The sequence below is a fragment of the Dreissena polymorpha genome, chromosome 11 (genome assembly GCF_020536995.1).
Source record: "Dreissena polymorpha isolate Duluth1 chromosome 11, UMN_Dpol_1.0, whole genome shotgun sequence".
In the NCBI taxonomy this organism is placed as follows: Eukaryota; Metazoa; Mollusca; class Bivalvia; order Myida; family Dreissenidae; genus Dreissena; species Dreissena polymorpha.
The window spans coordinates 55,513,185-55,571,690 of NC_068365.1; the positions used below are offsets into that span (position 1 = coordinate 55,513,185).

General features: G+C 37.6%; 1 protein-coding gene across 1 annotated transcript; it reads right to left on the reverse strand.

Moving 5' to 3' along the window:
- Positions 1-3,721: 3,721 nt before the first annotated feature.
- LOC127849858 (trithorax group protein osa-like) lies at positions 3,722-55,884 on the reverse strand. The gene is given in 20 exon segments (XM_052382610.1): positions 3,722-6,709; positions 6,711-7,191; positions 12,312-12,435; positions 13,127-13,299; positions 15,636-15,764; positions 16,669-16,785; positions 17,187-17,680; positions 17,991-18,836; positions 18,838-19,363; positions 20,117-20,351; positions 22,296-22,496; positions 24,973-25,101; positions 25,842-25,871; positions 26,005-26,021; positions 27,045-28,073; positions 29,060-29,125; positions 29,865-29,951; positions 36,302-36,416; positions 50,360-50,710; positions 54,844-55,884. Coding segments are annotated over 20 exon segments (7,383 nt in total). The 5' UTR covers positions 55,396-55,884; the 3' UTR covers positions 3,722-5,028.
- Positions 55,885-58,506: the final 2,622 nt, after the last annotated feature.

Sequence of the window (58,506 nt, forward strand, 5' to 3'; positions counted from 1 at the left end):
GATGTTTGAATAAGGACATTCTTGACATGAAATACTAACAATTGCTGATCACATTCAACAACATTGTGTATACTCAATAAATAGTTATATGCTTCAGTATTTCTTTCATAATTAAATAAACCAAACTTATATAAATAATATCCCATATAATCTGACTTGTCAAATAGTGGAATATTTAATAAGCTAACACATGTTATGAAAATTAATGTAGTCATATTTGAATTTGCTTATTAATTACCTTTCCCAACCCAAATTTTCTAGTGTATTTAAATGTTGACATGCCGACCCAACCAAAATTGTTTCATCCGTTTGAGTTTCTACCTGATTCCAAATGCCCTGTAATGTCATTTTATCAAACAGAAATATCAATTTCAACTATTATTTTACTTTTTATGCCCCCGGTAGGGTGGCATATAGCATTTGAACTTTTGCAATTTTGAAGATAGGAACTTGATATTTGGCATGCATGCGTGTCTCATGGAGCTGCGCATTTTGAGTGGTGAAAGGTCAAGGTCATCCTTAAAGGTAACAAGAGCACCGCCTTGCGGGTGCAGACCGCTCATCTATTTTTCTTTTTAAAGGTGTAGGGACCTATTTCAATTTCAATCACAGGAGGGAGGGGTGGAGTGGAGAGGGGTGTGGTCATTTATTACATTTTCTTCCAAAAATGAAAAAAAAATGCAAATATTATTTTTTTTGGGGGGGGGGGGGGGGTTCTTGGGTGGGATGGTTGGACGGTATTTCAAAAATAAAATAATAAAAATAAATATTTGTGTTTTTGTACCATGCTTGAAAAAAACAAGAGATGTGTTTGTCAGAAACACAATGCCCCCTATTGGGCCGCTTTGAATTTAAAAAAAAAAAAAAAAAATTACCTTTGACCTTGAAGTATGACCTTGAACTTCCATCACTCAAAATGTGTAGCTTTATGAGAACGCCGCTTTGATTTTTTTTTTTTTTATCTTTGACCTTGAAGGATGACCTTGACCTTGAAGGATGACTTAGATCTTGAACTTCCACCACTCAAAATGTGCAGCTTCATGATAACGCCGCTTTGAAATTATTTATTTTTTTACCTTTAAGGATGACCTTGACCTTGAAGAATGACCTTGAACTTCCACCACTCAAAATGTGCAGCTCCATGAAAACACCGCTTTGAAATTTAAAAAAATAATTTGACCTTTGACCTTGAAGGATGACCTTGACCTTAAAGGATGACCTTGACCTTAAACTTTCACCACTCAAAATGTGCAGCTTCATGATAACGCCGCTTTGAATTTTTTTATTTATTTTTTTACCTTGAAGGATTACCTCGACCTTGAAGGATGACCTTGAACTCCCACCACTCAAAATGTGCAGCTTCATGATAACGCCGCTTTGAATTATTTTTTTTTCCTTTGACCTTGAAGGATGACCTTGGAGAATGACCTTGACCTTGAACATCCACCACTCAAAATGTGCAGTTTCATGAGAACGTTGCTTTGAAATTATTATTTTTTTACCTTAGACCTTGAAGGATGACCTTGACCTTCCACAACTCAAAATGTGCAGCTTCATGAGAACACCGCTTTGAATTTTTTATATTTTTTTTTTACCTTGAAGGATGACCTTGACCTTGAACTTCCACCACTCAAAACGTGCAGCTTCATGAGATACACATGCATGCCAAATATCAAGTTGCTATCTTCAATATTAAAAAAGTTATGGTCAATGTTAAAGTTTTCGGACGGACAGACGCCATATATTTGACCTTGAAGGATGACCTTCACCTTTCACCACTCAAAATGTTCAGCTCCATGAGATACACATGCATGCCAAATATGAGGTTGCTATCTTCAATATTGAAAAAGTTATGGCCAATGTTAAAGTTTTCGGACGGACAGACACCATAAATTTGACATTTGACCTTGAAGGATGACCTTGACCTTTCACCACTCAAAATGTGCAGCTCCATGAGATACACATGCATGTTAAATATCAAGTTGCTATCTTCAAAAGTGAAAAAGTTATGGCCAATGTTAAAGTGTTTTTTTCGGACGGACGGACAGACTGAGGGTGTGGTGGTCATTTATTAGATGATCTTTAATTAAAAAAATTAATGGGGGGGATTCGGGAGGGGGGGGGGGCCGCTTGGGTGATGGTTTGGGTGGAGTATATTGTGGTATGTCAGGTAAGAGTTGTTTAGTCAAAGTATCAATCGAATCTAATCATAAATAAAGAAGTTATGGCAATTTTAGCAAAATTTAATAATTTGACCTTGAGAGTCAAGGTCATTATAAGGTCAAGGTAAAATTCAACTTGCCAGGTACAGTTACCTCATGATAGCATGGAAGTATTCGAAGTCTAAAAGCAATAGCCTTGATACTTTAGAAGTAAAGTAGATCTAATCACAAAATGTAACCATATATTCAAAGTTACTTAGTCAAAAAGGGGCCATAATTCTGTAAAAATGACAACCAGAGTTATGCAACTTGTCCTTTTCTGTCCCCTTATGATAGTTTGCGAGTGTTCCAAGTATGAAAGCAATATCTATGATACTTTAGAGGTAAAGTGGACCAAAACACAAAACCTAACCAAATTTTCAAGTATAAAGGGCCAATAATTCCATCAAAATGTCAGTCAGAGTTACATAACTTTGCCTGCACAGTCCCCTTAAGATAGTAAGTGTTGCAAGTATGAAAGCAATAGCTTTGATACTTTAGGAAAAAGGTGGACCTAAACACAAAACTTAACCAAATTTTCAATTTTCTAAGTATAAAAAGGGCACATAATTCTGTCAAAATGCCAGTCAGAGTTACATTACTTTGCCTGCACAGTCCCCTTATGATAGTAAGTGTTGCAAGTATGAAAGCAATAGCTTTGATACTAAAGGAATAAAATGGACCTAAACACAAAACTTAACCAAAATTTTCAATTTTCTAAGTATAAAAAGGGCACATAATTCTGTCAAAATGCAAGCCAGAGTTATCTAACTTTGCCTGCCCAGTCCCCTCATGATAGTAAGTAAGTGTACCAAGATTTGAATGCAATAGCATTGATACTTTATGAAAAAAGTGGACCTAAACGCAAAACTTAACCGGACGCCGACGCCAAGGTGATGACAATAGCTTTTTTTTTCAAAAAAAAGATGAGCTAAAAAACTACAATCTAAGGGAAGTAATAAGCTTTAAAAGGGAGATAATTTCTAAACCTGCCAAATGATATATTGAAATTTTATTTCAAAGCGGCACAATAGGGGGCATTGTGTTTCTGACAAACACATCTCTTATTCTTCTCAAGTTACATGTAATTAAAATTTTAACTATATTTGGTTGCTAAAGACAACTCAGAAAGATAGCATGTGGGACTCAATTGTTTGGCAGACCAATGTTAGGACTGCAACCTAATTATGGTGGGCTAGGTTGATTGATTGGGTTATAATCAAGCCTACAGTCTTGAATTAACACTTTGGTTAAACCCATTTATGCCTAGTGTCTAGATAAAAGGCCTTTGCAAACAGCGTAGACCCAGATGAGACCCCGTATGATGCGGCGTTTCATCAGGGTCTGCACTGTTTGCTTAAAGGAATTTCTGTAAGAAATATTATAAATATAAAAATAAATATACTAGACATGCCCAATTTTGGAAATAAATTGATCCAATTTAGAAGGATGGGAGAGTCCACTAGGCATAAATGGGTTAAAGGAGTTCTGTACTGCGAGTACCACAAGCAACAAACTGGTGTTGTTCATAATTTATTTACACATTTTCAATGTCTGACATAATAAAGCTATCTGCACATATGTAAGAAATACAACATTGTTAGTAATTTTTCAAGATTAATTTCAATACATTGTTAAATATTTGTTTATAGAAAAAAATGTTTGCAAGTCACACTTACACTCGCAAATCTGGCTTAAATATGAAAACAAATGTACAGAATGTTTTGAAAGAATATTCATGCCTTTCTACAATGAAGCATGTAAAATTCAAGAAATGCAGGCCAAATAGCCAACAAACAAGCACTTGTTAAGTTTAAATCATAGCAACAAACAGCAGAACATCATATGAAGCAACATCAACTAAGTGATAAATAGGTCATTGGAATGTTACAGGTGTTCACAAAGATTTTAAATATTAAGAATTACTTTTAAGAATGTTTTTAAGAACATATATTTATGTAACATGGAACACTGCTCTTCTTTGAGCTTCCAATAACAAAGCTGATCTATTGTAGAAATAATAAGTTAACTAACACATTTCTCAATTTAGACAATGTAAATTACAGTTAGTAAAACTGGTAAATATTGTTTTGTCTCAATAATTTGGGCCATTTTTAATCATTAATATTAATTTTCATTTCTAAGCAAACTTAATTTGCTCATGATAATTGCAGTCCAGATCGGGCTATTGAACAAGATAACAACACAGTGTACGTCTGATGTCTGAATGTCAGATACCACCTGGCTTTTGTAATGTTGTGTACAAAAATAAAACAATATCATATTGAAATACTCACAAATCACAACATAGTCATAACAAAACATAATAATAACATCATTTTAATTCAGGCAGTATTTTAAATAACAAATGCAGAGAAATGTAACACAATATAAAGGTTACAAAATGAAATAAGACTTTTTATGAATGCAGTTGGATTAGCCATATGAAAAAATGACACTCATTTTAATAATTAAAATGAGATATCTCCATTTTGGAGAAAGTGACATAACAAGGCATAACACATGCATCAAACATAGTCATCAAAAAAGTTAATGCAAGTATGATATTTACAAGTTCTGTATATACAATCGTGAAATGATGATTTATTGTGATATTTGTGAAGCCAAAGATATGAAGCTCATGTTGAACATGGCCAATGTTAACATTACATGACACAGTCACTCACAAGTGAAAGAAAAAATTGAGCTAATCACGCTTTTCAACGCAATACACGAGTCGAGCCAATCCAGACTGGTGATTCAAATCCTGCGTGCCTAACACTCCAATGTTAACGTAGGAACAGGGATGATTGCACGTGAACATGTACTATGACACATTTGAACACTGAAACAGAACATCTGAAAGCTGCGCAGCGACATTGTGATCGAGGATCTGTGACATGACCAGCGCCAGCAGCCGGCTCTGGTGATGCACAAAGAGTTTACGGTTCTCAGGCACGCGCGCTAAATGCGTCAGAACGGAGGCGGCTCGGCGTAGCATGTCCAGACTGGTACCCATCATCTCGGGGTTGTCCCGCAGCATCTGCACCGTGTGCATGTTGGCCACCTGCAGTGCCTTCTGCTCGGCCGTCTCAATGAAGTCTATGAGGAGTGAGATGACCGGGTGCTGCAGTGCGATACCCCGCGCTGCACTGCTGCCACCACGAACCAGCTCAGAAAGCAGCACGATAGCAAACTCCATAGTCACCTGCTCGCTCTTATTGGCCAGCAGTTTTGTCAACACACTGAATAATTGCACAATACGTTCATACGGAGGACAGGCCAGGAGCATATCAACATTCTTGTCGTGAATGCACAGTTTACAGAGGGCCTCGAGCACAAGTCTGAGAGGGGAGAGGACGGAGGTGGGGCCCACGGTGGGGAGGGGGTCGGACGCGCAGGCTGATGGGCATACAACCCAGTGCAGCATGCCATCCAGGATGGGCAGGCAGATCGCGTCTGGGAACACGTCAAGCTTCAACTGAGCACATATGTTAGCAAAGATCACAAGCGTATTCTCGCGCAGAACGCTCAGACAGTCCCACCACCACTCGTCGATACCCTGAGTTGTGTCCACCATGTTCTCGTCAATGTCGTCACGGTCGAACTTGCGGCGCACGCGAGATCGAGGTAGATGTTTATGATAAAGTAACAGCAGCTCACCCAGAATGTAAATGAGTCCAGAATGTTTTGACATTTCTAAGTCATTGCCAGGAATAAACGACAAGTTACGGAAAATGTTTGACACACAAATACACCTGCGCGCAATCTCATGCTGTGCTTCTGAGGTGAGGCAGAGCGGTGGCTCATTGCGCTGATAAGACTCGTCCTCTACGCCACACCTCTCACCCTCAGTGTTCAACCCAAACTGAGTCTTACACACCTGTACAAGCTCATCATTATCCAGTAGCTCGTATTTTACTGCAAGCTTTATCCTTGGGTCGTCCTTAAAGAACGATCTCTCACAGATTTTTTCATCACAAGGGCTATCATTGGAGTCATTCTTTTCTGATAACAAGTCTCTATGCTCCAATTTCAACGTTTCACTTTTAATAAATGCGTTACATGAATGATTCTTCTCACAACTGCTGTCTGTGGTGTTAGAACTTGTCTCACACCTTTCAGAGTCTGAATCTTTGTTACACACGGAGTCCTCCACATCAACATCAGTCGTCTCCTCTTTGATTGCACCTTCTTTAGATTTGGAGTCTTTACAGTCTTCAACTAAATCTGACCTTTCTAGATTCGAATCAGCTTTCCGTTTCATGGGTCGACAGAAGAAACGTTTGCTATTGTTCTTGTGTTCATTGCGGTCCTCAAAGTGAGTGAATATATGTTCAGTGAGATCCCCCTTGCCAATCTCCCAGTTGTCCGTCTGCTCTCCAAACTCTCCGTACACATCCCAGACCTTCTCATCCAACAGGCCATTGGGGTCTGAGTGTTCCTCCACCTTCACTTCTTTGCCTTGCCGTGTACGGAGACTGTAGTTTCTTCTGGGCCTCAGCTGCCCCTCCGGGCCCCTCTTCCTGCCCCCCACTGCCTTCACTCTCCCCCTTTGGCACCCCACCAGTCTCACACTTACTGACTGCTGCCTCATCCACCACCTCAGGTTTCTCCTCAGAATCCTCTTCAGTGTCCTCAATCTTAGCCAAGGATTTGTTCACTCTGTTTATCTCCTTTTCCTCCTCAACAGTGTCATCATCGGCCTGCTTTCGCGCTGATTCCAAGATGGCCATGCGGATGAGATTTTCCTTAAAGTCGTCGTGGCCTGACGCAATCTGCGAGTCCTCGAACAGGTCAAATATTTCAATGAGACAGCGACGTAGATGATCCAGTAGGACCTCTAGAAGGCCTGGCAGGTGTCCGAGCCCAAAGTAGGTCACCGTGGAGTCGTCATAGAGAAGAATGTTGAGTGTGTCTAGCGCCCAGGTGCTCTCAGCTATCAGGCCTGACTTTAGCGACATCATGATCCTCCAAGCTTCTATCTGACCTGCAACACACAAACACTTGCGTTAACATCCCTGTCAACATACAGCTGGCATACTGGTATAAGATCTGTTCGGTACAGTTAAGCAGTGAATACTTTAGAGGATCTCAATAGAAACGCTACAGTTTTGACAAAAATAATGGAAACCAATAGTTTATAAAGTAACATTAATAACTTACAGCTGATTTTCTTGTTTTACTTTTGTAAATAGTAATTTAAACCACATAATTTGAATTATCTAAATTTATCATTTTGAGGGCTATCAACAAAGACAATACACATGTTAGATACAGATTTTCTGAGTACAATAATTAACATATTACTGTATAAATATATTATTTAAACTTTAAATGATAAACTATATGTTATGCATGAACTGATGTAAACCACACACATTGAGAACAATGACACATTTACCAGACAAAAAATACAGACGAGCAGCTAAATTTAAACAAATGTGATTGCCTAACTCGTTTCCTTTAAGGGATGTTGTGTGCCAGCTTATAGACTTCTCAGCCATTCAAAACTTTTATATCAAATATTTCCACTACAGAAATTTATTATATTAGATTATTATTTATTTAACAGAATTGCGTACAATATGGTGATATATGTATTTGGACAAATTCACAGCAGAAGTACCATATAAGACGAGCCCATAGCTTGTCTAATGCAAGTATGCCAGCTGTGTACGAGTCGAAATATATCTCTGTATTGTACACAACGGTATTAAGGTATATTTGTATTATATAATTATTACATTATTTCAGTTATTTGCATTATTTATATAATATACATTACAATCTTAAATCTGCTTAAGAGAGAGAGAGCATTACTGTGATTTAATGACATTCTATGAAAATGCACACAATAATGGCAGACAAAAAATGCACACAATAATGGCAGACAAAAATCCCTTGTTTGGAAAGCATGCAAAACTATTAGCCACTACAAAGTTGGAATCTTGTATTAGTTGGAAGAAACCACATGCAGATGTGAATGAGGAGTAGGGTGTTGCCACCATTCACATGGGAACATTCCTGTACCAGTCACCATAGAAACTACTGCACACATTTACACCATGAATCAAGTGGGTCTGTTATCTGATCATGTTATTAAAGTTGCGATGAAGATTCTAAGTTTTATCTGGGATAGATACATAAGGGAAAGTGGTACTGTGTTACGGGACAGATGTGAATGAAAGTTGTGGGATAAAAAAATGATGTCATCTTCGGATGAAACAAAATGAAACATGTACAAATTTTGAAGGACAGACTTTAAGAATGATATATTTTATTTCTTAGCCTTCTTTTAAAAACATAAAGACTTTTAAGATACATTTTTATGATCAAGCATAGGTGGTTTCAGTAAGATTCACACAAAGATGAACATGTCAGATTTTGGGTGATCAAATGCAACAGAAAAAGGGGCAGAAGAAAAGTTACAAGTGAGAGCTGCAAGCAACCATTCCTAGAGAATGTAACACTGCAATGAGGTTTGAGATGGTTATTATGGAGACTGTGGTAGTCAGAGGGGATGCTGGGCTAGAAGGTAGGGGCTGGTCACCTGTGTCGCTGCAGCGGTTGCGCCGGTTGGCCCCGCTGGCCCCGTACGGCTTGTAACCATGAGGACCTGATGTTAGGAAGACAGGCACACAGAGATGAGATACAGAGCGCAACAAACACGAAACATCATCTACCAAGCCTCTCCATACCTGACATTTATGCTGGTAAAATATGTACAGTCAGGGATTTCAATTGAAGCACAATCCTGATTTTGATGCAATCATTTTTAAATTTTGTCACTTTTGACTCCTCTGTATCATCTGTGTTGCATCATTTTGACTCAAATATTACCATGACACTAACACAAAAATGAACTTTACATTACCCTTTTCTTTTTTTTAGTCATATATTAAAATTTATTTGTAAATCAATCAACGAATATTCAGAGACCAAACTAACTAGACTTCAGTATTTTGATCCTTTGAAAATTTCATTTGACCCCTGGAAATTTCAAGCACAGGGTCATTTGACCCGTTTTTCAAAAGCTGTTGAAATCCCTGTTGCAGTGTTAATCATTGAGCCTAATTTGTATTTCAATATTTGCTTTCAAATAATAGATTATTTCTGTAATAGTTAATTATTTAAATGGCATTTTGTTACCAAATAACATGAATAATTAAGCAAACCTTTTTGCAAATGTTTGGTATGACAAAACAATCCAAAAAATGGTGTAAGGCAAACACAATAATCACTTGACAGTGGAAAATTCACCATAGTTTAATGTCTACTGGAATTATTTTTGTATCCAATTCGAACTTAATTCCAGCTATAATCGGTGCACAAATGTCAAGTAGGAGCCCTACAATGGATTATAGCTGAAATAAGCAACTGCAGTTAGAAAGGTCTATCTACGAAACTACAACATGTAGTACCTTAAAGTACACTTGCTTCATCATAAATCTCCATGCTATTCTCTTCAGAAGCTTAAAGTAATGGAAATCATTATTTTCCTAGCTGTGCAAAGTCTTTTTTTGGCTAAAGTGATTTTTTGAACTGCAGAAGATTTGAATCATTCCAAAACTTTTTAACATACTTTTTTCATATTTTTTGCATTTTTAGTAAATTTGCAGTTTTGTCATCATTTCCCTCTAACATCTGGGAAAGAAACAAATGGTAGTAAAAGCAAGTACACTTTCTGGTACAGTTTCCACACAAGACAGGGGTTGACAAGAAATGTTGACAAAAATCACAAGAAATTGACAATTTTCAAAAATTTGAAGAACAAAAAAATAGACAACACTTCAGTTAAACAGACTGTGTAATGATTTTTGCTAATAGCATGCTAAATGACTAGCCCACAAGCCCGCGATGTGTTACTGGATCAAAGTCTAGTGTCAGGCTCTAAATGCAGAGTACAAGAGGTAATATCTGGGTCCCCGCTACTGAGCGCTTAACCGGTGGAAAGCAAGGTTAGTTTGCATCTGGGATAACGGGGTTTAATGCATGTGCGCCAAGTGTCATCCCAAATTAGGCAGTGCGGTCCGCACTGGCTAATCAGGGACAACACTTTCAGCCTTAACTGGACTTTTGTTAAGAAGAGACTTCCCTTAAACGAAAAATACAATTAAAGCCAAAAAATGTCGTCCCTGTTTAGCCTGTGCGGACTGCATGAGCTAAACTAGAATGTCACTTTACGCACAAACATTAAACCAAATTTTCCCACAGCCAGAATCATTTAAATACAGTGGTGTTTCTTTATACCAGATGAGAAAGGAAAAAGACTGACATGTCCTAGCGTGTTTTGCACATTTAGTGATGGAATACTTTGGTCAACAATGTGATACAATGACAACAATACAAATATACATTTATACATCATACCGTACAGGCAGACAACAGTACAAATGGGATACCAACGTTTCATTACAAAATGTTCTCTTATAACTTATAAACTCATTTTCTGTTCTAACGCTGTTTTTCAAGACTACAATTTCAAGGAGAAAATATTTCTTGGTAAATCATCAAGCAACAGACTTTGGGTCAGCAAGCGAATACATGTTTTAAACACCATCATCTAATGCTAAGGTAATACTTTGTGAAGAAATGCACATGTGAAACTGCTGTACAAGGTATCTCCAATTCCCTATTCATTCCAAGCACTAACAAGAGCAGCAGTATACAACTTCCCAAGCACCAATTGGCCATAAACAATAAATACCCCAGTCAAATAACAAGAAACACCCTTGATTTACATGATTTCTTTATTGGAAGGTGACACCCAAGTGCAACTGAGACAATATTAATTTTGTGCAGGCTTCACTGACACCTTTGTCGTAATTTGTACACATTATAATAAACATGCTCTTTTCTTGTTTAACTCATACCCAATGCCAATAATGGCAAGTTTTTGTAAACTTGAAAACAATTATTCCCAAATCTTAAGTGACAAATTCCAGACACAAAAAATACTAGACTGAATTTTCAGGGTAAATTTTTTCTGCATCATACCCATCTAAACAAGGGCTGTTTGTAAAACATGCATGCCCCCCATATGGGCTGTCCGTTGTAGTGGCAGCCATTGTGTGAATACGATTTTTGTCACTGTGACCTTGACCTTTGACCAAGTGACCTGAAAATCAATAGGGGTCATCTGCGAGTCACGATCAATGTACCTATGAAGTGTCATGATCCTAGGCAAAAGCGTTTTTGAGTTATCATCCGAAAATCATTTTACTATTTCGGGTCACCGTGACCTTGACCTTCGACCTTGTGACCTCAAAATCAATAGGGGTCATCTGCAAGTCATGATCAATCTACCTATGAAGTTTCATGATCCTAAGGGTATGCGTTCTCGAGTTATCATCCAAAAACCATTTTACTATTTCGGGTCACCGTGACCTTGACCTTTGACCTAGTGACCTCAAAATCAATAGGGGTCATCTGCGAGTTATGATCAATCTACCCATGAAGTTTCATGATCCTAGGCGTATGCATTCTTGAGTTATCATCCGGAAACCATTTTACTATTTCGGGTCACCGTGACCTTGACCTTTGACCTAGTGACCTCAAAACCAATAGGGGTCATCTGCATGTCATGATCAATCTACCCATGAAGTTTCATGATCCTAGGCGTATGCGTTCTTGAGTTATCATTCAAAAAACATTTTACTATTTCGGGTCACCGTGACCTTGACCTTTGACCTAGTGACCTCAGAATCAATAGGGGTCATCTGCGAGTCATGATCAATGTACCTATGAAGTTTCATGATCCTAGGCCCAAGCGTTCTTGAGTTATCGTCTGACAACCACCTGGTGGACGGAAAGACCGACCGACCGACATGAGCAAAGCAATATACCCCCTCTTCTTCGAAGGGGGGCATAAAAAGCCATTTCTCCTATCATGAAACCCACAAAACTTTTCTGAATAAAAAATTAACTGTTCAACAGCTTTTATAATGCACATTTTTTACATAAAAAAATATTGTTCAAGATTGTGTATTACGCACTTTTTTCTGCAACCCCAAAACAAAGTCAAATCTAAAAGTTAAGCCAGCACAGCAGTGTCCAGGCCGTGCTCTCAGACCAGTGTGCCTACAGAAGGGAGGTGAGAACACTTACCAACATCGTGCTTCGTGAGACGTCGGCGTTTGTTCAGCAGTGGTTGGGTGGCCTCCACAGACTCAAACGGGAAAAACATGTCCTTCTTGTATTGTCCCGACATTGACCCTCCCCCTGGCATTTTCTGAAATCATTACATACCTACTAACAACAAAAAACAAGGCAATGTCTCGTTGCGAGGTTTTCAACATTTGACAAATTATTAAACTTTAGTTACCCAATCTCAGGCTATATCTGCATGTATATTTCTTAAGCCTTTCCCCAATAATAAGCAAAGTGAAAATGGTTATATGCAAACAGCATAAAACCAGAACAGCCTGCGAGTGATGGGACAGTCTGTTCAGGTTTAATGCAGTTTGCTGCTCATCAGTATATCAGTAACTAAGGGTTGGAAATGAACCTGTCAAACTTAACCCTTTGCATGCTGGGAAATTTGTCTTCTGCTAAAATGTCATCTGCTGAATTTCTAAAATTAGCATTTTCTTCGAATTTTTTTGAAAGAATACTATCAGAATAGCAAACAGTTTGGATCCTGATGAGACGCCACGTTCTGTGGCGTCTCATATGGATCCAAACTGTTTGCAAAGGCCTTTAAAATTTGGTTCCCGCACTGAAAGGGTTAAATACATTAAGAAAGACTTAAATTTAATTTGATTTTCTAAAGGACTTCAAATACGCCTAAATGCGTTTATAAGTGGTAAACGGTTAAACACAAAATTTCAGCACATTGCCTTCATCGAAACTCTTAAATATCGAGCAGAAGCAGTAAGTACCAGTGATCTTGACAACAAATCAGCTGATCAGTGTTACAATACCTGTTTCCCAGGAGACATGTTGTTACTGTTCCACCTGGGCGTGGGTGACATGCGATTACGGGTCCAGCCCTGAGGCCCGGATGGCGTGCCCATGCCAGAACTGGGACCGTACTGGGCCGGGCCCTGACTGTACGGGCGCGGCACCATCTGGGACCAGCTACCCTGACCACGGTCTAAAAATAGAATGGACTAGTTTAACAGGTTTAAGCACTGGAAATGATCGACTCAATTGTTTAAATGTTTTTCAATGTGTAATTTGCAATCTCATGGCAAGATTAATCTGGCTCTATGTTAAAGAGCACAGTTATGCACTGAGCCATCATATTTTATCTAATAAGTAGACCTAACAATTATTGGATGGATACATAAACGATGCCCCTTTTAGTCAGATTTCAAGAACTCAAATTAATATATATGTGAAAGTGCACCTGTTTATTCAACAACAACTACAGAACATTTGCAAGCTATGTTTAAATAATGTAAATAACTTCATCATTTGGTTTGCAAATACACCTCATGTTCTCAAATATTTATTCTTATTCTGATATAATTTTGTACTTGTTTTGCTATTACAATGGTTAAGACAACTATTTTTTACCCATGATCTAATATAATACATGTATAATGAAGAAACTCCCCCCAGTACATGTGACTATGGATGCGTATACATACAATTTATCATAAAAGCAACGCTGCTTTTGCCTGTGACATGCACATATTTTTTCTAGAGTGCAATACTTAAACTTTAGTGCAATTTTATTGACAGTCACTGAAATATTAAATCTAGCATGTGCCAGCAATGTCTGTTTCTCAACAAGAACAGCTTAATACGTATTGCTTATACAATAATAATCAAAATAGGCAGTTAAGTCAGTAGTAAATATGGTGTTATTTGGTATCTAATTTGAGGCAGAAGTAATATTTAAAGAAATACAAAAGTGAAAACAAGTTAACACAACTAGGCTAATGTATGGCATACATAGAAGTTGTGCTTGCATGCACCCATTTCCACAGAATAAGGTGGAGAAATATAAATATATTAACTTTTTAATAGATATGTATTAATTTGAAAATATTTAATGTAATTCTTCTACATTGAATCAATAAGCTTTGAACGAAATTCAAAATCAGGATAAATATAGACAATTGGTCTTCAGTTTTGTTCTATGTTTACGTTCAATATCATAAATTGTTAATTGAACACATTTGTGTCTACGAGTAAAGAACCACCAATTCCAAAAGCTGCAAGCAAACTAGATGAAGCAGCAAGCTGGTTTTGCAGCAGTTGTAAACCTGAAAAGCTTTTTGATCCTTAATGTTTGTACCAGCAATCATAACTTGCACCATTTCTTATTTACATTCCGTTGTTTGTTTCATTTTTAATAAAGTAAGTATAGGTTATGGTAGTATATATATTAAGTATGACACACCAGTACATCTATTTACTGAAGCATTTACATTTTAACAAAGGAACATTGAAACAAAATGAACATACGTGAACAAAAATATCTAACAAAAAACTTGGAAATTTATATAATTAACATCGAAAGGTGGGGAATGTAGGGGAAATGTGGTAAAATCTGTTATAAAAGGTATGAAACAATTGGGGAGCTAAAACATATGTTGTTGAAGAAGTGAAATCTTAATGACAGGTGAAAGCGCACTAAATAAAAAGAGCTGTGCTCTGTGATAAAGGGGTTTAATGCATGTGCGTAAAGTATCATCCCAGATTAGCCTGTGCAGTCTGCAACGACACTTTCCGCCTAAACTTGGTTTTTGCTAAATAGATACTTTCTTGAAACAAAATATATCATAAAAGCAGAAAATGTCGTCCCTGATTAGCATGTGCGGACTGCACAGGCTAATCTGGGACGACACTTTACGCAAATGCATTAAACCCCTTATTCACAGAGCACAGCCCAAATCTAATGACAAACTCGCACAGTAAATACTGGCCACACATCTAGCAGTGATACATTAGAGAAACATAACCTTTCTCCTTCAGTATTCCAGTCACAGATATCACTATTACATAAAAACAAGCATCGATAGGGTGGATTCTTATTTCCACAAAGCTATTTTCACTATGAGCCATTCTTGACATGGTCTTATATGTCATATTAGTACTAAGATTTCTGTTTTGATGAACATTTTATATTTACAACATTATTTCATTTAAGAAAATAGTGCTTTATGAAATATCTGTGACTGAAATTACAAAATATTGGTTTTGGGCACTACAGCAAAGAATAGCCAAGACACACTTTTGGTTGAAAATTATTTTCACATTATTTAGGATGCCCTATTTATAAAGATACTGTAATTTTTATTCTACAATCCTTTCACAAATTCAGCTATTATTTAAATACAGAAAATAACAATTCCATCTAAATGGAGAAATATGCTAGATATTCCAAGATAAAGGTTAACTTAAGGTAAAATGGTGTCCGGGCTATATCCCATAATGCACAAACCCAAGGGAGAGAAGTCATCACTCTCAACTGCATACCAGCATTGGATGCTGCCGAGGGATCGTTATAATCATTATACTGCTGGGCCGACTGATAATGGGGCGTATTGGGGGGGTCCCCATACGTCATCATGGGCGGACCACCGTACGATTGCGAACCATACGGAGCTGTGAACAAAAACAAACTGAAATTTTTCTGAATAATAACACGCAACAACACAGTGCTGTTACTTCCAGTACTGTAAGACTAAGAAAGACATAAGACAATTACATCTTTTGAAAATTGATTGGAAGATTTACTTTTAAATAAATTATTTCACCTGTTAAACTTTTATGTTAGGTAAAAATGTTTTGTTAAAAGTACTTCACATACATTTTTTGTATAGGACATTCCATGTTTTTAACAACAGATTACATATAAGAAATAGGCCATTGAAGATTCTTTTAAAAGCATAATCTTTAAAGTGATAAAGACAGTCTTGTTGCATAAATAAAGACTTCAATGAATAAACTGCTGTAAAAGTAGGTGAGCAAACAGCACATTGTAAACACATGTACAGAAGACAAGAAGTAGACCTGGACGCCAAGACATTGAGCTGCTGGTTATTTGTCACAAACACAAACACATACAGTGTATAGTTTACACAGTGGCTGAAATTAGCACAGGCCAACATGCCCTTGACTGGTTCTCAGAATAACTTCCAGGAAAATATTCAATCACTTGTTACATTTTCTTGCTCTGAATAATAATCATTGGAGCCGCACACTAGCAAAATGGGTCTAATGCCATATGAGGCCAGCACATTCACGGTCTGGAGATAACTTGTCAGATAACTTGTCAGCTAAAGAGACCAGGAAACCTTCTGTTACTTTAGAGAACAGGGTTCTTCCTGACCTGGATGTGAAGGCCGGTCAGGAGCAACTCTGGTCACATCTGGCATAAGACCCATTATCGCATCACGTGGTTCATATAAACATTCGGGCTAGCTTGGCAGGTCTGCTAATTTCATTGACCAATAGTATAGCACAAAACGCAAACTGTGCATCTAACCACAGATACATGTGAGCCTACCAAAGTTATTCTCCGCACTGTACGGATCATAGTAGGGATTGCGGGACGGGGTGGAGTAGTTCGACGAAGTGTCAGAGTACCCTGTGAACCCCATTGAGCTACATCGACTGTTATATGCTGTTAAAAAGCCCAGAAATGTCTTCCGATAAAAGACTTACTTGTGTTTATTTAACAAGTTTGGAAGTTATGATAATGATTTTTTTCGAAATTAAAATTTTACGCAAAAAGAGTTTGATTTTATTTGATGAAGATTTAAGTGCAATGCACTAAGCCTCACACATTTAAAGGGCACCAGGATTAATCACCAAGCTACTGACCTGCAGAACATTGGTACTGCTGGCAGAAAATGTTGTCAAATCACTGCTACAAACAATTATCTTTGTTACTCTTTGTTACACTTACAATACAAAATGTGAATATCCTGGTTACAAAAAACCAATTCTTTACATACAGATCTGCAGGCCATTAGGAACAATATAAAGCAACATTGACAAGACAAGCACAAACATGATACGTACCTGGTGAATTAAAGTCTTTCCGATTGTCTGGGTACATCTTGTTGGGTGTGCTGTAACCTGGCATCGGTTGACTGCCGTACTGCCCGGCCTGATATCCCTGGTACTGGTCAGTTTTCATCATGGGTATGCGATTGTGGTAGTTCCCTTGTCCATACTGGTCCGGTGCCTGGTTTCCATAGCGACCACTGTGACCTTGGTCCATGCCAGGCTGCTGCTGAGGGTTAATGTAGCCACCATGTGGCATGCCGCCCGACTGCTGGTAGGTCATGGGTCCCTGCATCGGGCCTTGCTGACCAATTGACCCCTGAGGACCCATAGGGCCCGGGCCCATGGGTGGCTGCTGGGAGCCCATCATGTTCTGGCCAGGCACCATTGGGCCCTGGGGTCCCATGGGGCCAGCCTGGTTCATGCCCATGGGTGGCTGGTTCATCATGGGGGCCTGGGACATTGGCGTGTTGCAAGAATTGCTCATGCTGGGAGAACCCTGGTCAAACCTGAAATGTAAATGAAGAGTATAAGATAAATAGGTCACAGACACAGAGCAAAGAACAGCAAGTCTTTCTAAGAAGGCTTAAAACACCTGAAAAAAGAACCTCGTGTACTGATGAGATAAGCATAAACCAACAAAGATTATGTGATGGTGATATAATGGGAATAAAAATGTTTCTTGAATGAAAGATGTAGATCGTATAACTTAAAACTCTTTCAAATTATTGTGAAATTATGTAAGAAATTCTAATTCTGAAGAACTCAATTCTATTACATTCCTATAAAAGTATTTTAAATACTGCTTCTTTGCTTTACCTTTCCGGCTTGTTAAACTGGTTATCCCCAAATGGAAACTGGCGCACCGTGGAGCCTGCAGTGTTGGATGCGTTAGAAAACTGACTAGATGAGATGTCCATGCCAGGCTGACCTGCAGACTGACTGGTCCCAGGTCCAGAATAGTCTGGTAGGCTGCTATTGCTGTTACTATCCTGGCTCTGGCTGTACATAGGCTGTTCACTGGACATGGGCATATTAGGCTGCATGGATGTATTGGACACTGGCGTCATGGCTGTGTCATTGTATTGGCTGTTGGGTGGCATACTGGAGTTGTTCTGGGACATCAACATAGAGGATGGAGGGACGTCCAAGCTGTTTTCTTGAGAATCCGAGTTTATGGAGTCAAAGCCTGGGGGCTGTGACTGAGGTGGGTAGTCAGAGCCCTGTGATGACGCTGGAGGCAAGGGGCCACCATTCATAGGCATGGAGTTGGAATGGAGAGACATGTAGGAGCCCTGAGCTGCTGGTGTGCTGTTAGGGGCGGGGTAAGGGCTGCCCCCTGACTGGGCCATGGCATTGTGGGGTGGCGGGTGGCCAGACTGCATAGGAGCACCAGCACTGGGCATCATCGAGGAACTGTTAGGAGGCATCGCTCCACTTGCAGGGGGCATTGGAGAACTGGAGTCATGAGCTCCGGAGTTTGGCGGCATGCCTGAATATGGCATCTGCTGTTGGTTGGGGTTGGACTTGTGATAAGGCTCGTCAGCGAATGGATCTAAGCAAGACACACTGTCATTAGGCATCTGCATGTTGATGGGCATGCTGGTGTTGCCCATGCTGTTTGGAGGCATCATAGCAGCCCCAGAAGGAGGCCCTTGCTGCATGCTGTGACCTCGCATCATAGGGTTGGGCATTCATCTGGCCACTGGGGGGCATCATACCACCCATGTTACCACCTGACATCATATTGGGGGGCATCATACTGTTGGGAGGCATGTTGCCCATGTTTCCCATCATGCCATGCTGGCCCATATTGTTGGGGCCCATCATTCCCCCCTGGGGAGGCCCTCCCATACTCCCCATCATAGGGCCACCCTGCATGCCCCCAGGTCCCATCATCCCTTGAGGTCCCTGGCCCATCATGTTCGGTCCAGGACCCGGTCCCTGCATCATGTTTCCATAGCTACCACCGTAGTTCTGAGGCCCCATGGATCCCATCATGTGACCAGGCCCTTGCATTCCGGGCGCCATATGGTGCGGCCCGCCCATGCCATTTGGCCCCATCATGGGCCCACCGTGCGGCCCCATGTTGTTCATCATGTGACCTCCCATCATGCCCTGCCCCATGTGACCCATGTGAGGCTCATTGGACATGAACTGGTTAGGCAGGCCATCCTGGGAGCCCTGTGAACCTGCAGGAAGATATGGAGATATCAGCGTTGCTGAGGCATCTTGCTAATCATAACATTTATGTGCTGTATACTCATGGACAAATGTCTATTGGATAAACAATAAACTGTTTTAAACTTTTTTATCAATAACAAAACATAAAGATAATTACATTAACAATCATTGTTAAAAACAAGTATTTTCTTTAAAAAGATATGAACAGTGATTATAAAGACAAACGTCTTCTGCAATCACATCACCGGAATACACAGCTACTCAAAGCATGTCATACTCTTCTGATAAGCCCACAGCTATAATAAGTTATATATGCATACCGATACATGAACGATGACGCTTCACAAAACATCATAAAATACCCCAAACAGGAAGTGGGTTTGTTTGTATTTGTTTGCAGTATATCCAGTCCTTAAAACTTGGTTAGTTTGTCTTCTCACACAAAACTGAAAACTTGAATCTGAGGTAGGGAGTGAACGGCTGTAGAAATAACTTGATGATATAAAGCCACACAAGAACAACCTGCGAGTTACTCAGGTTTTATGCTGTTTGCTGCTCTTCAAAATCTTACAGATGGATATGAAGTCTTTAAAACTGAATCTGTTAAGAAAGGCCTTAAATTACATTTTCTAAGGGACTCCAAAACGAGTCAAAAAGCGCTTCATAGTGGTTAAGGGTTAATGACCTATACCCAAACAAGGGAGGAATCCGATCATCAATCCACATGATTTGAAGTCAGAAACTCTGCTATATGGCCCTACCATTGTGCTCACCTGGCGAGGGAGCCCTCTGTCGGTGCTTGGCGGCCCTTTTACGCTCCAGGTCGTTCTCCATCTGAGCCAGTACAGGGGCAGGATCCATGTTGCCGCGGTCAAAGCGACACTCGTACGCAAACAGAAACTTGATGTAGTTCTTCTTGAGCGTGAATGCAGCGCTAGCAGAACCACTGACGTTGATAAGACCACAGATCTCCTTCCACTTCTTGGCTTTTGTCACCTGAGAAAACAATACCATGGGCGTAAAGTGTCGTCCCAGATTAGTCTGTGCAGTCCCCACAGGCAAATCAGGGATGACTAAGATCGCCGTGGTCCGCCTAGCCACCGGGAGGTCACGGGTTCGATCCCCGCTGTGGGAGCGTTCTTTCGATCTCCCATATAGACACCAAGTACTGGTTCTAGGCCCAGGAAACAGACCCGAGCTAAAATAAATAGGTTTAAACTAAATCAGGGATGACACTGCCTAAACTGGATTTTCACTTAGACTTCCAAAAAACAAACCAATTAATAGAGGAGGTCTGTCCTTGATTAGCCTGTGCAGACTTTAAGCACTTTATGTACAATAGATTGAACCCTTTTTTCCGAAAGCGAGGTTCAAATATAATGATGGCTTAAAGAGAAACAGAGACCTCATGCAATCTTGAAGATTGATATATTTTTTTGGTAAATATGTCAATTGTTGACAAGTGCACAGAAATACCAAGGTTCAGATTTGTTGATTTATGAATACAGTCAATCTTGAATTAAGAGACCACTTAAGGGAGTAATCAAAAGTGGTCTCTTAATAAAATGGTCTTTAAATAAAAAAGGCCATTCTGGAAGAATGCTTACCCTCAATTTTAATCTATATGAAGGATAATCTCTTTTGTCAACAATGATTTTAACTTTATAATAAAATGAATATAAACACAATACATAAACAATATTTTACTTATAATGTGTTTTATTTTTTCACTTATTATAAATTATCATTTATTATAAATGAATTGTGTGTACAAATTTATTTGCAAAAACAACATAGAAGTGGAAATATTTTTCGCGACTTTTTTTCACCTGACACATTATTTTCCACGTCTTTAAGCACCTCGGCTTTACGCTTAAGAATGTTCTGAATTTGAGTTTTATCGACTCCAAACTTATCTGCGATTTTACGTCCAAAACCCGAATTTTCTCGTTCAACGTTAACACTTTTCGTTTTGACATTTTAATTTCTGCATGTACGCTTAAGGAAATCTGACTCGATTATGATACATAATGAGCTGAAAAAATTAAAACACGTCAATTTAAAACAAACAAACAGACCTGATTGGAAAATTTATTAAGTAAATAACAATGTGATTGGCTTACAAATATCTACTAATTAGCATAATTACAAATTGGTAATGTACGGATTTCGACAGATGATGCCGATTAATAGTTTATTTTCCGCACTTCTCAGGAAATGTTTGTCGCGTACAGTGCATTGTTTCTACACCTGTCTCTTAACGTTCCACATAGTAAACCATTTAAGCTGTAGACTGTGCTTAATACGTTCTTCTATTATTCAACTCAATAAATTGATACGCAGTCTACAACAATACCGGTCAGAACCGGTCAACGAGACAAAGCATAATCATAATGGTTGGTGTGAAAACAAAGCAGAGGTGTAACAGTACATCTTATTGATGAGTGGGCCATTCACCCATTGAATATGATGTGTTCTTCACCCAAAACATGTTGTCCATACAAAATGGATATTATATACTACTTCCGTTTATAACTAGTCAATCAGTGTCCCACTACACTATAACTGTATCTACACTACAGCATGCAGAGACATCTTGCATAATTTATATATTGAACCTTTTCTAATTCAAGCAATTTGTAAACATGATACTGAAATGTAAAATAGAAGCCTAGCTCTGGGAAATACTGCATGTGCGTTAAGTGCCGTCCCAGATTGCAGTCCACACAGGCTAATCAGGGACATTACTTTCTGCATATAGTGGATTTTGTGTCAAGGTGCTTCATTTAAATGAAAAATTCTATACAAACGCGGAAAGTGTTGTCTCTTATAAGCCTGTGCAGACTGCACTCTGGGACAACACTTTACACACATGCAGAACACTTTACACACATGCAGTATTAAGCCCTGTTTTCCCAGGGTGTGGCTCATACACCATACCTCAACCATTCCGCCCTTCTCCTGTACAATCAGGTAGAGTCTGTAGAGGTCGATTGGCTGCTTGCTGATCACCGGCATGTTTGTGATGGGCGTCCCTTTCTCCTCCAGAAAGGCTACGAGTCGGTCCAGCAGCATCTTACGCTCCGGCTCCATCCCCATCTCGTACAGCTTGGTGTAGTCGCCAGCGGTCGCACCGGACTTCTACAAGTAGGGGAGGTAACTCAGGTTAGCATGATGTGATAAATTACGAAAGGGTCAAGCTGCTATGGCTAATAAGTGAGTTTGTCAGCCCCAGGTTTGCATTTAGAAAAGCTTGGAAGTTAATCATTATGTACCATTGTCATCCTCATTTGCAATGGCAAATGCCAAAGTCAAGGTAGTATCTAAATGTCAAAAGGAATATTTATGAGAAACCCGCCAGAAAAACCAGGCTTTATTCACATGCCTAATTAATGGTCTAAGATTAACTCTTGTAGTCTGCACTTGCTAACCAGGGAAGACACTTTCGGCCTAGAATGGATTTTCATTTTGAAGACATCCTATAATCAAACAATTCCATAAAAGCGAAAAGGGTCTACCAAACTAGCTTTTTGCAGAGCACACAGGCTGATCTTGGCCCACAATTTACACATATGCATTTAGCCTGGATTTCCCACGGCGCTACTCATAAATATATTACAGCGTATATTTTATTGCAAACCCTGATTATTCTGTCGAACGCAGCTCTGTCATTGAAATTTATGACAGATGATGTTACAAGGTAAAATTTCACTGGTTCACAGGGTTTATTAAAGAAGTAGCAAGAAATGTGAACTTAACTACAAACCAAACAATGTGAAAAAATAATTTGATGATACATTTGACATCTACTTCAATTTTATTATTAAAAGTTCATTTTAAATGATATTTGCATACAGAAAAGTTTTCATGTTCCATCAGAGATTGTTTTCATAAGAATACTCAATTAAATAAAACGTGCCATAAAAGATTTACGATGAATAACGAGACTAGTGACATGCACATAAAAAGAGAAAAACAACATTTCTTTGACAATTGTACAAAACATGAAACTAGAAACTATTAGAACTAGAACTATGAACAAAGAAGGTCACAAGCTTCATGCAGCCAATGAACATGACAAGTTGGCTGTATATTAGATTAATTAATAGAATGAACAATATTGAATTTGTAAAATTATATTATGAAAACAGCTGATGAAACATGAAAATTTGTTTCATACTTATAGTAAATTAAGTTTGGCAGCATTACAAATTAATATTTAGTTATTGGAATATCAGTTTGTTGCAATTTGTATATTCATTAAATATATATTTTAGATTGCTTCTGATACTGTCAAATGACCAAGCAGATAGTAAATAACAGTCTCAAGTAATATAGGCTCTATGCTTCAGACAATGCTACGGACACATGTTACTGAACAGACAACAAAATGAAGTATAGGCGATGAACATCATGTGTATATTCATGCCAAAAGTCGCAGTTCAGCACCCAATGCTGCAAAGTTGACAAAAGTACAAAGAACCATACTATACGACACATGCACATGTAGAACAGTGAGGTCGTCTGGTGAAACAGAAACAAGAAACATCATGCATGAAGAACAGTGAGGTCCTCTGGTGAAACAGAAACAAGAAACATCATGCAGAATCAAGACAATAGCTCAGTTCCCGTGAAGGGACTAGATCAGGCCAAGAGCAGCAAACTGTGCTATCTGCTGTAAGAACAATCAGCAGATACATCAGTTGTACACTCGATCAGGTGTATTTTCTCAACACTTTACAAATTACATAACTCAAACTTTATGTGAAGCATTTGAAATCAGAATATTTTTTTCAAACAGGATAATTAGTCCAATTATTGTTATGGATACAAGTTTACATTTTGGATGGCTTAGCAAGTATTGAAGATTACCTGGTGAAAAAAAGCTATTCTTAAAGTAAGAATCTAGTCTAAGAGGGATATTTTAAATCAAATAATAAATTGTCTTCAGGACTGACACAAATGCATATTCAATACCCTACAATCTACATGTGATGACACAGACCATACATATACAGGACTATCAAACATACTGATGCCTTTTGCACACGGGCTACAACAATAAAATGTCTAACAGGACTGTCAACAGAACATTCCAACTTCACAGTCACAGACACATCATACTCAAACTCTCTCAATTGTACAGAAAAGTACACAATCAGCTTCTAAGTTCTATGGCAAAATATGGAAATAACAAATATTTTCGTTTTCCTTCAAAACAAGGGAAGTATTTCATACTTATTGATGTTGCATAAAAAACAAAACAAGTGCTGTTTAACTCAACCAAGAAAATGCCCAGTGAACGCAATTCAAGAAGTTGTCTCCCTTGACAAAGATAATAACTAATACAATGTACAGAGTTGTCTCCCTTCTCCAATTTAAAAACTAATACAGAGAATCAGATAAAACTTAAACTGAACCATGAAAAGAAAGCATAATAAAAAATATACTTTTCTGTAGGAAATATCAAGAGTGCAAAATAAAAAACAACTAAATAAACATGAGAACAAGACTAAGCGATGCAACCACCAGGCTGTGGGGGTTTCGTTCCCTCTAGGCTGGATAAATACAGTACACAGTGTTCAACAGAACGGCATGTAGCGCTCATGCCACTTACTGTACTCGACACGCCACAGGGGCTGCCTATATTATCTATATCCTCGTGCGTGCCTGATGACGCTATGCTAGCGCCATCCGGGGAGGGGGCTATCCGCGAATAGGGCAACTGGCTAATACCCAGACCCTCCTAAAAAGCAACAGTGATTCAGAATCATACGGAACATAACTTAATTAAGCCTCGCTTTGGGAACACTGGGCTTTATGCACAAGTCAAGTGTCGTCCCAGATTAGCCTGTGCAGTCTGCACAGGCTAATCATGGATGACACTCTCTGCTTATATGGATTTTTTGGTTTAAATGGATTCTTTTTAAACAAAAATCCAGTACTAGCGGAGAGTGCCATCCCAGATAAGCATCTAACGCACTGCGCAGGCTAATCAGGGAAGACTTCGCATGTGCATTAAGCCCAGTTTTCCAAGAACAAGGCTCATATGCCAGTTTGATGACAATATCCAGTACAATGTAAACTCCTACAAAAGGCAGACAAAAAGGTTATTAGCATATTGTTTGAGAAGTTATATCTACAGAAAGGAAATTAGCAGGACTGGTTGATCTTCAATATTAGGAGTTAAATGTGCTGATAGTGAGTACATTTTGTTCCCAAATAGTTGTAATAACATTTCATCTAAGTACTCCTTATTTTTCAATTATCATTCAATTTCACAAATTTTAACATTCAGCAATTGTCAAACAGTGCTGAAATGTGAAACAAATTGAGATGTAATAACAATCTTTAATTTGTAAAATGTTAAACAAATTGTGTAAACTATTTGGGAACAATCTGTCACTGGTATAAATTGGTAGCTAAACTATTCACTGGTTTCGATATAATGTCAGGCATAGAGGAGAAGGAACAAAGCCGCCATACCGAAGATTTCTTCTTTTTCTCTGGTGGTTCCTACAACGTCCTCAGTGGGGTGGGGCTGAGGGGTAGGGATGCAGTTCTGGAGGACGGGGACAGGGATGGCTGTCGTTGCTATGCACCATCTCCGTGGTGAGGCTTGTCACAGGGCTGGTGATGCTCTGCGTACCATGGTGTTCGTCTCCACTGGAAACCGTGGATGTGTTGTTAACACAAGTATAGAAATATAGGGCATCAAATACAAGGAATTTCCTGTACTAACATCTAGGAGTTGGATGTAGTATTTACAAATACTGCATTTTGTTGTTTTTCTTTAGTTTTAAAGATTTTTCAAAGCAATTATCTATATTGGCTCACATAATGGCCACACTTATTTTCAGTTTTCATGCAATAGAAATTGTTTGACTTGCTGGACATAAATGGACAACTTTGAGGGATGTTCAAGATATTTACACCACCAAATGTTTGACTTATCAGAAAAAAAACCAGTTTCTAGCTACATACATGTAAATGTAAAATCATACAATGACAATTAAAAATTAAAATGTTATGTTAAATCCAGTTTCGTACAGGATAACACATTTGCAATATGACTACTGTCAAGATTACTACTGCAACAAATGTTTGTTACTTTCTTTCACAAATATTTCAGAAACAAAGTTTTTAATTGAAATAATACCCCTAAATAAAGAAACCAAACCTTAAAATGATGTTAACAAGCAAATTCGTTGAATTGATATCCCCCTCCAATATGCTTCTTGACACAAAAGTGTTATATTTGACACTCAGCTAAAAAACCATTTGTTTAAGATACAAAGGGCCATCATCCTCTTATGCATATATATACTCATACCAAGTTTCAATGAAATCCGCCAAAGCACTTCCAAGATATGGCTCTGGACACAAAAGAGCCTATAGTAAAAAGCATTTTTTCAAGATACAAAGGGCCATAACTCTGTTATTAACAGATGGTGTTCAATGCCATTTGGCATGCATCATCCTCTTATCCATATATATACTCATACCAAGTTTCGTTGAAATCCGCCATAGCACTTCCAAGATATGGCTCCGGACACAAAAGTGCCGGACGGACGGATGGAAAGACGGAAGGACAGAAAGACAGTTGGACGGACAACGCCAAAACAATATCCCTCCACCTATGGCGGGGGATAATAATGTATTAATATTAATAAGTAAAGCTTTCCTTACTGATGTATTTCCTACCTCCTGCATTAGCAACAGTTCTTATGGTATGCTCGTGGATATTATTTGTAAAAGAGGCAGGTGAGTTATTATCCATGTTCACATGGCCACCGTGGTGACCAGAGTGGACCTGCCCGGTACCGCTGTCATTGTTCATCAATGGTCCCATAGAGTCGTTAGATTGAGATCCTGCGTCAGAGAGAGTAGAAGCGGGCGTGGAGGAGGGGCGGGGACCCTGGGAATTATTATCACTCATCCCAGGGCTGGGCATTGGCATGTGTGGCGATGCTATTGAATTGTTTTGAATATTGTTATTCACCGAGTCATGCCCGCCCCCTCCGCCACCGCGTGAAGATTTTGACTTTTTTGACTTAGGAGGCGGCCGTTCGTCACCACCGTAATTGTTCACACTGTTAGAATTATTATGCATTTTACCACTAGACGGAGGCACTGGTGACCCAGAGTTCTGGGGGTGGGGTGGGATGTTGCCCATCTGGTACATGTGGCCCAGGGGGCTCATGGACTGGGGAGGCATGCCATGCTGGGGGCCATGCACGGGCATCCCGGCGGGCGGACCATTGTACATCCGTGAGGAGGGTGCCATAGAGCTGGGTTGCTGTCGACCCGGTGTCGGGGGTTGCTGGGTTCTTGCTGCTGTTGCCATGGCAACCTGCGCAGCTGCCTGGGCCCCTTTTATCGGAGTCCCGCTGGGTGTTGGGGGCCCAACGGGGCCATTAGAGCCTACACTGCCCCCACTCACAGGTCTCATGTTAGAATGAGGTGCAGGTCCATTCATCTGCGGCCCGGAGTTGTGCATGCCATTAGGGCCCGGTGGAGCCCCTTGTGAGTTGGGAACCGGACCAGGGCCGTTGAAGTTCCCGTACTGATTGTTCATTCCCATCATACTGTTGGGATACATGTTGTAGTTTCCTCTGTTCATATTGCTGTACATGTGTTGACCCCCTGGTCCCATCTGGCTCGGGCCATTGTACATGTTCTGGGGGTAAGTTTCCCCCCATACCTGGGCCTGGTTGTCTCATTGGGTAGTTGCCTGAAATACACCAACATCATGTTACCATGGAAACAAATACACATACTACTTCTAGAATAAGTGATACACATTGAATAATGTGTCCCTGTTGCAAAAACTGCTAAAAAAGTTGTAACCAATAAAGTATGCCAACAGCTAAAATAAGTGTAGTGATAAAAACCAGACCTAATATTCCTTGCAAACCTATTAATACATCTCTTAAATGGACTGAAAATATAAGGGACTGCCGCTTTCCCAGCTAGGTAGCACAGAAATCCCTTTTTCTGATGACACAAAAACAAAGTTTATATTAATATTATTAAAGTTTGAGGTACTGTCGAGATACCTATTTGTCTTGTTTGACTATGCTGTGTCAAACGTAACAGCAACAACATCTCTTACGTCTTGACTGTGTTCATTAACATAATTTATATACTACGACTGAAACAGTATAAATTAAAAAGACTCCTTGCGTTAAAAAGTGACAGTGTGTACAAAACTGTGCTACTTGTCCATAAGTGTTCAGACTGACTCAGTCATGGACTTGAGGTGTCATCATGTTTAGTGTACAGTTAATACTAGTACATGAAGTCTTGCAATACCTAACGAACTTATAGAATACAAGTGTACATTGTTAACACCTATCAACATTTGCAAAATGAATGTCCAAATTTTAAAAACTATCTGCAATTAACAACATGTACAACAGTATTTTTAGACAAAGAAAATAAATGTTCAAATCCATAAGATTTTGCCATTCTAGACAAACTAAACATGGGATAATGTTTACATATCGTTTTGAAAACTCATATGTGTGCCATATAGAATTTTGAACAGCACTTATTTCAATTAAGTATAAAGGTTACTTACAAAATCCAAATATATCATTCAAAAATATGAAGGTAATCTTGAGTACAACTACTCACATTTTTAACATTGCCTAGTTATTTTCTCATAGTTAAATGTATGTATTTATATGTGTATACCGTACCTTGGTTATATCCTGCGCCCATCTGGTTGGGCCCCATGGGCGGGGGCATCATCTGCTGGTTATAGCCTGCAAGGGCAGATAAACAAGTCAGTCATCGGAAAAATAAGAAGCATGGAGAAGGGCACCAGTGTACAAGTGTTAACGACCATGAAAGGTATAGCCATTAAATATGTGTCAATATAATTTGAAAATCAGGTGTTTGTTTTGATAAACATTCCAAATCTGTACCAAACAATCACCTTACCTTTTTCAAATCTGTACATGTTGCTTTCTATGTTAAGAAGGCATATTAATACATTAATGTCAATTCGTTATGTTATGATTCCAAGTTTTATTACGTTATGACCAGGTTTTCATCTAAAACTCCAAAACAAAATAGAAATTTTTTTTTCACATTATGCCATGCCATAGACAAATAGTACTTTTCAAGGGAAGTTCGAAAGTCTATAAAAACAAGAGATGAGTTTGTCAGAAACACAATGCCCCCTAATGTGCCGCTTTGATTTTTGTTTACCTTTGACCTTGAAGGATGACCTTGACCTTTCACCACTCAAAATGTGCAGCTCCATGAGATACACATGCATGCCAAACATCAAGTTGCTATGTTCAATATTGCAAAAGTTATGAGAAAGGTTAAAGTTTTGGGACACACACTAACAGACACATACAATGACAGACAGGACAAAAACAATATACCCCTGATCTTTCGATCGGGGGGCATAAAAACGACTTAATAATTTTGTAAGCTTAATAATCTACAGTTAAGCTATTCATAGTCCTAGAGCTAAGCAATCGGTGTTTGTACCTGAAGAGGACATTGGTGAGTGGCTCATGCGCTGTGGTTGACTGCCATCGTGTTGTGACGGAGGCCGAGGTGGCATAGGACTCGAACCTGAAACCAACAAGACGGGCTACATAGGGGTGAACAGGGATAACTGACATCATGTGATCTTGCTTGCAGGGAAAACTGACATGTGATCTTGCATGCAAGGATGACTGACAACATGTTATCTTGCATCAATACATTGTAGCACAAATTCATTTAATGTAGAACATGCAGTTTTATGTTTTGAGTTTGACAGTGTTGTTTTCATTTATACAATTGTCTTTGGTTGATAAATGCAAAATCATCAACATATCTCCAGCCAATAGTTATAGTATTGCACTCTATAAAGCCAAGTGAATTTGCAAGCAATTAGTAGTGATTTTCAACCTTAAAACAATATGTCCCCCACTACTATAGTGGGGGACATAAAAATCCCTTTTGAATGCATCTTACAAGCAAGGTTTATATAAGCTCCTTGCAATAGATCCTGCAATGATGATTATGTTCTTGTTCTACTTCTTTAATATATTTCTTCTTTTCTCACCATCACAAACAAATGTTAACATTGCAAATAGATTCATTAACAAGTAATAGCATAAACACCACCAGCTATTAAATTATTTCTTCTAATCTAAAACAATTAATTCTGATCACTCCATGGTATTATAATCAGCTTCCAGCTCACCTGGACATTAATCTCTACTACAATCACACTGCATTCTTGACATAAACACCTGTACTTGACCTTCATGACCTGAGCAAGTGCCAATTACAGCTATAATTAGCCCATGTCAAATTCCTGGATAGGAAATAAAAGCAATGAAACTAGGTCATGGTTTTCCCCTATGGCTATAATTATATTGACATGAAAATATCTCAACAATCTAAGACAGATGCTTTACTGTGTGTCAATAAAGACCATGAATGGACTGTAAACATTAATCGTGAACAATATAGGAAGACAAACAATCCACAGGGGACTATTTTCTTTTGACATTTAACCCAAGTGTGTGCATGCACTTTGATTATTATCCCAGAACCATTAATGCAAACTATTGGGTTTTCCCCCAGCTGTCTAGCACTATTTACTGACTGAAGGCAATAACTGGGCCACTAATCACCTTTCCCTTGTCATGACATAATTAATTTAATATCTGATAATGTGTCTCATTGAACTTACAATGATGAAATATGCAATTAAATGCCAGCGATAATAACAGAACATGACTTTCTAACATTTCATTCATCTGTATTCAGATAGGCTTTGATTAGATCTAATACACAAGAGATTAGTCTCTTAGCTTTTAATGACATCCATTCAAAGGCTGTGCAAATACATGCAGGCTGTGAGAGGTTTAAAACATCGACTGTTATTTATTTCAAGAGTTAAATCAATGACCGCAGATCCTTGGATAATCATGACTATGATAACTTAAATATAAAAATCATATCAGACTTTTCTTAGATTCTATAATTAATTAAATGCTAAAAGGTCGTATAATATAACTATAGACTTTTGTAGTGAAATAACTTTTAAAATCTCTGAAACAACAAAACCCAGATGATCGATCTATGGCTATCTTGGACTGAAAGTCTATACATAGTTCAATGTGGCCACTGGAGTGAAGACAATTTTGACCCCAGGGCCATGATTTCAACAGACTTTGTAGAGGACCAGAATACAATGTCACACACCAAATATTAAACACCTGACCCTTGCGGTTTAGAGATTTGTGAAGTTTAAAAAAAAAATAATTAAAATTTAGTCTGGTGCACTATAGAGGAAGCGTTATCTGAAACTGAGCATGTGGCCTTGAATTATAACACCCACATTAACCCTTTGCATGCTGGGAAATGTGTCATCTGCTAAAATATTGTCTGCTGAATTTCTAAAATTAGCATTTTCTTTGATTTAAAAAAAAGAATACTATCAGAATAGTAAACAGTTTGGATCCTGATGAGACGCCACGTTCGGTGGCATCTCATCTGGATCCAAACTGTTTGCAAAGGCTTTTAAAATTCGGTTCCAGCGCTGAAAGGGTTAAATTTATATTCACACATTTCTCATTAGACTTCATTTGCACTATAAAAATGCTTCCACCAATTTAAATATTATCTTCATTTTTTTTCATCTGGATAAAATATGTTTTAACAACCTATGGAATTTTTAAAAGTAACGTTGATAGTTAAACAAATTTAAGAATTGATTATATAAGACACTGTATGCTGCTTTGGACTAGGGCTATTTTTGTGTTATGTAACTCTTTTACAAGTCTTGCTACAACATCCTTAAATCTGTAAACACAACCCACTTCATATTGCATTCACAGCAAACAACCAATTACTGTATGTTTCAATAGTTCATAACCTAATGGCCTTGACTGGTCAGTGACAAACCAGACTGGCTTCTCATCAATAACTATTCATCTCCGTAACTGGACTTATCACCAAATAGTACATTTCTGACACAGAAAACATAACCATAAACCAGTAACCAGTCTGATGGGAATTTTCTCACAATGTAAGAAACTCACTCATTCATAAAATCTATTAGCCCATCAACCTCAATGAGCTGTTTCATGTTTACACCCAGACAAGTTGTCATTTTCCTACATGGGGGAAGTGGTGGTTAATCTCGGAGATCAGGTTGTCTCTGTCAGTTAAGCGATGCAATATGCAAGATTCATTGCCCATTAAAATAAAACAGAATGTATAACACTATCATCCAGCAACATTTTCCATATTTATCAATAGCGGAGGATACCACACAATTGGTAAAAATAGTTTGATTATATTTTTATTTCACTCAAACATTAAGTCAACACTATTTGTACCCATAGGCAACTACAATGTTTGACATATTTGGAGTTTCAGAGAGAAAATGCACAACGGGTATTAATTTGTTACTATGAATAGATCATTTTGGATTTAACTTTACCCATGCATAATTATTTACATGCACATTAACAACCTTTATGCCATTTGCAGTAACATTATTTCTTTAAAGAAAATCCAAGATGTCATTTGTTTATTGTGTAATTCCTATCAAACTGAACATTGTCTTCGACATACTTGTATCACATACTGGTAATTCAAATGCCAGTGGGTTTTTTTCATTCAAATTTGGGTCCGGTTAAAAGACCCTTTTCCAATTCAAACAAGATGTATTTGTGAAACACTTTGTCCCCCCCCCCCATATATTTGACCTTTGACCTTGAAGTCGACCTTGACCTTTCACCACTCAAAATGGGCAGCTCCATGAGATACACATCCATGCCAAATATCAAGTTGCTATCTTCAATATTGCAAAAGTTATAACCAATGTTAAAGTTTGATGCAAACAAATCAACAAACCAACGAACAAACCAACAAACAGACAGGGCAAACACAATATGTCTCCCAGTATAGACTGGGGGACATATAAAGTATATATTTTTCCCAAATGGGACCGTTAAATTCCCAATGGAGGGTTTCCAAAAACAAATATATACATAAATTTTTATACAAGTCTCAACATTTAGTTCATCTCCTATCTAGTCCTATCAGTTAAACCTTAGTTAATGTAATATATATATATCACTTTTATTCTCAATATTTTTTTTTGTTGTAGCAAAAAATGAAATCATTTATGTCAAAATTTAAGTAAAAATAAAAAGATTTTTCCTAATCCAAAGGGACCCAGCCCCATTCCTAAAACAGTGGAAAAAACAATAAATGCTATAGCAGTAGACAGAACACAAGCACTCAATAGCAGCTGACAGAACACAAGCACTCAATGCTATAGCAGTAGACAGAACACAAGCACTCAATAGCAGCTGACAGAACACAAGCACTCAATGCTATAGCAGTAGACAGAACACAAGCACTCAATAGCAGCTGACAGAACACAAGCACTCAATGCTATAGCAGTTGACAGAACACAAGCACTCAATAGCAGCTGACAGAACACAAGCACTCAATGCTATAGCAGTTGACAGAACACAAGCACTCAATGCTATAGCAGTTGACAGAACACAAGCACTCAATGCTATAGCAGTTGACAGAACACAAGCACTCAATGCTATAGCAGTTGACAGAACACAAGCACTTAATGCTATAGCAGTTGACAGAACACAAGCACTCAATGCTATAGCAGCTGACAGAACACAAGCACTCAATGCTATAGCAGTTGACAGAACACAAGCACTCAATGCTATAGCAGTTGACAGAACACAAGCACTCAATGCTATAGCAGTTGACAGAACACAAGCACTCAATGCTATAGCAGCTGACAGAACACAAGCACTCAATGCTATAGCAGCTGAAGAACACAAGCACTCAATGCTATAGCAGCTGACAGAACACAAGCACTCAATGTAGTGTTTTTCCCAGGCCACTTCAGCGTGGCGAAAAGCCACGCCGCCCTCCCGGATCGCCACGCTGCCCTTTTTAAAGGCAAATTTCGCCACGCGCCCTTTTTTTCAAAGGCAAATTTCGCCACGAAATTTGCCTTACGATCTAACTTGGTCCGCAAAATCAGCTTCATTGATTGTCTGTGACGCTCCGACTGTGCTTGATTTACTCGAGAGGCGTCAACGTCTAATCGACTATATTTAATTGAGCAGATTTAATCTATAACAGTGCTCGATTAGGTCTTACTGGCTGCCCCAAAGCTGTGAATTAGTCATGCGTGAATAACCCCGTGTCAGTATCAATCGATAATGCTGGAGGCTATGTTATACCAAGCGCACTTTTCGCTCGGCAATGTGTACTCCTCCACGATATAATCATTACTTCGGAGACATTTGATGAAAAACTCGATGTTATTCTTGTGGAAATTGTGCTTTGCATGCATTATTCAGTTATATCAAAACATATATTTTTACGCATAATTACTTTTAAATTCACGAACAAATTTATTCTTTATCGTTTTCGTCTTTAAGATAATTAGATCTAATTATTGAAATCATTACCGAGACGTATACCAATTTAACAAAATACGAATCGCGTATACGATTTAACGTTGCTATGCGCACCTGTCGCTTACATCATTTGACATTTTATCAACATGGTGGACTATACAGAATTAAATTGTGACTCGGCAAAAATGGCAAATAACGTCGTAAACGATCGAACTAACGATGGAGATTATACATTAAGAAGGAATAAATGAAATGTCTGTGATAATCAACGATGCATAAAAATGTTTTAGATAGCAACAACATTATTTATTTATTTGTAATCTACTCGGTGGATGTATGTCACGGAAACGAGTGTTTGCATATTGTTAGCGATCAATTTACTCGCAATGTTATTTTAAACATCTGTCGAGATTATTGTTAGAAAATGGGATAAGACAAACATGGTTTCATTTATATGTTAGTGGATCTGTGTATAATCAGATTCATATGCATATATTGCTTTATTATGTTTGTCGTGCTGTACAGTTTATTGAAACAGCATGGAACTTAAATGTACATTGCAAGGTAAATATATTAATATAAATCATAGTAAGTTAAATACATCTATTACCATTAAATGTGCTTGTTTATATGTTATTTTTTCCACAACTGCTTCTGATGCGATTACATGTTTCCCCGTAATTCAGGTATTCAGGGAACGTTTTTGCCCTTTTTTGCCTAAACTGCGCGCTAAAATGCCCTTTTTGAAAGTAATGCGCCATGCCCCTTTGCCCTCCTGGGAAAAACACTACAATGCTATAGCAGTTGACAGAACACAAGCACTCAATGCTATAGCAGCTGACAGAACACAAGTACTCAAACAAAGTATGCTCCAAAATGATGCAAAGATTATCTGCTCTAGAAAAAAGCAGTATGCTTGCATCAAAAATTCAAAAAGGATTTGATTTCCGATGTATTGATAGTTCAAATAATTCTAAGTAATCCATTAATACTGAGGCAGTTTTAGGTTGGGAAGAATCATCACTTTGTCTACACATATAAATTATTATGTAGCAATTAAATGCACATATATTTTTGGTCATACTGCAATACTATTGTATTGTAAATAGAAGCTCTAACTCTGAGCATCCCAGTAGCAGATGGACAGCAGTGAAGGGTTTCCGGCATTAAGCAATCTTTAGGCCATGTGACCCTATTTTGGAACTCGACCAACATATAATTGCCACATATGTTCTGACCAAGTTTCCTGAAGAATTGGCAATAGATGTGAACTATAAAATATTAATTTTGGTCCTGTTTTAGTACACTAAAATTGTACAGCATTAATTGGAGAATAATTGGTGGTAAATATGAATCTGTAGCTTTAACTCCTCCGTCCTAATCCATGTCTGAACGATGCTTAAAGAAAATAGCACTTTTCGATTATGCGGTCGCCGTATATTGACCTCTTATTTATACAAATGAGTCATCTTTTGAAATCCTTGTAAGACACTATGTGATTAAATGTCTACATACCCGAAAGTGAAGGCGTGTTTGACCTTGACCCGACAGATCCAGGAGAGGGCTCGGGTCGCGAGGAGTCACGCATTGGAGTTGCCTCCCCTTTTACATCATCCCCAGGGGAGGTAATCTGTACATAAAACAAGGATGGTGATAATAAGTTGCACCATAATTCTTCACTTAAAATAAATCTCTATTTTTCAACACAAAGGCGTTATTCAGTTATTCTTACCCTTTCTCCAGCTCCCAACTATGGACAAGATCTAGTCTGAAATTTATTTTTATTATGAGTTCTATATAACATAACGACTTCAATACAAACTACAGCACTATATTTCATGTCACTTGTAAACTAACTAGCTAAGGGGAGAAAACTAGTACTCTTTTTTTAACATTGGTTTTTTACACACCTTTCAATAAGATATTACTGGTATCAAAATAAATTCATATTCATGACTGTAAAACAATATGTCCTAAGTGTAAAAGTGTTACTTTCATGATTACAGTTTGCAATGAAGAATATTTTCCTGTTTCTGTACTTCAGTAAAGAACTATACAGGCAGTGTCTAAAGGACAATTTTCTGTTCCCACTAGGTTAAATCAAGCTAGCTATCAGACCTCGCTCAGGTAAAGACAACCACATAAACCAGAGTGTGTGTATAGGTTTTTATAAAGATTCAACTGAGAACCACTGTAGTATTAAAGTGTTCATACTTGTTTAAACAACGCTAGATTTTAAAGCAGATTTTTCTCTCACAAGGCCATTTTCATGTTCTGTAATATTAAAGATCAAACACAATGTATTCTATACATAAAATTTAAAATTGTTTATTATAATATTACATAATATAGAACTGAAACATGTGGCAAACAATTTATCAGCATGACAGCAATTAACCCTTTCAGTGCGGGAACCGAATTTTGAAGGCCTTTGCAAACAGTTTGGATCCAGATGAGACGCCACAAAACGTGGCGTCTCATCAGGATCCAAACTGTTTGCTATTCTGATAGTATTCTTTGAAAAAAATCGAAGAAAATGCTAATTTTAGAAATTCAGCAGACAACATTTTAGCAGAAGACAAATTTCCCAGCATGCAAAGGGATTAACAATCAGAAACCTAAAGGCTATCAAAGCTTATTATTCAATGAGAGGTTATTAGGTACAAAAGACATGATATTTGTACGTCTTACTAGTGATTAGCTCTGCAGGAATGAAGGGGGAGTAAACCATTCATTATGGAAAACTATATCATAATAACGACAATGAAGTAGCCGTTCAAGATAATTGAGTCATAAAAGAATCACCATAATTGCATGAACAATTTGAGGACAAATATTAGGGCATTTAAATTCAATTAATTTAACCCCCCCAAAATAGACAAGCAAAGTGGATTTATTCAAGAACTGTTTACTTCCCTTTCTAAGAAATAACATATTTATTTTGTATTTGTGTTGCATAATTAGATACTATACTGAGATCTTGTATTTTGTTATAACAATAGGACAAGTTAAGAGTTCTGACATAAAACACGCACACAAAACATTTAATAAGTGTTGATTTCCTAAATGGTTCCATAATTTTATTAAGATCCATCAACAAGCTGCTTATCCCTTCTGGCTGTCAATAAGACTCATTAATTTGCCAGTGAGATGTGCCCATTAATTTGGGAATCAGAAGGAACCCTCATACTTGTAAAATATTGCACAATTGTGCATAGTAAAAACGCAAGATTGGGTTTACTTTGCATTGTAAAAGTGGAATATTGGGAAATATATATTGCATGCATAAACTAAAACTAGTTTTATTTAAGTTCACATTTACGCACATTTTTTGTGATATCAATTTTTAATGATTCACCTTATTCATGATCTATAACCAAAGATTTACAATTGAATATTTTCCCATTAAGTAATATGTAATGGTATGTAGGACTTTGTCATGTTTGATTTAGGATTGTTTCAGTCAAATTAGGACTAAATAAACCATACTTAAAATAGAGATAGGACCCTTTGCATGGACCCTGATATATCTATATTACTTTCTTTAAAAAGTCCCATTCATCAAGACCAAACAATAAACAATACCAATATACAAACTCAACACACAACAATGCAATTCATCCTGCATTTCTGTTAATAATAGAACAGTCAGATACATCTTACAATGTGAGGCTATTACATAGTACGTTCTTCAAAAATTCCCTGAAGGAAAACATGACACTATTATGACATTAAAATAACTTTTAATAACAAAACATTAATTGGCTCATAAGAAAATGGCAGTATGAGACCGGATGTCTAAAGAAAAATGATTGTTTATTTTTTAACAAGTTAAGATCACAAAATTATCACAACTGTGCAAACAAAGTTCACTCAATATTTTAATATCTTGTTGTTACATTGGAAACATGTGAGATTTGTCCAGTCTAAATCATATTTCGCCCATTGAGATGTATTGATCTTATTTTAAATGTGTCTTCCAACTTTAAAATTCACACTTACAGCAAAGTTTGTGCTTCACATAACACAAATGCAACAAAGAACTAAGTGACAAATACATTTTATGCAAAAACAAACAGCAGCAAATGTAAATGAAACACATTGCTAATCACCATAAATATAAACTGCATCTCAAATTGTGACCAAGTATATTAAAATTGTGATTGACAATTATTGAAATAAAATTGTGTACTCTTATTTCCTTTTTATATTTCTACAAAACGTACATGTCTAACAACATTCATTACTTCTGTAAATGATTTGTTAAAAGAACAAATAATCTAATTATAAGTAACAATGATCAAAGACATTTAAGAAACTTTATAAATTGTATATACATTTTAGTCTCCTATGCATTCGAGGTCGACGTAAGAACTATATTTAATTCTCTCTCACCATTCAGGTGTCAATTGTCTTACATGTGCCTAATTCACAAATGAATAGCCAGGAAGTTTAAAACTATAGCTATTAATCACGCCAAAGTGAAAGTAGCAAGGAATGTCAATACAAAATTGGCTGATCAATGATATAGCAAAACAATTAGACGCACAATGAATCACAACCTTTTGAACTTTGCGGTATTAGATTACAACAAAACAAAGCATCCGATAGAGTACCCACATGTGTCATTCCGCATTTAAAATTTATAAAACAATAATAAATAAATGATTGAATCAGTTTGAAAATTATATGTAATTAAATTTGCGTCCCTAAAATTAATTACTTTCCCCAAATCACGCTTAATTAGGTTTTAATTGATTTCCCGCAATAAAAGCCGCTGTGACTAGACCGCATGTCGCAGGCCAGTCAACTAATGAGTATCATAATACTTTACCAGCAGATAAAATCCAGCAGCCGGAATATGTCACAATATAAGCTATAGAGAGAGTGCGATTTTTACCTGTAAAACATACAAAGGCTATATGTATAAAGACTTCAAACTGAAACTCCCTCTTTCTCTCTACATTTACATTAAACTTCGCCTCAATACTTGTGTGTAGCTAAAAATAGACGCTTAACGGGGGGATTGGGCTCTACCATGTGCGAAACGTGCGTCAAAAATAATGCCGTAAGCTTACATCAGGCTTCTTAAAATATTCTAACATATTCGCAGTCTGAAACCAAAATAAAACCAAAGAAAAGTAACCTCACATCAACTAGTGACACCGGACAAATAAGACGACACGATCATATTTTCATTTCCCCGCATTTGCAAATAGACTGGTCCCATTTCCCCAAGCTCGTTGTAAAGACCGAGTGTAGTCGCTTGGTTCAATAAACGTACAGCCACAAAGCGAACGAATGGGCCCATTTATCAAGCGTTGTAAATTATTACTACCGGCAATTAAAATCGCCAAGAAATTAAACGCCGATTTCAAAGTAAAGAAAATAATGAACATTAAATTAAGGACTTAAATATACATGCGTGTTTAAATTGTCTGTTTACATGATCTGCTGAAACAATACACTTTGTCCGCCTTTCAATAAAGAATGAAAACAATTTAACGCAGTACTTCCCAATTCATACTGGTTGAACAATAAAGTAGATTTTACATTTCCCGGGTTTTCAGCTACAAAGGCTTTATAATTTTGCCTCAATTTCATTTAAAGTCTACTGCTTAGAGAAGATAGTTAATATCAACGCGACTCTTTACAAGGTTTTTCAATATCGAGAGGCCAGACAAAGGGGAAATTCTTATGTATCTATTAACGCTTATTAACAAAATAACTTGACCAAAAAAAGCTTCTTCCACAGCGCCACAATTTTTCTGCGATTTTCTCCCAAGAATATTTTTTCGATAATATAGGTAGAATTACTGAGCGAGCGCCGGTGTTTAAATTGACAACTGCTGTATCGCCCGAGACGTGCCCCAACCTACTGTTCAAGCCAGCAAATCAATACTCCCCGAGCTTTGAATTTGCGAGCCGACTGCCGTAGATTGTGTGTTAGATTATTGACTAGCTAGCACAGAGAGATTGTTCAGCGGTCGGGCTTTACAGGCGTAGATTACTTTTATCTAAAGATCCCACAGTTCTCCGCACTACGAACATTTTATCGATATCAAGCCAACAACATGCGAATTGCTGAAGGCAAGTGGCTTGTCTCCCCTCTCTATGAACAACGCTTGTTTGTTTTCTCGTATAGAAAACCGCATAAAGCGATCATTCATTATTCAAAATGTAAGCTATTGAATATTATTCTTGCGCATATTATTTGTTTTAATGTTTTTGTTTACAAATGAACTATACTAAAGTAAAACTGAAAGCGCAAGATGACTCATTTATTTTAAAGATAGTTAAAAAAACTTATCTTTAATGTCATTAATATTATTATGTAATAAAAGTGTGGTTTGTTGTGTTGTTTACCTCCGATAAATTTTTATAACATTAGTTTTGATGGTGTTTTTTTACAGGATATCAAATAAATTAAGCAACACCGTAAAATGTGTTAATGTTGCCTTATCAGTTCGTCTATTTTCCTTCTCAATTAGAAATGAACTAATTTAAATACTTATTAAATCGTAACAAAGTTTACATGGTGGAAATAAGTAGCGACACGGCAAAAGAAACCGGGCGATTTTCAGGGACAAAATCTTGTAAATAATGGACATTGTTTCTCTGCGTTCAATTTACATAGGAATATGGGAGACAACTCACTTCGCCTAGCTTGTATGCTGTGGTGTAAAGAAAATGACTAAAAACTTCGTAGCGCAATTTGCGAAATGTTCACAGAAAATTAAGAAAAGAACAGATGGGATTTCCCCACAAATAATTGTGCCATATTATTATAAGAGACTTGTAATTGAAAGTAGAAAAGTCTCCCCAACCCTAGGTGACGATCTGTCAAACCGAAAGTAGAAAATAACCTCATATATGTAGCGATATCATTCCTCTATGTACATGTGTACACTCTAACAAAGGCATTCTTCAACACGGCTTTGTATAGCATAGAACACGATGCGGGGCAAAGTTAGCGTCTAGCAGTGGTGTTACAGCTGGCTATGTTGAATTAACTTCCATATTGCCAGTTTAAAGCTCACAATGTGAAAGTCACTGTTGTTGTTTGAAAAGCAAACAATCAAACAGAACTTTATTTAGTTAAACTGAAGAAATTGTGATAGTATGCATATGATTTGTTTGTTTACATGTTATTAAAACATGTAGATAAGTACCAATTAAAACATAAGCATGTACATAAAGTTTTCTGCTATTGACACTATTAAATATATACTTATTTACAGTTATCCCATAAGATGTTCTGTTGTCAACATGTTTTAAAAATGACTTTCTTAAGAATATATTTATTGTTTTTGAAATTGTTGAATTTATGAAAACAAAAGAAAACACATGTTTATTTTCCTCACTAATCTCTTACTTTGCGAATACGTTTTTACTCTACTATTTCCATATTGTTTTGTTTTCTATTCAATAGTCAGGATTGAAGTTACCAGTATACTAAATCATTTATATAAATATCTATTTTTAATAATTAATTTAGAAAATCTCATAAGAGCTGTTTAAACAACAATTAACACAATACAGTCATTTGCTCTAATCATTTGTAAATGTATTGAAAAAGTCATCTTCAAGGGTTAGGACCATGCAAAAAAACAACATGAATGAGAGTATTCAAAACAAGAACTAGAATTGCTATATTTTGTTTTACAAGTTGGACTGTGCCCCTTCATGTACTGTAGTGGTAGACTTTAACCCTTCCCACTTAGAAGCAAAGTGAATATGGCTATGTGCTAACAGCATAAAACAAGAACAGCCTGTGAGTAACTCCGGCTGCTCAGGTTTTATGCTATTTGCTGATCATTGGTAGGCTTAACAATTAACAAGTAGGCTTAAAGGAAGCCTTAACAAGAGATGCGTTTGTCAGAACACAATGCCCCCTACAGCGCCGCTTTGAAGCCATATATTTGACCTTTGAACTTGAACCACTCAAAATGTGCAGCTCCATGAGATACATATGCATGACAAATATCAAGTTGCTATCTTCAATATTGCAAAAGTTATGGCCAATGTTAAAGTTTTCAGACCGATGCACAGACTGACAGAAAGACGGACTGACAAACAGTTCAACTGCTATATGCCGCCCTACCGAGGGCATACAAATTCGAAAGGTCTTTAATTAAAAATTTTTTTAAGGCACTACAAATGTGTCATAATACATATCTAAGTGGTAAAGGGTTAATCATGACAGTCAGCAACAGATACATCAATGTTCTACAGCTTGATAACCAACAGGATAAGTTGAGCTGCGCAATGCCAACATGGGTCTCATGCCATATATGGCCAGTGTAGCTCCCAACAAGCCTGCCCATTAGCGCATTCTCATCTGGAGCTACACTTTCCACTATTATGATACCCACTGCTTTGTGGTCTCATAAACAGCATGCGGCATGCTCCTAGTCTCTTATAGAATAATTTTAGATTGATTGCTCCGCAAATAGCACTGACAATGTAATCGCATGTCAACATCCGGTTTTGTAAAACTAAATTACGGCTTTAACCCTCAATGCGCGGGAACCGAGATAACTCGGTTCCCTACTATGCGCCGTATATGACGGGAACCGAGTTAACCCGTTTTCGATAGTGATGATTATTTTCGTAAAAGTTTATAGGGTTTCCGTCAACGTCATCACGTATATAAATATTAACCAATCAAAATATGAATAAATGAAGCAATGTCCTAAAAATAGTAACGAAATTCCGGATATTGCGCAAGAAATTTGAAAACGAGATTGAACAAAGAAATTGTCAAAACAAATTTGTTCAAGATGGCGGAGCATGAAAATTTAGTCGACACGTACTTCGGAAATGATGATTCCGACGGCGAATTTGAAGGTTTTGAGGAAGCAGACTTGGTTGTAAATAATGAGAGAATGTGTCCTGAGTTTGAAGCTGACAATTTTGAAAACGATAGGGACTACCCGAGCGACTTACACATGAATTGGTCTCGTGAAGTGAGGGAGCCACTCGTTCCGCCATTCACTGGCGAGAGTGGTTTGAAAGTTGAACTGGTGACGGACGCTACTCCATTAGAACATTTCAATGTGTTTCTAAATAATACAGACATGACCAATATAGCTTTTGAAACAAATCGCTATTTCTCGCAGATACGAGCGCAAAAGGTTCCCTCCCGTTACTCCCGCATGAACTCTTGGGTAGACACTAGTGGAAATGAGATCGCAAAATTCCTGGGAATGACGATATTGATGGGCCTTGTTGACAAACACTGCATAAGTTCGTATTGGTCTACTGACAAACATGAAAGCACTCCCATCTATGGAACTCAAATGACAAGGGATCGTTTCATGTCAATCCTTTCCTTTCTTCACCTGGCTGACAACTCCATTGCTCCCAGTAGACTTGAAGATGGGTTCGATCCTCTGTACAAGGTATGAACAGAATAACAAACACTTGAAAATAACAAATAACACAAGCCTTTATGGCTACACAAGACTTATTTATTATATTTTTAAATTAATAAATATGCATTTAAAAGTAAACATTTAATTGTAACACATAGTCAATGAAAAGAACAAACATTGCAAACAAAAATTATTCGTGTCCACTCTTGGCGTAACTGTTGCATCTGACATGAAACATTGTTTTATTTTATGTGTCATGCACAAAATAAAAGCCTGTATCATACATATAGAAATGTATTCTTCTTGGATATAGCCATTCTGTATTTCAGAATCATGATGTTATTGTTTTATTTCAGGTAAAACCCATTTATGATGTGGTTGCAGCTCGGTTCCGCAACACCTATACTCCAGACCAGAACATCGCCATTGACGAGGGAATGGTCCCGTGGAGAGGACGTTTGCGGTTCAGACAGTACATACCAAACAAGCCAGACAAGTTTGGTATAAAGATCTATATTACAAGTGAAAGTAAGTCTGGCTATGTGTGTGACTTCAACGTCTACACTGGTGCAGACTTTGATCCTGACCCTACCGCAGAAGTTGGTGAAGTGCAGTTGGGTCATTCGTATGGCGTTGTGATGGGACTTCTACGTAGGGCAAGTCTTCTCAACCATGGCTACTGTCTGTATGTGGACAATTATTATACATCACCAACCCTTTTTGACAGATTGTCGGCAGAGAACACAGCAGCAGTTGGAACTGTCCGCTTGAATCGACGTGAAGTGCCGGTGGCGCTGAAAACAAAAACAAAACGTGGTGACGTTATTTTCAGGCAACGAGGCAATCTGTTGGCAATGAAATGGACAGATAAGAGGGACGTTTGTATGTTGTCAACTAAACACAATCACACCATGGTTGTTACAACAAAGACTGACCGTATTAGTGGTGATCCAGTTGTGAAACCCTTGTGTATACTCGATTACAATAGGCACATGGGTGGGGTGGATCGTTCTGATCAGCTGGGGAAGTACTACAGCTTCTCAAGGAAAACAAACAAATGGTGGCTAAAACTGTTTTTCCACATTGTCAATCTTGCTGTCACAAATGCCTACATCATATACATGAAACAACATGAAGGAAGACCCCTGACACATTACAAGTTTCGCCTTGAGCTGGCAAAGCAGTTGATGGCAAGCCATGAGATGGTGAAGGTACCACGGGGACGTCCATCCATCCATCGTGATCAGGAGAAGCGCCTCACAGAACGCCATTTCCCTGCCCTCATCCCAGCAAAAGAAGATGCAAAAGTTAAAAACCCTACAAGGAAGTGCATTGTTTGCAACCAAAACAGCGGAAAGCGCAATGCTCCAGGCGAGTGCAGAAAACGCCGCGAAACCAGGTATTGGTGCAAGGATTGTGAGAAACCTTTGTGTGTGGTGCCTTGCTTTGAGAGATACCATACTTTGGTAAACTACCAATTGAATGAAGAAGAGTGATTGATATGAACACAGTGTAAAAATTCTCACTTTTAGTGACTAACTGTTACAGAAGACTTCAAAAAAATGGATATAGTTTTGTGACTTCAGAATATAAACACCTGTAATTAGCTAACCAGTTTATTACACCTGTGTATTTGCTTGAATCTAAAACTCTTCTATTATATTGTACTTTTGTTGATTAGGTCAATATCTTTATCATTTCTATCAAATTTTAGTCAGCTAAAATGCTTCTGTCTTCTGAAGTTATAGAGTGCAAACTGGTGTGATTTGGAAAATGTATGTACCTGTGACATACCTTGTTATTTGTTTTATTTAAGCTTTCAAATGCACATTTTCATGAAAAATATTTGTAATAATTATTATATTATGTTTTTCCTTTCTGAAAAGGTATTTAAACATGTTAAAATAATTATCAAAGAATAAAGTTATTGAAAATATTCAGTTTTTCCCTTATTGTCACACCTTTAGCACACCTGCACAGGTGAGACAGGTAAAATCTCACAATGTCATTATCACCAATGTGTAGGCAATTCATTGCTGATTAAAGATCATATAGGTTATGTGGACTTATTTCTTCAAAATATGTTGGAAATTGGTGGCCAAGTGACACACCTATCAATATTGGAATCAGTCATTATTTATTCAGTACCAGCAGAGATTCTTATCAGTTGGGTATATAGCGCAGTGAGGGTTAATACAATGTATTTTTTTGTATACCTGGACCCGACTTTTAAAAAACTTGTTGTCCACGGACAACTTAATTGAAAAGTCAGTTGCCCAGACAAGCAAATGTACGACTCGGGCAACTCGGACATTTGATTTCGCCACCCCTGACAGGGTAGCTGCTGTACGCGCAGCCTGGCCCATGTTAACAAAAGGATTTTGCAATCGAAAATTGATTTTAACTGACATCGATTTCATTTTTGCTTATCAACTTCATTGAAAATCCATTTTCAATGACAAGCAAAATCGATTTTCGATTGCAAAAAATGTTTTGTAAACACGGGGCCAGTCCTCGTGCTACACTGGCTCCATATGCTGTAAGACCCATTTTGTCATGACCTGGCTCAATGAAAAGGCCTTCTACATGACACTAGATCTACTGATTACCAGTGTATTCTAATTGTCATTTCCCTATGGTCAATCCATGAATATAATGGCAAGTGATGGATCATCTAGAAGTCCACAACTTCTTTTAATTTAACAGATTGATTATTTAAGAATTGAATAGCATTTCTGCATTTCATCGGTGTATGAACTGTGCGTTTATGCATAAATTAGGTGTAATTTTCATGACAGTTCATACACCGATGAAATGCAGAAAAATGCTATTCAATTCTTATAATAACAACACAAAATGATCTTAAAGCTTAAATTCTATCGTGGAAAGGGTCATAAAAGTCCTTTTTAATCTAGCGTATGACTCTCTATTTTCAGTTTCAGTTTCATCTCCGTCAAACGGGTATATCGTTGAAGTTCGCGCAAAAATATAACCTCACTTCGCTATTGACCAATAAAAAACGCCATTAAGTTTCGCGCAAAACATAACGTCATTTTTGCAACTTGTTTATGACCAGAAAGTAGCACCATGAATATTCATGTTTCAATTTGCATACGAAGAGGGTTCATCGGAAAATGAAAAACCGGTCACGTGAACAAATTATCCAATCAGAATGCAGCATTCATATGAATGTGACAGAAGTTGTAATTATGAACTTTTAGAAACATGAGTTTAACAAACCAAGAACATTTTCTTTAAACAAATATATTTTCTGTGCAGAGTTAAACACCACTAATTAACTCATATAGAAGCACTTATAAACAAGGTTATGGACAGATCTATACGCCCTTCACAAAAAATGGACCCCATGGGATGCTTTTTTTGTCTAGGTTTTGTATTGTACGGGTAAGTCCATTTAATGGAAACAAATATATCCAGTGCTCCAGCTAGGATTTGAAAAGGGCAGGGGGACTTTTTTGTGAAAAGGGCACTTTCGACGCACAGTATTTTGTGAAAAGGGCACTTTCGATGCGCAGTATTTTGTGAAAAGGGCACATTCGAGCGCGCGGGTGTTTCTGGAATGCTTTCTATTGCATGTTAATTTATATGTTATAAATAATTGTATTATTCCCATTATTAATAAACCATTCAAGTGTAATGTCTACAATGAGGACTAAACTAATTACAATATAATAAGAGATTTATAAATTATCATAATGTAAAAAAAAAATAATTATTTTTTTTAAAGGGGGGGGGGCAGGGCGGAGGTTCGGGGGGGCAGGGCGGAGGTTCGGGAGGGCAGGGCGCGGCGCCCTTCAATTGAGGCCTAGCTGGAGCACTGTATAACTGAAAAGTGTGATGAAGATTTGGTGAAAAATGAAAGATTTAAAACAGCTGAAACGTTGTAATATGAATTTTGTATATAACAGGGGCAATAACTCTCAAGTGTCTAAAATGATTTTCATTATTATCAAACTTGGCCTTCTTTTTATGTATCAAAAAGAGGGGAGAGTTTGGTTAAGAATCAATGAAAACTGTACCAATAAATGAGCAGAAACGGCAAACTTCCATTTTTTGTTTGTAGTACAAAGGGAATTTACTTTGAAGTGCCTGGTTCTATTTGGCTGGTTATCGAACTTGATCTACATATGTAAACAAATATTCTATCAAATTTGATGATACAATAAAAAATAAATTAGTAAGAAAGTGGAATTCTGTTAGCTACGATCGATGGATCAACACAATTTATATGGAAAAATATTTACAAAAACGAATCAAATTATGAATGCTGAAAAAAATTAGCTGTTAAATGGCCATGCTGACAGCTTTTGCAATGATGAATGGACCAATACATGCTAAGGTTTGAAAGTTCAAACTCATAATTCAAGCTCAATCAGAGTACATACATCTGCAGAAAACCACACACTGTGTGCAATACTTACACCACAAAAACAGTTAGGACATTGTTGATAATGTTAATCTTCATGCCTTTTAATTTGTAATAAAATAAAGCATTTACATGTATTTGCAAAATGAGGAAAATGTACCACAAATTCACCATTTAGTATTTTCGATGAGATAAAAATTCTAACGACCTTTCTCCATGAAGTTGTTACGGTAAAGGGGAGGAGACCCATAGTGGGCAACGGGTTTGAATCCGAGACCCACAGTGGGCAACTGGTTTAAATGTTTTTAAGGGGGGGGGGGGGGTTCCCATTCCCTTTATTTGGAAATTCCGACACATGCATTAATTCCAGTGCTAAAAGGCCCCAGGGAAAAGCCTGATATGCAAACTGATTTATGGATAGCCAAAATACCCAGTAACAAATTCCTGCTATGTAGAAGTAAGTTTTTTCAGAAGAGTTTGAACTTTTTACCAATTAATTAAATTAATTTTGAAAGAAAGGTCTCTGTCTAAGCTACCAACCCACACAAATACAGCACAGTTCCCCCATCCAAATGTAAGGGCTTGAGCTGATCTCCATATTTCTATTTTAAGTAACAATGACCTTAGCCAAACTGGCCCAAAAAGCAATCCCACCCTAGTTCTGCAGGAAAGCTACCTACAATTTGTTAATCAAAACAAAAGTTATTGAGTCCAAACTTCATTATCTATCTTAAGCAATATTGACCTTGACCTTTGCCCAACTGGCCCCACATGCTAGTTTATCTAAGAAGTGCATTACATCTACATCAACTATGACATTTGGGAGAGTAGTATGGCTAGAATGATTCCGAGACATAACATTTTGCTAGATCTCTAAGTACTAAACTGCACAATCAATTGTATGAATAAAGCTTTCAGAGCTTTTAAAACAAGATGTGTTTGTGAAACACAATGTCCCCCTATATGATGTTTGACCTTGAAGGATAACCTTGACCTTGTGAAGGATGACATTGACCTTGACCTTTCACCACTCAAAATGTGCAGCTCCATGAGATACACATGCATGCCAACTATCAAGTTGCTATCTTCAATATTGCAAAAGTATTCATAAAATAAGTGATTTGGGCCACATATATTTGACCTCTGACCTTGAAGGATGACCTTGACCTTTCACCACTCAAAATGTGCAGCTCCATGAGATGCACATGCATGCCAAATATCAAGTTGCTATCTTCAATATTGCAAAAGTATTTATATAATAAGCAATTAGGGCCACATATATTTGACCTCTGACCTTGACCTTTGACCACTCAAAATGTACAGCTCCATGAGATACACATGCATGCCAAATATCAAGTTGCTATCTTAAATATTGCAAAAGTATTCATAAAATGAGCGATTTTGGCCACATATATTTGACCTCTGACCTTGAAGGATGACCTTGACCTTGAACTTTCACCACTCAAAATGTGCAGCTTCATGAGATACACATGCATGCCAAATATGAAGTTGCTATCTTTAATATAACAAAAGTTATTGCAAAATGTTAAAGTTGGCGCAAACAGACCAACAGACAGACCAACAGACAGGGCAAAAAACAATATGTCCCCCACTACTATAGTGGGGGACATAAAAACTCCATGGACCACGTAATGTTGAGATTCTCAAATTTAAAATCAATTTCTCTATCAACTTAGCTATCCAGCTACCAAGCCAACGTGGCTGATAGTGTTATTACTTAGCGGAGACTGGCTGCATTGCCCCAACACCAACTCACAATGACATACACCGGCACTGTCACAACCCTACCTTTGGACTAGATAGATGATTATGCTGGGAGTTTGACTGTTGATGGCCAGGCGGGGACTGTTGACTGGATGATGACCTTGATGAAGGTGACACTGATCGCCCGGACGACCGACCTGGTTTCCCAGGAGACGATGGATGCTTCGGTCTTGTCGGTCCTGGAGATCGGTTGTGTTGAAGTTTGTGGGCTGGGGAGGGGGATGGGGCAGGGCTTATAGACTGATGGGGCGAGGTCTGTGGGGTGGGCCTCTGTTGCTGAGGCGATGACCCCTGATCTTGACCTTGACCTGGGGATGGCTGTGTAGAGCCCTGGTTGCTGTACTGGGGGTAGCCGGACTGATTGTAGTTTTGATTCTGAAATGGAAAGTTAATGTCTGCTGCAAAAACTCGACTACTTGGAAACTTCGCAGCCTGTAAGTCTGCTAATATTATGTTATAAACTAGGTAAGTTAGAAACTTAGTTACTTACTGCACACCATGAATGAAACCCTACAACATAGTGTCTAAGCAACTTAAACAAATGTCTAACTTTCAATTTCAAGCAAAGATGAAAAACATCAATGCTGCTTTGCAACCAAAATAAATTGATAAATTGTATTTGAACTCTTGCTTTGTTTTGCTGACACCAACAATTAAGACTCAGTGTTTAAAAGTGTCAAGTTAAGGCATAAAAAGCATGAACACTAAAGTTAAGTTATTCTGACTCCAAACATTATAGTTATGGTATGATTCCAATTATCATAAAATATCTTACCCTACTGTAATGGTACATGTTTGTGTTTATTTTCAGTTCTACACAAATAATTACTTTTGCACTTACAAATGGCAAAGTAGAGTAGAGTAGAATGATATAATGCATTCATCAAAGGTGAAACTATAAATGCCCCTCTTAATAGGCTTTTAAAGCCATATCTCTGTATTAATCAGTTCAAAAAATCAAGAGAACACTGTATCAAAAGCCTAATCAGGAGACTCCAGCACATTCCTTCATTCATTACCATACACAACAAAGGTCACAACAGTCACTCAACAATACAATTGCTAATCACCTTTATCTGATCAACAAAAGCATGAGCTATAAATATCCTCACAAATTCCCAGTTGGTGTTATAATGAATATTGAGGTCTGGGTTTTTCCAAATAATATCATTGAAGCAATCTATCACTCTAGCACACACCAACTGGTGTACACCAAGTGTCTGTTATCAGCAAGGAGCCTGCCAGGGCAAGATAATGTCATAAAAGAACACACACACACACACTTACTGGCAATTAGTGCAGTACAAGTTATTCAAGTCTAATAGGCTACAGGCTAATTTGGAGTTATTGAATTTTAATTAAATGCAACATGTTCACAGGAATTAATTACGTGCATTAAAGTGTTAAAATAAAAGGGCTTATTTGAATGGTTCTTGAAAATTTGCAACTTAAGATACCACTTTTTCACATGGCTTTTCTCTTCTTATTAGGAAGAGGCCATAGCATATTGATTTTGAGAAAAAATTATACTTTAAATACCTGAGTTGGGGAATGAAAAAGCTGGTGTAAGTTTTGAGTACACAGCATGGTTTAAAATGAATTGTTCATTACAAATACCCATTGATCAACATCTCTTATGAAAAACCCTGATTGTAATAATTTTTTTTATCTTAACTTTATTTTTACATGCAATCAATCTTGCCTCATTACTAGTAACGGACAAAAAACGTTCTATTCTGATCAGACCCTTACAATCAGGATGTTCAGAAAATTGGAGTGGGAAATGCAGCAAGAGCCAATTAGGGATAAATACATAGGCATAGCCATAAGCAACAGCCTTGAACAAACGAAGCAGTTCTCAAACAGTTGCCTATGCCTTCACTAAACTTCCCACTGTAAGACTATGTCTTTTGCAGTGACACTGCAAGCTGACATTGTGTTTTCAAGTGCAGTGATAAATAACAAGAGCACCGTGTAACAGGTGCCAACACTCGGCTGCGAAAGCTTGTCGGATTTTTTTTTAGAGGTCACAGTGAATTTGACCTTTGATCTAGTGACCCAAAACTGGGTGTGGCGTGTAGAACTCATCAAGGTGCATCTACATATGAAGTTTCAAAGTTGTAGGTGGAAGCACTTTGATTTTAGAGCCTATGTTAAGGTTTAAGCATGACGCCTACGCGGACGGCGGGCTGGCTATGACAATACCTCGGGTTTTCTCCCAAAACAGCCGAGCTAAAAATAAAAGCAGTATATAATTATAATATTTAAAACATTTAAATAATCCTGAAAACATTGTCACCAAGTTCCAACATTGTCACCCAGATCCAAAATTGTCACCAAGTTCCAACATTGTCACCAAGTGCTAACATTGTCACCAAGTTCCAAATAATTTATTTTTCAATAAGAAACTGTAAGCATAAATCACAACAAAAGGCAAACTAATTTCTATCTAGCTAAATAATAATTTATAATTACTTAAAAAAGCAAGCATTTTTGTGTATTTTGTTGTCACAGAATTTTAACTCAAGATAGAAGTACTGTTATCATTTGTTGCTTAAAACAGATATAATCCAATGCGTTCATATTTGCATTTAAAATCAACAAAACCTCATGAGACTGACTATACATTAGCCAGATTACCACTTCAATCACCCCAGTTCAGCTGAACAGAGATAAAATAATCTTGAGAAGTCTACTGACACTCTGTGACCTCCCATACAATTACAAGCTCTGGTAATCAATAGATCTTTGCGGGAACAATGAGGTCAATATACAGATAATTAAGTCATGAAAATGAAATCTGGGAAAACCCGGATTTTGTGTACTTAATATAGAATGTAAACAGTGGATTTATGAGCTGCACAGCTGACTAGGGGAGATATCAATCAGCATGACAGTTAATGTGACAGGATCAAGTATTTTAATAAACTTGAATAATGGGTTGTACTTATGACTATTAATGTCCTATCAATAAGTATCTATTCAACTATGTATAATATTCATTCAATAAATTGGTAATTGTTGGTTCTGTCTGCAGTTTGAGTGGTTAAGCATCATGCCCAAAATGTAACCAATATAAACATGTACAAACATTTGCTTTGAATTGTCTGAACACATTCTCCAATGCAAACAGTCTTGTCATACCATATAAATGCTGACGTTTTTTTTCTTCAGAAAATATTTAATTAAAAAATTACAACTACAACAACACATTTTTTTTTCAACTAATTGACAAAATTACTAGAAAATATATTAAACAATAATATGACAAAAAGAATAGTTTATACTGTAATAAGAACCCAATCTTTTTATATCATCCTCTTTGGCTTCTATGGCTAATAGTAATGAGTGCTAAAACATACACTACAGCCAGAATCCAGAAGCCTACATGTTGTATGTGCATCTGCCATTAACAATGAGTCAGTAGGTTGCTATTCTGTGTGACTTTTGAGGTCAATAGGAGGACAAATATAAAGCTGTCTTTCCTTAGCATAATGACCCACATTTCTTTAAGTAAATTACATAACATTGGGAATTTTTCAGTCCAAAAATAGCACATATTACTACAACAGAAGTAAGTTCAATTACAGGTTATATACACCAATTACAAGAGAAAACAAAATTGCAGTTCAAATATTTTATAAAGCAAACCTAAATCTTATTCAGTCAAAGCATAAAAAGAGCATCACATAACTTTTATGAACATCAGTCCACAACAAAGGACAACCCAGGTTTAATTTTTAAAATGGGCTGTTGAAGAAATGTCATTCATGCATGATCTTAATAGAAAATGAACTGATGTATTCAAAATAATTTGACAACAGGCACTGCCACATAACTCATCAATGCCCTCTTTAACAAGAGATGTGTTTGTCAGAAACACAATGCCCCATAATGCGCAGCTTTTTTTTTTACCTTTGACCTTGAAGGATGACCTTGACCTTTCACCACTCAAAATGTGCAGCTCCATGAGATACACATGCATGCCAAATATCAAGTTGCTATGTTCAATATTTCAAAAGTTATTGCAAAACTTTACTGTAAGGTTAAAGTTTTGGGACAGAATGAAGGAATGACAGACAGAAAGAAAGACAGACCGAAAACAAAATACCCCCGATCATTCGATCCGAGGGCATAAAAAGTTATTTACATATAAGCACATACTAAGTACAAAGAATAACAAGGTAATTAATCACCTGATATATTTTGAAAGGGCGTGAACAGTGAAACACCCAACAAGTAACAACCACAACAACAAGTAACACACAATGATAACTGTATGGCTAAATTTCATTCTATGAATGCAACTATAAACCACACAAGTAACATAAAATAACAATAAACCAAGGAACACAAAAATTAGGTTTGACTCCATCAGAGACTACTTTAATAGATGAGAACATCACATGGTCAGACTGAACGGCACGGAACACCACCCAGACAGCAGTCATTCAGTACAGAACACGGTCAACACTGAGATTACATCATCAAACATGACGTTGGCTTACCTGGCCCCTATACGGAGAGGAACCTGGCATAGGCATCTGAGAGTAATTGCCCATCCCTCTGGGACTTTGCTGCATCCAGCCCGGTGGCATTCCGTAGCCACCGTTTGCTGACGCCATATCAGACCCTTTGTGCGGTCCACTGAAGCCGTCATAATTACTACTATAGTGAGGTTGGGTGTTTGGTGACTGTAACAGTGTGTTTAAAGTCGGAGTGGGTCCCGACTGCTGGGATATGCTCTGACCAGACATCATTAGAGGCAGACCGCTGCTGTAGCCCTGCGGACCAGGTACCATACCACCACCAGAACCGTGCCTCATGTGCCCCATGTTTGAGCGGGGTGGGCCAGAGTAGGCCCCGGGCTGATACCCGCCAACCCCTGAATTGACATTACCGTAATCATTGCTTTCCATACTCTGGTAGCCTGGTCTATTATAAGAATTATAATGTGGCATATGCATGTTTTCATTCATTCGCATGTACGCATCTGAGCCCTGGCTAGTGGGACCGGGCCCATAGCTGTTTATCTCCTGATTCATATAGGAGCCTTCCATTGAGTAACCTGCCTGCCCTGTTTCCATCATGCCTTCACCATCTTGCAAGCAGTGAATCACTGACACTGACTCTATTTCATAACGTTAATCAGGCAAAATCTCATCCTCATCCATTCCAAAATAGTAAAAAAGCCTGCCACGGGTTCGAACCTGAATGTCAGGAGACCCAGGCTAGCCGTGAGGTGCATACATACCTTGATACTCGTAAATTTTGCTCTTTTCTTTCACTAACACAACATTGTCTTCTACACTGAACAGTACAAAATGACCTTTCTCGCTTCTTTATCCGTGTTTATTGTATTATGTTTTCGTTTCACGGTACGTTTTTAGCTCCAATGTTGCACATACATACTTGACAAAATGATAAAACTTCACATTCAAGACCAGAATATCAAGTTTGGCAGCATGGTCTCATATAAACACATCTATTATTTTGTACACTTCAATAAGCGGGAATATCTTCGGAAGATCTATAAATTGCAATTCATACACCCAATAATATGGAAATATAAGTGAAAATACATGTCAGCACGGGTAGTTTGTTTCGCTTGACAATACATTGATACATTGGCAGTGAGTATTTGTGATCGTGAACTTAAATAGTAAACGATGCAAAATACAGCAAAAACACTGGAACTATTTCGTGTCAGATTGCCACTTAGCGGAAGGATACTAATCACTTCGCTGCGATGCGTCTGCGGCATTCGTTTCAACAACAATGTAACGAGCCGATCCAATTAGTCAACGTTAGTTATCTCCCGTGAACAAATCGATTTACTTTCAAGTCTTAGTGAGACATACTGACAGTCATACGAATTCCGGCTACTTATACAATTCGAATACTACAGACCTAGAATTTAACGACAATGAAAGCTGATTCATTTTTAAAACAAAAAATACGCCGTACATGTATCATAAAGTTTATGCAATGCAGACGATTGCAAATTATTTTGTTTAATTATTGTGAAACTTAGTGAATGTTTATTTTACTAGATCTTATAATTTATATTTCTCAATAGTTTCAGAAACGATAATAAAGTCATCGTTGAACCCTGTAAAACTATAGAAATTTGAAGAGTTTTTACGCCTGAGTAACTTGTCTTTACATAATGGGTAAACCACATCTAGGGGAAGATACTCTAATTATAAGGAGCATTTCTGCTTTGCAGTCGCCCTCCTTGATCTAACGCGTTGTGCGAACCGCTCTGATTTCGTGCGTTATTCAATTGGTTGTTATTAATTACATATACTCAATAAATAAATTATTGATTAAAAACATGCTTTATAAACTTGTATATTTGCAATGCTTTCAGTGTTATAAGGGGAAATGCACACATCAATATATTTGGGAACGATGTATAACCATAACACTTCCTTACTGCCTTATTTAAATTAAGTTATCGCAATATACGACTTACTAGTGACGTTAAAGTAATGAGAAATTAATTGGAGTGTCATGGATTACGGTACTGTTATGCGGTCTACAATTTCCACAGAATAAATAAGAGTTCGTCAATGATAGTTACATTGCTTTTTTCTTGTCGAAGTGCGACTCAAGTTACCTCATTATGAAATGAGTTTCCGTAGTGACCTGCGATGACGTACCATGAATTTAGTTAAACACATGACACACCTTTTTCCATGTAATCTTACTATTACGAATTTTAAACATGTGAAATGTATATGTTTAATCATTTTATTTGCTTATCTTGTTTGATGAAATGAGGTTGTAACGTCAAGTGACGTCACAAAATATAAACAACGTTCATGTTTTATAATGACGTTTATGCAAGTATAAATGTTCTTTACAAAATTAAAAACATGTGATAACAAGAGCTGTGTTTGTGAAACACAATGCCCCTTACTGCGCTTTGAAGCCGCACGGCAGGTTTTATAGAAAAAAAGACCTTTGACCTTGAAAGATGACCTTGACCTTGACCATTCACCACTCAAAATGTGCAGCTCCATGAGATATACATGCATGCCAAATATCAAGTTGCTATCTTCAATATTGCAAAAGTTATGATTAACCTTAAAGTTTTGGGACAGACACACACATACAATGGCAGACAGACAGACAGGCCAAAATCAATATACCCCCGATCATTCGATCCGAGGGCATAACAAAATCTAACACTCATTTTCATTTCACGCCAAGATTTATAAGGTATCGCTTCAAAACCGTGTTTTTGTGTGACACCTGCTCGAAGTCTGAATGCCACTTTTCTGAAACACTCAAGCCAAACAAGAGATATCAATGCTGCAAGCATCATTGAACGCGATATATACTTCGACATTGTCTTTCCGGGAGTCAAGTACGAGAAATTTGGGAAAAAACAATGAGTATCCGGGTCCAACGACCAGGAGATGAGGGTCGGTGATGTAGCTCAAATACATTACGAGTCATCAAGATTCAACTGGATTGCTCGCAGTCGTGAATGGTGTTATAACCGGAAGAAACGGTCTAACCCGAGCTGCACGAGTGCGAACGAGCAATGGCCTACGCACAAATATACCAATGGGTACACTGTGTCCTATGAAGACGAACAATTGGAGACTGAATACATAATGCTAATAATCTTATGACACTGAGACTTAATTATATTGTGCTTTTATATTTTATTTACATCAACTGTTTTAAGTTAGTGAATTGGTTTTAGTAAATATTACTGAATATGCAATTTTTTGTTTTGAGGCTCGGATAATGTTATGAATTTGGTGCGACGTCCTGCGACGTGGCATATTTTTTGTAGACGTCATCACGTGTTTTGTTGTTGTTTTGATTCATGTATTTAAAATGTCGAACCTAGATTGAACTACTTACTATTTTTTACAACCGATTTACATTTACAATGCGGATACCTCGTCATTAGTGGCGATGCCTTTATGCAACTGACCGTGCCATTATCATGAAAGCATTACCATAATGCAACTGATGTTGCCTCATAATTGGTGTCGAAGCCGTTATGTGGCCTTTTTAATGATGACCAAAATATTTTATTCCGCATCTTCCACGTCCTCCTCATCCTCCTCCTCGTCGTCGCCTCCTCCACTACTACTACTACTACTACTACTACTACTACTACTACTACTACTACTACTACTACTACT